Source organism: Magallana gigas, chromosome 9 (genome assembly GCF_963853765.1).
Source record: "Magallana gigas chromosome 9, xbMagGiga1.1, whole genome shotgun sequence".
In the NCBI taxonomy this organism is placed as follows: Eukaryota; Metazoa; Mollusca; class Bivalvia; order Ostreida; family Ostreidae; genus Magallana; species Magallana gigas.
Window position 1 is genome coordinate 19,452,953 of NC_088861.1, and position 57,631 is coordinate 19,510,583.

Here is a 57,631-nt window from a genome sequence, read left to right on the forward strand (position 1 = left end):
TTAAGTTGGCATATACAAGACATTGTACCATTTTGAAAACCAAAACAATGTAAAATTTTAGGTCGCATATATAAAACATTTAGGTGGGTGTAGTGTGGATGGTGGAGGGAGGGTTAATTTACACACAAATAATCTCTCTGTTTACATAAAAACGTCCAGGGTAATAACAAAATTGACTTTCACGTGATTACAGTCCGGCAATTTCATTGGTTGTTGACAAGATACAGGCACAAGTATTTAAAAAATAAATATAATGGACCCTCAGGTTAAAAACAACTTATATAAACCAGATTCTAAAAATTTATTCTGTGATAAAAATAGATGGTTACGATACAATGAGGCCATAAAACATATTATCTAACAATAATATTTCACTTTCATTTTTCTTGTCTAAAGTTTCGCAATAATTTTTGTAGTTCTATACACTGTCAATTTTTTAAGTTGTTCAATACATTTTCACAGTTTTGTAAGTTATTGTTTATCACCACTTTTGATAAGAATTACAAATCTTTTAATCAAAATAAAACTATTTATATCAAATATATCGATGATGAAATTACATAAGTATTCACAATGGAATGCAATATCAAGTTTCGCTATTTTCTTCGCAAAAAGGTATTCTTATTTTTCATAACATAATTGATGATCTTAAAGTTCCATAATGTAAATTGCAATAAATTCTTTATTTTTTTTTTAAGCAAAATTAAACAACTTTTATTTTTTAAACAAAGAGTTTATCTGTCACTTTTCGAATATGTTTAACAGTATCCTTTCCTAGAATCATGTCTGCTGCCTTCTCAGCGATCATGATCGTTGGAGCGTTTGTTGTTCCGGAAGGAGCAGAGCGCATGACGGAAGCGTCAACCACTCTTAAATTCTCTATCCCCTTTACTCTAAAAAACGAAAAAGACAAACAAAACATTTGCATTCGTTTTGATCTAATAGTTATACTTTTAATGATAAAAATGATTTTGTCTTTATATCATATTATGAAATAAGATTATAATATTTAGATTTACAGACCTAAGCTGTGGATCAGCAACTGCCTTGGGGTCGTCTGACGCCCCCATTTTGCAAGTGGATGTTGGATGAAACATTGTTTGCGTGTAATACTTGATTCTACAGACCCAGTACTCCTCTGAGGGATAAGGCAGTTCTTGACAGGCAGGAAGATGCTCCTGATAAGGGTCTAATGGCGAGGCACCAACAGTTTGGAATGCTTTTGTCTCTGCCAGTTTAAGAACGTGGTTTATTCCTATAAAACCCAAAATAAAGCCTTAGTCTTTGTAAACTTTGTTAATTATTATTCCTGATATTGATCTGGAAAATTATATACTAGTATATTACTATGACAAATATTTTTCATCATATATATTCGATATCGCCATAATGACTTGATTTCAGAATAATCAACTTGGATTTTCACTGTCTCCATTGTTCTCACACTGTTTTATTACCTTTCAATAGCGCCTTAAGGTCATCAGGGTGATCCAAGTAGTTAGGGTCTATGAGAGGCGGATCTAAGGGATCACTACTCTGCAGTTGAATTGTTCCCCGACTCTTTGGATGTAGAAGCACAACGAATGACATAAAGGAATTCCCAGCGTTGTTCATCGCTTTACTGCAAGATTGCTTCATTGTGTCCTTTGTCTGAAATAACATGCATTTGATAATTACTTGTAAATTGACCAACTTGCAGAAAATTCTTGTTTATTATGGTTCAATGATGAATTTTGTTGACGAGTAAATTCGGATGTTGGATGCATGAATTGCCTTCCACTATGACACAAATGTAATTGTTAAAAGGTCGACCTATTTGATAATATTTTTGATGATAAGTAAATATTTAAAAAAAAACCCTCTAAATATATAGACAATATGTATCAAATGTAGGTGATGTTTAGAGTAAAATGTTAATATACAAGCACCTTTCCTTTTCCCCATGACTCGAACTGATATTCAGAACACACCAAAAATTAGGGTAATGATTTGTCTTTTTGGATTTGCGTACTCGTATGATGTAAAACGTATGAATTAAAATACATATATTTTACAATTTTAAACGTACCTCTTGATTCTTTTCAAAAATGTTTGGAAAGGCTATCAGAAAGAAAGGAAAAGAATTGAGACTATGAAATGTTATTTGAGTGAACGGGGGTAGGTTATCCTCTTCTGCTAGAAATGCACCTGCCTCCAAATGAGTTTTACTGAAAGGCCCTGTAGAGTAATTAAAATTCATTTCAGGTAACTGAAAATCAATGACATGTTATTTTTTGTTTTTATTTAGGTACTATAGACATTGCGATAAAAGTATGCTAGTCTTGATAGCTCAAATATATTTAGTCATCAAGAAAATGTTTGTAATCTAATTAAAAAGGTCTTCCGTTTCCAACGGAAGACCTAATTGTTTTCGTACGGTTTCTTTTTCCCTATTATTATTAAGGTCTTCTGTTTTCCAACGGAAGACCTTATTGTTTTCGTTCGGTTTCTTTTCCCCAATTATTATTTTTTTTCTTACAAAATGTGTGCAGGCGATTTCTCAAAAATGGCCGATTTTCATGAAACTTTCAGATCTAATAGATATTTATACAAACTTAATATACATTTTTTTCATTTTGATGACGTCATTTCTGTTCTTGAGATAATGACGTTTTAGAAATTTTCAGAGGGTCGGCTTGTCCAGGGATCTCCTCCTTAACGGTAAAAGATATTGAGTTCAAAATTTCAGGGATTGTTAACAAGAGATTGTAGATGTGCTATTTGGCATTTATATTTGTCATGCTCAAAAGGCAATAAAGCTCGCCTAGTCCCGAAAATTGAGACTGAAAAAACATCGTAATTTTTCATGGTTTTCTTTGTTTATCTCTTTTTGAAAAATATTTTGTTAACACATGTAATGTAAAAAAAGTTTATATTTACAAGACCTTTCATTTGATATCAAGAAAAAGGGGTTTGTTTCTCAAATAAGGGGACCAAATGGCCCTAAACTCTGTAGCCGTTTACTGAGGGATATTTGGTGAAATGTTATAGACCAGAGGTAAACAAGTTTAATCTTTTCTATCTTAATTGGAAGAAATGCAAGTATTTAAAAAAACAATGTAAGAGAACTTATAAAAAGCAATACAAAAAAGCATTAGTACTTCACTCCTTTTTCCATATCATGTTTTGTTGTCGAAAATCAAAGTCATTGATGTCATATGTCCTTCTAATAATCGAACGGAAGATCTCCTCGTTGCTCGCAACGAGATCGTGTCTAGTTGATCAATTTTGTATAAAATATTTTCTACCTGATTTATTAGCAATGTATTGCTTTAGATGATCATCAAATTCAGAGCAGTTATACGCCGACGAGCTGTTATCTTTGAAAGAAATCGGTACCATTACATGGTTTTCCAAGTTTTGTCCTACAGGCAAATCTTTCACAACATTTATCTATAAAGAGTAGAAGTAACATTATTCTTTTTCTATAAAAAAAGGCTTAAAAAGGCTTAAAAAGAATTACCTGTATTATAATTATTCAAATAATACGTTGTTCTCACATTTTAAAATACAGATTGGTATCGAATGATGTTTGCCTTTATTTTTATATTTTCATGTTATAAAATGTTTTCTCCTTACTCCTTTTGATTGCAGATGCGCTTGTGGTCCAATGCCAGACATCATTAGAATTTGAGGACTTTTGATACCTCCGGCAGACAGAATAACTTCCTTTCGTGCCATCATCCGGTATGTTGTTTGATCTCGTATAACTTCAACTCCAACAGCCTTGTTTTTATCTACCAAAATCTAAAGTTTCTGCTGTTTGGGTAAATAGAGGTTTGATATATGCATCGAATTCCAATTGACTAAAGCTCATTTCTTCTCTATTCATTAAAAATTACCTTGGTGACGTATGTATTTGTTGACACGTGAAGGTTTGGGCGGTCCGCTGCAGGATCTAAGAACGCTTTGGCGGTGCTCCATCTCTCTCCATTTCTGGTCGTTTCTTGTCCATGGTAGAATCCTGTAGGTTACAGTATCAATAAATTACCCCCAATCGTCTCTTTTAGTTAACGTAAAGTATTTCATACTCAAAAAAATTAGTTTCATGCAAGATACTCATTGTCAACGAACACTTTTTGAAATATAATGTAAATGTTAATGTATTTTTACATAAATGTTTATACCTTTTATCCCCACGCGCAACTTGTTGTGAAGGGGATATAGCATCGCTGCTGTGCGTGTGTGTGCCCATTTCAGCCCTTTTAGCAAGATTATAAAAAACCTTCGCATGCATGTTTATCAAACTTCGTACACTTCATAAACATTTTGAAGGACAAACCGTATTTATTTTCAATGAATTATGTAATATATTGCTTAAAATATCATTTAAATTTAAACGCTAAGAAATTTAATGTACGACTTCCGGTTTGTGAAAATAAACATTTGAGATCAACAACTTGATATTTTGTAAAACAAGCAGCCGTCTGAGCAGAATTTCGGGCTACTAGTATATTAAACAAATTACTTAGAGAAGAAAACGATTAACCTGGAATTTATTTTATGTGAATTGCTGAAGATACGTCCCCTTTTTAAAATATTGGGGTTTAAACTATCCCATGTTTACTCGAATTTTCTCATAGAGCAGACTATAAATCGCCAGATCTTAGCTACGTTTCATTTTCAAAATGAAACTTAAATTTTGCTTACACTGATTGTCTAGATGCGTAATGTATGTCACTAGATAAAGAGAATTTATAAAACTATATTACTAAAGTTTAACACGTTTGTGGTGTGTTTTCGCTAGAATAATATTTGGTCCTTTCAATTGCATGTTTATTCTAAATCATGCATTTCCCCGCACATTATTTTCTTTTTGCGAGGGGATGCTACGCTTTGCAGTGCCCTTGTTAAACCTGTTTGTGAATTCAATTTTGAATATTATTAGAAGTTGCAAGTATTTATTATTGTATGCTTTTTTTTTACATTTGCACCACCCAGTTGAGATCCTGAGGTATATTGTGAACAAGTGATTCTTCATTCATTTGGTTTACCTATTTGTGTTTCTCCATTACAGTCCACCTTGGAATATCCCAACTCCTCATATCCTCGTTGGTAAACGTCAGTCATTGTTGTTGCAGTCCCCGAACTGACAGTCAAGAGCCCGCCTACACTGCGGTAGGCTGTAAAAGTTATTTATATTTTTTCACTTTTTATTCAATACTAAATATAAATGTAGCAAAAATTGAACCAGTTTTATTTAAGGTATCTAAGTGCATATCAGCCAGACACTATTTCATGTATTTTCTATCAAATTTTGGTTTTTTGAATGCTAGATAGTAAGGGTATTAGTTTAGTTATTTTTAAAATAGTTTTTCTTTTGTTTGCTTGTCTGGCAAACTGTTCATGATCTACATATCAGATACAAATTAATGTCAAATTATTCAGGTGCTTAAACACAAACAAAAATCAACCATCCTTCTTTCTCATTTCAAGGTCTGTCAATATTTAAAACAAACCCAACAATACAACTGCACCAATTGATTCATAAAAGCTGATAATTTAGATAACATTATAAATAAGCACAGGAAAGCAAGTTTTTCGTTTCATGAAACAATTTTCTTCTTACGTGAGTCTTTCAATTCTGGTATTTGAACATCCTCAGATTTAATGAAATACGGCAATACATCCTTATAACTCCATCCTGTTGCACCTTCCTTTTCCCAGGCGTCGAAGTCATGGCGGCTACCCCGTATGTGATGCATGTAGTTTATAGAACCTGAGCCCCCTAGCACTCGACCACTGGACAAAGTACCCCTCTGTGAAAATACATGTATCAACAGGTCATTGATCCACATTTGGAAAATTTCTATTATATTATCAAAACACTGTAATTGTTTTGAAGATATTATTTTAACATGAATATGTCCAACATTTAGTTTGTGGGTAAATTTCCGTTACATTTGTCCAGTGATATAAAATTACTGAGCCTGAAAAGTAAGGGGGATAATCACGTTGTGTTAGTTTATCCAAACCACACAAATTGCATAATACACCAATAAAGAATGGCATCTTTGCTAAGGACCTAAAATAGGGTTCGTGGAATTCGATTAGTAGGGAATTTGCTGCTCATTTAATGAAAGCATGCCAAATTCCGCTGTAATCAATGACGTTGCCATTGCTGTATGGAATAATGGATATATATAATCCCAAATTATCCCAAATATCTAGTATTACTTGAATATGAAACAACTTGCATTTATTTGGGGTTTTCTGTCAAAAGATATATATAATATTTGAATTGTTTTTTCAAAAAATCAATACTAACAATATTTTGTGCTTAAGATACAATGAGTTAAGTTGAGGCTTGACTGCCATTTTCATTACATTTTTATGGCACGATTCTATGCAGTAATTAATGCGTTTTGAATTCAAGTTTTATTATTGAATGCGGAGAATATATGATTAAAACTTCAAACATGTTCTCAAGGTAGAGTGATTACAAATGGATCGTGTAATGTCTTATGATGACATTAGCACTCAACACATCAATGTAGTGTTGACTTCAAGAAAAAAAGCTAATAAACGGTCGTTGGGAGTTAATTAGATTTAGAAGCGAAATTGCAGAAACCTGTTTACCGAGATATATAATTGATTCATCTACATATACCTTTTAATTTAATTCCATACTTCTTCAATTCAATGCAGAAATGCGCTAGTGACTTATTTTATTGAAAAGCTGCGTTATTATAAAATTCCAAAGTAAATCATATAATTACTAATTACTACCCTTGTTAAGCGTAACAAATATCCTGTTAAAAAGGACGATTGCTCAGTATATTTGATCGAATTAGTTCTAGGATTAGAATGACTTAAACATTATTGAATTGAATAAAATTATGTATCAAGTCAAAATTTATATTAAAAACCCCAGATGTAGCATTATTTGCACCAGTTGAAATCTCCACTAACAAGATGTAGATCTTGTTCAGAATATTTCAAAATGGCGGACTATCGCGGTTGATACTTTTAATATGCAAGAGATCTTGATATTAATTAAAACTCATACTTTGTCTCTTGATCCTAAGAAAGAATTCTTCTGGGGAACAGTGATGAATTTCCAGTCGTATTTGCTTGAATTCGCAAATACAACTGCTAGTGGTATTTGCATTAGTTTATCATCATGAACGGAATCTCCTGCTTCGATGAGAAGTATGGATGACAGGGGGTCTTTTGAAAGTCTGTTGGCGAGGACGCACCCAGCTGTTCCTGCTCCGACTACGAAATTAAAAACACATCCAAATAATTAAAAAAATTAGTATAATTATTTTCTTCTTAGCAACAAAAATATTTGGAAATATGTATGATTATTAAGATTTATTACAAACAAATTCATTTTTCCTGCCACTTATTGCTTCAGTTAAGAAATATGTTGCTAATGTGATTCTAGTATTCAGTCTTTATTTCAGCAGAAATGTTATCCTATCAAGAAACTTTTAAAATAACGGAAAACTAAATAAGTTTAATGTACAAGCTTAAAGAATTACCTATCACGTAGTCGTATGAACCTTTTATCGGGGCAAATGTTTCTTTATTTGGGAAAATGATGTAAATGCACAAGTAAACAACGAATGCCAATATCACCACCAAAGTGCTGCAAATCAAGCCTCCACATCGCCCTCTAGCAAACCGATCACTAAAAGTGAAAAAATTCTAATCATAAATGTTTAATATTTATTTTGTATTATTAAAACTCCTCAATAACCTTTGATTAAACGTATTACAAAATAAAATATAGGTCAACATTTATAACGCTTACCTTTTTAATGATGAATAACTTCCAATCATGGCACGCCAAATTGATTTCACAAAATTGTGCTTATCATAATCAATGTTTCATACGTTCGAATACTGCAGGGGTTTTTATTTTCATGAACAGCGGTAAAATTTAAAAAGTTGATATTTTCCCCAAAAAGTGAGATTTTTTGGGTCATTTTCAAGTCGAACGCATGCTATAATTCCCTATCCATAAGTTATTTAGAAGACAGAACTTAGGCAGAACTTTTCCCAGGTGTGTGGAGGACCCTTAACAAATCATTATATTTGACAAATGAAAGATATATAATGGGTATCCTGTTGACCACCTATCTTCCTTATCACTAACAAAATAATTTGTAAATAAGCTAGATATAGCTTCACGGTCTAAAATGTAGGTTTATTGACTGTTAACTATAATTAACAACGCTTTTGTACATGTATATTTCTTATCTGTAAACCGTTGATAACGTAATAATCTAAGATTTACAAATGTGCACTGTGATAAACACTTAAAACGATTATTATACCCGCACTTTCTAAAGAAAGTTCGGGTATATTGTTGTTACCCTGTTCCGTCCCTCAGTCCGTCCGTCTGTCACGTTTTACTTTCTCAAACTGCTCTTACATCTTATAAACCAGCAAACTGAACTCTTGGAGTTTGATTTTGGGTATCATGTTGTTTTGCAAAAAGGTTTCAAAAACTCTCCTGTTAGTCCTGGGGGTCAAATAATTGGTAAAAAATGACGTTTTTTCACAAAAAAACCTTCTTCCTCGAACTCCTACATTTTCAACAGTAGACAAATCATCTCTTGGAATATGTTTTAGGGTACCCTATAGATGCGCAATAGGTTTCGGAATTTTCAATTTTGTCCTGGGGGTCATTTAATGGCTGAAAAATGACGATTTTTTTAAAACAAAAAACTGGTTTCAAAAACGTCATTTTTTGGCACTAGCCAAATGATCTTCTAGAATATGATTGGGGTGTCATATTGAAGTGTGATCAGGTTCCAGAATTTTTTTTTTATTAAGGAGATCAGTGGGCAACAAAAATTGACGTTTTTTGCAAAAAAGTGTGGTTCCAAGAACTCCTCTTACAACTTTTGGAGTAGCTACGTCATCTCTTGGGGTATAATTGGGGCTGTCCTATAGATGAGCAATAAGGTTTTATAAATTTAAATTACATCGAGGGAGTAAAAAAGTAGCAGAAAATAGACTTTTATCAATAAAAAAAACCCCCATAGATCCAAGAGCTCCTCTTATGATTTAATGGATAGACACATCATATCTTGCGATATGATAGGGACTGTTCTATAGATGTGCAGTAAGGTTTTAAAAATTTAAATTTCATCCAGGGAGTCAAAAAGTAGCAGAAAATAGACGTTTATCACTTCAAAAAAACATAGATCCTAGAACTCCTTTTATGATTTAATGGATAGACGCATCATATCTTGGGATATGATAGGAACTGTTCTATAGATGTGCATTACGGTTTTGAAAAATTAAATTTAACCCCGAGGCCCATTACCTGCAGTAAGGTTTTAAAAATTTAAATTTCATCCAGGGAGTCAAAAAGTAGCAGAAAATAGACGTTTATCACTTCAAAAAAACATAGATCCTAGAACTCCTTTTATGATTTAATGGATAGACGCATCATATGTTGGGATATGATAGGAACTGTTCTATAGATGTGCATTACGGTTTTGAAAAATTAAATTTAACCCCGAGGCCCATTACCTGCGTATCTTTTGATGCCCTTTAAGGATCAAGAATATATATGGTTAAGGGGTGGGGATCTCAACCGTTTTCGAGATATTCATGCACTTCCTGTTCGAGGGGGGTCATGACCACCCCCGGAGCCCATGACCTACATACCGTTTGATGCCCCTGGACACAAAGAACAAGAATATATATGGTTTAAGGGTGGGGATCTCAACTGTTTTGAAGATATTAAGGGAATTGCTGTTTGAGGGGGTCAGGACTACCCACAGGGCCCATGACCTACATAACATTTGATGCCCCTTGACATCAGAAACATGAATATATATGGTTTAGGGGTCATGTTTATAACAGTTTCTGAGATGTATGGTAATTTCAAATTCCGGGGGAGGGGGGGGGGGTGGGGATGACCCCAGGGGTCAGATCTAATAAGCCCTATATATTGCCAGTAACAGTCAATATATGATTATGAAAACCCTATATTATTATCTTTGTCCTTTTTCAAGTTACCATTTACAATAGAGTCTACGATTCTTCCTACAAGGTTCAATGTTAGACCCCACACCATTTTGACCCCCCCCCCCGAAAAGTGATTGTCTAACCCAAAATGAGAAAAATCAAACCAGGGTGCACAACTAGATATGCAGGCCTCTCATATCCTAGAGTTTTGTACAATTCTGTTCAGCCATCTCTGAGAAACAAGTTCAGAGCGGGAAAGAAGAAGACGAAGAATAATAATACATGTATTAAGAACCGTACAAATACAATAAGTCTCCAAATTTCATTCGGGAGACTTAATAATAAAGATTAAATAGAGATAGGATCATCAAACATCAATGATTTAAAGATAATTGACAATTTCTGATTCTAAGGGGGTCATGATGACCCCTTAGGGTCATGACTAACATGCCATAATGATCTGATGCGCCATGACCTAAGGAGGAATAATATCTTTGGATTAAGGTGGGGATCTCAATGGTTTTTATGATATTTGATAATTTCAGGAAGAGCACTTGGGATCATGACCTACATACCATCTGTAATACCTTGAACAAAGAAACAACAATATAATATGTACATGATATATGATTCAATTTAAGAACCCAGATACATGTATAGATCAATCATTTATGTTTTGTAATACTTCCTATGTATATATATACATGTATAAGTTTGTGTTTAGTTCTATACTATTCATGTTCATGACTGTAGTATGGCTTAGTCTCATTTTAAATTACATTAAAAAAATTGTCAAATATATGACTTGGAACTGCCACCCCCAAACAAACTCAAATATAAACTGTTCCCCCCCCCCTTAATTGTCGAATGATCTATTAAAATCAAAATATAATTTGGGTGTCTAAAATTTTTATAAACTGGTAAAAAATGTTATTCTTAAAAAAAAATTAAATTACACCTTGTATAATTGACAGATGGTCTATTGAGATATGATCAGAGGTCATATATCTACCTTGGGATCAATAACTAGTATTAATTGACAAGTCGAAATTAATAACAATAAATGATTCAAATTATAAGTGTTTATACTCCACATTCACCCCACCCCCCCCCCCCCCAATCTAACCGGGTTCTAATGATTCAGTCTTCTTAATACATTCTTACATGTGTACAGTAGCAAATTTTAAATCATTTCTTGATTGCTTTTTCTCTCCTGATGCACATTAACATTTTGGAAATTGCTTAATTCATTTTTTAAGATATATAAACAAAATGTTATATGCATGTGTATTTGCCTATTTGGGGCAATTGTAAAGCAGTGTCATCATTAGGCTAGGAATTACCCACATGGATCAAACACTACATATGAATAAGATAAAATACTTTGTTATTTCTAGTTCAAGAATGTCAGAGTGTCTCCAAGGGGGCATAACCTATATACAATTTTACGCACAATGTCACAAAGAGCAAGAATTAATTATATGGTTTAGGGATGAGGATCTCAGATCTCAGATCTCAGATGTTAAAAAAAATATAGTGTATCATTTCCTATTTCATAAAGGCGGGGGGGGGGGGGGGTTAAAGACAACAGCGGGGGGTCATTAATGTACTTTACACCATTTGATGCATCATAATGACATTAGAAGATATTTTGTATTTTCCTGTTTCGTGGGGTCAGAACAGTCCTATAAGGTCATGACCTACATTGTATTTGATGCATTATAATACATTAAGAAAGAAATACTCCTTCCTTCCTATTATAACTGATATAAAATAATAAGTATCTACACTTACTTACATGTAATACACAAATTTGATACAAAATTGTTTATACAGGGTCAATATAGGGTCAACTCAATAGTGCAAGTCTGACAAATGAAAAAAAGTAACTTTTGCAATTGAAATGACAGAAACTTTACAAATGCGATAGGATAGGTAACGATGATAAGCTTATTTAAATATTAAAAGATGATGATACAGTATGCTGTCAAAGGGAGATCACATTTAGAAAGAGAAAGTAGAACTTATGTATGCTGGCATGTCATTATATTGTGCTACTGCTACTACATGTAATATGCTTACCTATATCAACATCATAATGCTAATCCAATTAAAACACAATAATGAATTCCTTTAGCTGATCTTATCTAATCATTTTCTGCATATGGAAAACACATAACGTGAACCCAACTAATCGAAGAGCTGGGTAAAACTAGTACCCGCTAATGAGACCTGCAGACCTGTGTTGTGTACGTAACTTCAGACAAAGATCAGTTATTTGTAACATGCATGTTTTTTTTATGACCTATTCTTTAAATCCACTTGCACTATTTTATTAGGTAAATAAAAGCTTTAAGGTGGTGCAGGACACCGTATACTTCCTATTGAGATAAACAATAAAGTATATAAAATATCAATTAAATATTTACCCCCGAAATAATTTTACCTAACATTGAAGCGCAATGGGTTAGAGCGTTTACATGTCTGTAAGAGCATTGGGGTCCAAGGTGTATTTTTGGATTGATATAAATGAATTTTCATGGGGGGGTCTGGTCCCCTCACTCCCACCCCTTCTCTAAATCTGTGCACACGATGATGTACATATAGGCACACAGAATCAAATCTAAAACCGGCAACCGCCACGGGGAGGGGGCAAAATTTAATTTTTAATTTTGTTTGTAATAATTATATAGACCATTATACTTTCTATGACATGATATGTTAAGATTATTGATTAATTGAAAATTCACTGCAAACAGTTCAACCCAAAATTGCACATAAAGTGCTGCTCATGTGTATTATAAAATGGGAAGGGATCTCATCCTTCTGTAAAAAAAAAGCATAATTTTTAAATGTATTACCGGAGCTTGCATGTGGACTTCATTTTTAATTAAACTGGTACAAAACAGTGTTATTTAGGGGCAAACGCTTGGTGCGGGTATTACTGTCTAATGACAGCATCTAGTTTGGAATTGCAAACCATGGATTATCGGAAAAATATAGCTTCACGACTTCTGAAACTATGATTAATAACTTTTAGCTATAGTTAATGCATGTAAATTGTTCCTTTTCAAAAAAAATACCAGCTTTAGAATAATAGTATTTGTGAAGACATTTTTAAAATTAGATTACATTATTTATTACATGTAATTTGAATGATATACTCGACAGCATTTCACCAGTATTTAATATCTATCAAATGTTTAACAACATATACACAGACTGCAATGAACATTTTTTTTAAAACTTCGAAAGAGATCCATATTAACTGGGAGTGATGGGATTAATTTAAATAATCATTGAACAAGAATGTATCATGAATACTAGTAGCTGATTTTGATGAAGTCTGCTTATATTTGACCCTCTGTCTGCCAAACAGTTATAAGCTCAACGACATATAGGCTGCATTTTAACCATAATGGATTCTAGGATTGCCTGTGTACTACTATTTCACCAAATTTTAAGTAAAATGGGGTACGACCAATTCTCTCCTGCCTAAATCTGCCAATGCAACTTTCTTTTTCAATAGAAACGCCCGATAAACTGACGTTGTAATTTTTGACCATTTTGATCAATGTCCCACAAGTGATTGTAGTTTTCATAACTTATGGATTAGTATACTACATGTGTATATAAATTTATGATAAACCTTACCGCAACGAATCTAGAAACTCCATGTGAATGTTTTTGTCGTTTCTACCACAGTTGAGTAAACACCGCTTCTCGGTATATAGCTAGTAATGAAGTCAAGTTAAATAAGACAGCTGAACTCGTTTCTAATATAGGCCATTTAACAATGACGGACGATATGAACCAGCTAAAGTTTCGTCCTTATTATGTAACGCCCCGCATGTAACATCTTGCTAGAAAATAGCACGAATTTGCAATAATTATAATCCTCCCTTTCAATTATAAATCATTGTCAACTGCACTGTACATGTAACATAATTCTGTTTAAAAATCTAGTTTAACTATATTGATGACAAGTGTCTGAAAAACAATGAGGTAGCATGCAGTTTTTATAAAGGCACAACATGATCCGTATGATAAAAACGCATTTATGGGATTTCAGAGATCTTAAGGTAGCAAGGGACAGTTTCGAATAAAGTAACCGTCAATATTTTTGTAAAATTGAGAGTTGAGTTAATAATCTCTCTGTTTACATACACACGTCCAGGGTAATAACAAAAGTGACTTTCACGTAATTACAGTCCTGCAATTTCATTGGTTGATAACTAGATACAAGCACAAATACTCTAAAAATAAATATAATGGACCTTCAGGTTAAAAACCAGATTCTAAAAATTGATTCTGTGATAAAAATAGATGGTTACGATACAATGAGGCCATAAACCATTATTTAAAACAATATTTCACTTTCGTTTTTCTTGTCTAAAGTTTCACAGCAATTTTTGCAGTTTTATTCACTGTCAATTTTTAACTTGTTCAATACATTTTCACAGTTTGGTAAGTTATTGTTTATCACCACTTTTGATAAGAATTACAAATCTTAAAATCAAAATAAAGCCATTTACATCAAAGATCTCAATAATGATATTGTATAAGTAATCACAATAAAATGCAATATCAAGTTTCATAGCGTTCGCTATTTTCTTTTTTTTCATAACATAATTGACATCTTGCAATTGATCTTAAATAAAAGTTTCATTATGAAAATTGCAATAAATTTAATTTTTTTTAGTAAACAATTAAACTTTTATTTTTTAAACAAAGAGTTTATCTGTCACTTTTCGAATATGTTTAACAGTATCCTTTCCTCGAATCATGTCTGCTGCTTTCTCAGCGATCATGACCGTTGGAGCGTTTGTTGTTCCGGAAGGAGCAGAACGCATGACGGAAGCGTCAACCACTCTTAAATTCTCTATCCCCTTTACTCTAAAAATACGTAAAAGACAGAAGAAAATATTTGAATTCGTATTTATCTAAGAGTTATACTTTTAAAGATAAAAATGATTTTGTCTTTATATCAAATCATATAATAAAATTTTAATTTTCTTTCACTATCAAATCAATTAACAATCTGAATTAATAATAATAATTTTTAGATTTACATATATTACAGACCTAAGCTGTGGATCAACAACTGCCTTGGGATCGTCTGGCGCCCCCATTTTGCAAGTGGATGTTGGATGAAACATTGTTTGCGTATAATTCTTAATTCTACAGACCCAGTACTCCTCTGAGGGATAAGGCAGTTCTTGACAGGCAGGAAGATGCTCCTGATTAGGGTCTAATGGCGAGGCACCAATAGTTTGGAATGCTTTTGTCTCTGCCAGTTTAAGAACGTGGTTTATTCCTATAAAACCCACAATAAAGCCTTAGTCTTTGTAAACTTTGTTAATTATTATTACTGATATTGATCTGGAAAATTATATACTAGTAATATATAACTATTACAAATATTTTTCATCATATATATTCGATATCGCCATCATGACCGTTTCAGTATAATGAATTTGGATTTTCACTGTCTCCATTGTTCTCACACTGTTTTATTACCTTTCAATAGCGCCTTAAGGTCATCAGGGTGATTCAAGTAGTTAGGGTCTATGAGAGGCGGATCTAAGGGATCACTACTCTGCAGTTGAATTGTTCCCCGACTCTTTGGATGTAGAAGCACAACGAATGACATAAAAGAATTCCCAGTGTTGTTCATCGCTTCACTGCAAGATTGCTTCATTGTGTCCTTTGTCTTAAACGACATGCGTCTGATAATTACTTTTAAATTGACCAACTTGCAGAAAATGATGAATTTTGTTGACGAGTAAATTCGGATATTGGATGCATGAATTGCCCTCCACAATGACACAAATGTAATTCTTAAACGGTCGACCAGTTTGACAATGTTTTTAATGATAAGTAAATATTTAAAAAAGAAACATCTAAATATATACACAATATGTATCAAATGTAGGTGATGTTTAGAGTAAAATGTTAATATACAAGCATCTTTCCTTTTCCCCATGATTCGAACTGATGTTTAGAACACACCAAAAAGTAGAGTAATGATTTGTCTTCTTGGATTTGCGTACTCGTATGATGAAAAACGTATGAATTAAAATACATATATTTTAATATTTCAAACATACCTCTTGATTCTCTTCAAAAATTGTTGGAAAGGCTTTCAGAAAGAAAGGAAAAGAATTGAGACTATGAAATATTATTTGAGTGAACGGGGGTAGGTTATCCTTGTCTGCTAGAAATGCACCTGCCTCCAAATGAGTTTTGCTGAAAGGCCCTGTAAAGTAATTAGAATTCATTTTAAGTAACTGACAATCAATAGCATGTTAATTTTTGTTTAGTTAGGTACTATAGACATTGCAATAAAAGTATGTTTGTCTTGATAGCTCAAATACATTTTATCATCAAGAAAATGTCTGTAATCTAATTATTGATTCAATTTTTGTATAAAATATTTTCTACCTGATTTATTAGCAATGTATTGCTTTAGATGATCATCAAATTCAGAGCAGTTATACGCCGACGAGCTGTTATCTTTGAAAGAAATCGGTACCATAACATGGTTTTCCAAGTTTTGTCCTACAGGCAAATCTTTCACAACATTTATCTATAAAGAATAGAAGTTACATGGTTCTTTTTCTATTTAAAAAAGGGCTTAAAAAGAATTACCAGTATTATGCACTTATTAAAATAATAATTTGTTCTCACATTTTAAAATACAGATTGGTATCGAATGATGTTTGCCTTTATTTTTATATTTTCGTTTAATAAAATGTTTTCTCCTCACTCCTTTTGATTGCAGATGCGCTTGTGGTCCGATGCCAGACATCATTAGAATTTGAGGACTTTTGATACCTCCGGCAGACAGAATAACTTCCTTTCGTGCCATCATCCGGTATGTTGTTTGATCTCGTATAACTTCAACTCCAACAGCCTTGTTTTTATCTACCAAAATCTAAAGTTTCTGCTGTTTGGGTAAATAGAGGTTTGATTTATGCATCGAACTCACATTGACTTAAGCTCATTTCTTCTCTTTTCACAAAAGGTTACCTTGGTGATATATGTATTATTTGACACGTGAAGGTTTGGGCGGTCCGCTACAGGCTCTAAGAACGCTTTGGCAGTGCTCCATCTCTCCCCATTTCTGGTCGTTTCTTGTCCATGGCAGAATCCTGTAGGTTAAAATATCAATAAATTACCCACAATCGTCTCTATTAGTTAAAATATTTCATATTCAAAATTTAGTTTCGTGCAAGATACTCATTGTCAACGAACACTTTCTGAAATATGATGTAAATGTTCATGTATTTTTACATAATTGTATATACCTTTTTATCCCCTCGCGCAACTTGTTGCGAAGGGGATATAGCATCGCTGCTGCTGCTGCTGCTGCTGTGTGTGTGTTTTTCACATCTTAAAGCAAGATTCAAAGAAAACCCTCGCATGTATGTTTATCAAAGTTTGTACACTTCATAACCATTTTAAAGGACAAACCGTATTTATTTTCAACGAATTCTGTTATATATTGCTTAAAATATCGTTAAAATGAAAATACTTAGAAATTCTATTAACGACTTCCGGTTTGTGAAAGTAAACATTTCAGATCAACAACTTGATATTTTGTTGGATGTTTTTGTAATCCCTGTACAGTTAAGAAGCACACGTCTTATAAATCAAAACAAGCAGCCGTCTGAGCCGAATTTCGGGCTACTAGTATATTTAACAAATTACTTAGAGAAGAACATGATTAACCGGGAATTCATTTCATGTAAATCGCTGAAGTTACGTTACTCTTTTTAAAACATTGGGGTTTAAACTACGACATGTTTACTCGAATTTTCTCATAGAGCAGACTATAAATCGCCAGATCTTAGCTACCTTTCATTTTCAATATGAAACTTAAATTTGCTTACACTAATTGTCTAGATGCGTAATGTATGTCACTTGATAAAGAGAATTTATAAAACTATATTACTCAAGTTTAACACGTTTGTGGTGTGCTTTCGCTAGTAATTGGAAACTCCCAAAGATACACCCCAGAGCGTGCATAGGGCTATGAATAAACGAAATATTTTAATTCATAGTGGTTTTTAACAAGTTAAATATTTGGTCTCTTCAATTACATGTTTATTCTAAATCATGCATTTCCCCGCACAATATTTTCTTTTTGCGAAGAGATGCTCCGCTTTGCGGTGCCCTTGTTAAACCTGTTTCTAAATTCAATTTTAAATATAATAAGAAGTTGAAAGTATGTATTATTGTGTGCCTTTTTTTACATTTGCAACACCCAGTTGAGATCCTGAGGTATATTGTGAACAAATGATTCTACATTCATTTGGTTTACCTATTTGTGATTCTCCATTACAGTCCACCTTGGAATATCCCAACTCCTCATATCCTCGTCGATAAACGTCAGCCATTACTGTTGCAGTCCCCGAACTGACAGTCAAGAGCCCGCCTACACCGCGGTAGGCTGTAAGAGTTTTTATATATATATATATATATATATATATATATATATATATATATATATATATATATATATATATATATATATATATATATATATATATATATATATATATATATATATTTTCATTTCTTATTCAATACAAAATACCAATGCATCAAAAATTGAACCGGTTTTATTTTAGGTATCTAAGTGCATGTCAGCCTGACAGTATTCCATGAATTAGCTATCAAATTTAGGTTTTTTGAATACTAGATAGTAAGGGTATTAGTTTGGTTATTATTTAAAAAGTTTTTCTTTTGTTTGCTTGTCTAGCAAACTGTTCATGATCTACGCTATCAGATACAAATTGATGTCAAATTTTTCAGGTGCTTGAACACAAACAAAAATTAACCATCTTTCTTTTTCATTTCAAAGTCTGTTAATATTTAAAACAAACCCAACAATACAACTGCACCAATTGATTCATAAAAGCTGATAATATAGATAGCATTATTAATAAGTGCAGGAAAGCAAGTTTTTGGTTTCATGAAAAAAAAAATATTTCTTACGTGAGTCTTTCAATTCTGGTATTTGAACATCCTCAGATTTGATGAAATACGGCAATACATCCTTATAACTCCATCCTGTTGCACCTTCCTTTTCCCAGGCATCGAAGTCATGGCGGCTACCCCGTATGTGATGCATGTAGTTTATAGAACCTGAGCCCCCTAACACTCGACCACTGGACAAAGTACCCCTCTGTGATAATACCAACAAGTAATTGATCATTATTTCATTGTGTCTTTAACACATTTGGAAGATTTTTATGATATTATTTAAGGAAGAAGTCTTTTCTGGTTTTCGACTTGTCAAACGTAAATATGATTAATTGTTCATTAAATCTAGATGAAAGGAAATCAAAATAGTATATTTTTTTCTTTCTTTTTTACTATCATACAACTTTGCATAGAAAAAGTATTCAGTGCTAATAGAATCTAACAAGGACTATATTTTTTGCGGAATATTTGCGTAGGAAAATATCACATGTTTCGCAATTCAAAATTGCTGTAGATATAGAGTCTGTTTTAGCATTTTAAAAACAAAAACATCAATGTTGGATTTTGTTAACCAATGTGAATTAATGATATGATACTTGGGTTTTAGAATATGTTTTAAAAATATAATTTGCCTATCAAATTACATTTTTATAAACTTTTTAAAGCGCCCATTCTACATGTATACATTGATTTGTGTGAAAAAATCATTAAATTCAGATTTTTGTCTCTTATAAAATGGTCAATATATTAGTTTTTCTGTCAAATTATATCTTTATATAATGTCTTTAATATACGCAAAATCAGAAATATTTTAATATTGAAAGCAAAAAAAAATAATCAAAATTTCTTCAAAATTTAAAAAAATATAGGAAAGTCGGGCTAAGCAACATCAAATTTAATTTGAATATTTATTCCAATTTAGTAGTATAAGCTGATAGACATTCTGATATTCTATGATTTCATTGAAGAATAGAATCTTCATATCTTAAACAGATAATACTACATAACTGCAAAGAACTACATTTAATTTGATCGTCGGTTAAGTTTTTTTTTTTTTTTTTTTTTTTTTTTTTTTTTTTATTATTATTTATTTACAAAAGTACATGTTACAATATTCAAATGTATTTGTAGTAACAAATATATAATAATTAATATATTAGTGACAATAATAATAATAATAATAATAATAATAATAATAATACATATAATAAGAGCAATAGTAGTAGTAATAACAGCTATTATATCTGACTAAGTACCATATGTATATATATATATATATAAAGTTACAATAATATTTTATACAAATCACTGTTATTTTTTTTACAAAGATAATGTTATTATTGATTGATCTGAATAAAGAGAAGTGTACAGAAATATTGAAGTTGATGGGTTGTAATAAGAAAAGCGTTTTGTAGGGAGGTAGATCCATCGTCACCACAGTCTCTTTTTACCTCCCTATTTATGTGAAAAACCATGGGCCAGGTCACCCATGGAAACATAAAATTATCTACAATTTATCCAAGAGCGTTTTGAAGAATGAATAATATCTAGTATTTCCGATACAATGTAGAATTTCTAAGTATTTCTGAATGCATAATTTCAAATTACATACGATTCCTTCTGATGTTTCTACAATATTTTCTAGTCTACAAAACATCTTATATTTGTAAATTTTTAATGCAACAAAAGATAGAAGTAAATTATACATGGCAGTGGTTTCATTTCTTACAGAGTAAAAACCAATAACTATGTGTTTCCATTTAACATCAAAACCAAAAATATTGCTTACTAACTTCCATGTATGTTGTACATTCACACACTCAAAAATAAGGTGGTGTGAATTTTCAATTTTTTCTGTACATATTTTACACATATAATCACAATTTTTATTTATCTTACTCACAAAATAATTATTTGAAAGTAAATTATTTAACAATTTATAATTAAATTCCGAAATCTTTTTGTCTTGTAACAAAACGATTTTATTCAAATTCTTTATTGTATTTTGATTGCATGGTTGGTTTTTGAAATTTCTTCTTTATAAAATGATTATAGAAATCTTTAGTTGAGTATTGATTGTACGAAGGGGTATATAATTGTACTTGATTCATATACTGGCAAACTCTAAGATCCAATTTGTTTTCATAATTCTTGAATATTGTTTTAATTATCTTATATTCGCACAACCAGTTATTTTTGTTTATCAATATGTCTGCTATTTCCTCGGGCGATTTTAAAGTTCCCGCCTCAGAGTATAAGTCTTTAACAAACAAAATATTACTTTTAAGCCAAGTTTTGAAAAATATTGTTTTCCCTTTGTATAAAAACATCAGGTTTGACCATATCGGTTGCTTCAAAAATGTTTCAGGGCTTGGTTTGTTTTGTAAGTCTTTGCATGTGTTAAAACATGCAAAAGCTTGTTTATAGAATAGCGGCATAGTTTTTAATATTTCATAATTTTCAATTTTATTTTCAGTTGTATTAATTAAATAGTTTATGTCTATGTTGATTGGAGTGCAATAACTATTTACATAACTTTTAATACAATGTTTTGTTTCTTTTAATCTGGGGACCCATGCGGCTTTTAATGCATTAATCTTTGATTCGACGTCAGTAATACCTAGTCCGCCTTCTTTTACGTGACCAATTAACGTATTTCTTTTGATCCTATCAGTTTTATTCCAAATGAAATTATATATCAACTTATTAATACTTTTGATATAGTCTTCATCGGGAATTTCCAAAATACTTGCAACATATATGAGTTTTGATAATGCTAAAGAGTTTATTACGGTGCATTTCCCAAATAATGTTAATTTTCTTCTTTTCCAAGATTCGAATAAAGTGTCTATATCATGATAAATTTTCATCCAATTTTTATTATAACATTCAATTTTATCATGACCTACATGAATACCTAAACATTTTACTGCTTTGTTCGTGACTGATATACCATCGATTTCGGTAAACATGTTTTTAAAAGGACCAAGCACAATACATTCAGTTTTACTAATGTTAACCTTAGATCCCGCATGAATACAGAACTTGTTTATTGTTTCTAAAGCATGCTTAAGTGATTCAATATTCTGTAGAGTTAATGTCATGTCGTCGGCATGTTGTATATTTTTTACTTCTTTTTCCATAAAGTTAGCTTTAAAGCCTTGTATATTTTCATTATTCCTTATTTTTTCAGATAAAATTTCGGCAACAAAAAGATATAGAATGGCTGATATTGGACAGCCTTGTCTTATTCCCCTTTTCATCTCGCATGTTTTTGAAATCCATCCGTTATTCTTTAATCTGAATATTGGGCTTTGATGTAAAATTTTTATCCAATTTAGAAAGTTTTCCCCGAAGTCGAATTTTTCTAGTATTTTAAATAAAAAATTCCATTCTACTGAATCAAAAGCTTTTTCAAAGTCTAAAAATAGCAAGATCCCCTCTTTGTTAAAATTTTCACAATATTCAAAAATATCTAAAATGAAACGGGCATTAATACCTATATATCGGCCTTTTATATAAGCTGTTTGCTCATTACCAATTTGCTTTGAAATAAAGGTTTGTAATCTACGTGCAAAAATAAATGCTATGATTTTGTAATCTGTATTAGTAAGACTAATCGGCCGGTAATTTTTTAAATCATTTTTTCTTCCTTTTTTATGTATAAGGGAGATAACTGCAAGTCTTTGAGAGAATGTCATTTTTCCGTTCAAAAAGATTTCTTTTAACATGTTATAAAATAAGGAGGATAGTTGGTGCCAGAAACATTGATAAAATTCATTGGGTATACCATCGAGGCCCGGAGATTTATTTGATTTTAAATTCATAACGGTTTCTTTACACTCATTCATTGACGGAAATGTATCACACATGTTTTTATCAGTTTCAGATAGTGTATTTACTTTACAATTTTTTAAATATAAGTCGATGTCTTCGTTTGATATTAGTTTTGAACTATACAGGTTTTCATAGTAGTCACACATTGCACCTAGAATATCGTCATCTTCGGTGAGAAGACTATTTTCACTTAAAACTTCGTGGATAACATTTTGTGTTTGGTGCTTCTTTTCTAAACTAAGAAAATATTTTGTATTTTTTTCACCATCACTAACCCATTTTGCTCTCGAACGAATTTGTGCCCCTTGTGCTTTTTTATCATATAGATTGTTTAGCTGATTTTCTAATTCACGTTTTCTGTTCATATCCATTGCTTTATGGTTAGAATTTTCAATTTCGGAAATTTCTTGTTCAATTTGGAATACTAATTGTTTATATGTTTTTTGGCGTTTGATGGAAAAAGCTATAGAAAAATCTTTAATTGATATTTTTAGAGACTCCCATTTCTCAATAGAAGAACCTTCTTTATTACTTATATCTGTGATTATTTTGTTGACTTGATATTTATATTCATTACTTCCTAAAAGTGACGTATTTAGTTTCCAATACCCCTTTCCCCGTTCATTATCATATACAGATAGATGAAATTTTATTGCTCTATGGTCAGACATTCTGGTCCCGTTGTTATGAGTACCGGGAATTCTACGAATACTTATTTGTTTTGTTTTTATCAACAAAGATGTACTTATAAAGATATAATCTATACGGCTTTTTGGTATATTGTTTGCATCGCACCAGGTGTAACCACTGCTATTCACATACTTATCTTTCCATAAGTCATTTAAATGTAAACTGTCAATAATGTCGCTCAATATTTTTGAACTTTTATCAGTATTTTCCCCATCAAGATGACAGTTAAAATCTCCACATAAGATAACATTTTCTGTGTTTATAGAATTCTTAATGATAAATCTTTTCATTCCTTTCAAAAAATCAATTCTGCAGGTTTCTTTGTTCGGTGCATAAATATTAACTAAACTATAGGAAATATCTCCAATATTAAAATTGACCAGTATTTTTCTACCATCACTGGTCTTATGTATATTTTTTATATCAATATCTAACCCCTTTTTAAACAAAATAGATACGCCTCTACTAAAAGGTGAGTCAGAAAAGCAGTGTATAGATTTTCCATTCCAAGCAGAGTCGTATTGAAAAGTGTTTTTTTCTACAAAATGCGTTTCTTGAATCAAAATAACATCGATATTTGTATCAATTATCCAACTGTAAAATTTATCTCTTTTCTCTTTAGAGTTTAAACCTCGTGTATTTATTGAAATAAACTTAAGCATACTAGCCATATTTGTTGTTTAAGATAACAAAAAGTAGTAAATATGTATACCTATGCAACAGTCAACACAGGTATCCTCTTGTAAGGTCATTTTTCTCAAGTGATCAGATAGTCGGATTGACACTATTTGTAAAAGTTCACATGAAATGTTAGCCATCACTGTTAGCTTGTTTGTGTGACTTTGGTGAAATTTTCCGTGTACCGGAGCAATCGCGTTTTCTCGGGGCTCTGAGCTCGCTGAGCATACTGGAGATAGCCCGCTGGGAGCTCTCTTTGGACATTCGCGGTGCTGAATTCGAGCGCTGAGTGGTTCGATTGTCGTTAGAATGAGATGTAGCGACGTTGGCCAGGATTTCCCCTAACTTATTATTAAATTATTACCCCGTATGTGATGCATGTAGTTTATAGAACCTGAGCCCCCTAACACTCGACCACTGGACAAAGTACCCCTCTGTGATAATACCAACAAGTAATTGATCATTATTTCATTGTGTCTTTAACACATTTGGAAGATTTTTATGATATTATTTAAGGAAGAAGTCTTTTCTGGTTTTCGACTTGTCAAACGTAAATATGATTAATTGTTCATTAAATCTAGATGAAAGGAAATCAAAATAGTATATTTTTTTCTTTCTTTTTTACTATCATACAACTTTGCATAGAAAAAGTATTCAGTGCTAATAGAATCTAACAAGGACTATATTTTTTGCGGAATATTTGCGTAGGAAAATATCACATGTTTCGCAATTCAAAATTGCTGTAGATATAGAGTCTGTTTTAGCATTTTAAAAACAAAAACATCAATGTTGGATTTTGTTAACCAATGTGAATTAATGATATGATACTTGGGTTTTAGAATATGTTTTTAAAATATAATTTGCCTATCAAATTACATTTTTATAAACTTTTTAAAGCGCCCATTCTACATGTATACATTGATTTGTGTGAAAAAATCATTAAATTCAGATTTTTGTCTCTTATAAAATGGTCAATATATTAGTTTTTCTGTCAAATTATATCTTTATATAATGTCTTTAATATACGCAAAATCAGAAATATTTTAATATTGAAAGCAAAAAAAAATAATCAAAATTTCTTCAAAATTTAAAAAAATATAGGAAAGTCGGGCTAAGCAACATCAAATTTAATTTGAATATTTATTCCAATTTAGTAGTATAAGCTGATAGACATTCTGATATTCTATGATTTCATTGAAGAATAGAATCTTCATATCTTAAACAGATAATACTACATAACTGCAAAGAACTACATTTAATTTGATCGTCGGTTAAGTTAAGGAAAAAGGTAATGACCTTGACCTTACCCTATTGCAAAAACCAGGAGGTCAAATTTGATTTAACTGATAGAATCATTTGGTTATATGATATGTTTCACTGTTTCAAAATATCATTAGTTTCTTATTATAGGAAGTATGTTTGATAACGAGAAGACTCCTTCCTTAGTGGAAATCGGTCACCCCGACGGCAAGACAAATACATGTGCTTATTTCATATTTGAAATACATTATACTGGGTGAACACTATAAAGTTTTGTTCAATGTATATGATTAAAATATCAAATACGTTCTCAAGGTAGGGTGATTAGAATAGGATTGTGTAATGCCTTATGATAAAATTAGCGCTCAACACATCAATGTAGTATTGATATCTAAAAAAAGGTTAATAAACGGTGTTTAGGAGTTTTAATTTGGATTTAGAAGCGCAATTACATAAACTCGTTGACCGATCTACAATGTATATCGTTGTTTCATCTACATACATCTTTGTATTAAAATCTTATACTTACTTTTTTACTCAACGCAGAAATGTGCAAGCAACGTATTTTCATATAATCATATAATTACTGATTTCTACCCTATAAAGCGTTACAGATATACTGTTTTAAAAAAGATCAATATCATGTTTCTTTTGAATGAATTATAGGATTAGCTATAGAATGAATTGAATAAAAATTAATGTCATGTCAAGAGTTGTTTTAATGAAATAGATGTATATGTAGCATGTATCATTATTTGCATCAGTTAAAATCTCCATTAACCAAATGTATCCACAGTAGATCTTTGTTCATTCCAAGTGACGGATTATCTAGGTTGATACATTTCAATGTAAGAGATCTTGATATTAATTAAAACTCGTACTTTGTCTCTTGATCCTAAGAAAGAATTCTTCTGGGGAACAGTGATGAATTTCCAGTCATATTTGCTTGTATTCGCGAACATAACTGCTAGTGGTATTTGCATCAGTTTATCATCATTAGCAGAATTTCCTGCTTCGACGATAAGTATGGATGACTGAGGGTCTTCTGAAAGTCTGTTGGCGAGGACGCATCCAGCTGTCCCTGCCCCAACTACGAAATTTAAAGAAAAATCCAAATAACTAATAAAATGTAGTATAACTATTTTCTTGTTAGCACCAAAAAACTATATGCTATATAAAATATGTATGAATATTAAAATATATAACGAACTAATTCATTTTTCCTGCCACTTATTGCTTCAGTTAAGAACTGTTTTGCTACATGAGATACTGTAAACCAACTTTTATTCACGGAGACTTAATTTCGCGATTAGCTGCCGATAAATCAGTTCGTGTCGATTTTTTTTCGCGACCAAGCCTTCTTCATATCAGTGTTGTTATAACAATCATACAACAATATCCGCGACGACGAGGCTCTCACAAACCTCGCAAAAATTTCTCGCGCGCGAATAATATGTGGTCTACAGTATGCGATCTGTCTTTATTTCAGCAGAAATTTTATCCTAACAAAAAACTTTTAAAATAACGGAACACTAAATAGGTTTAATGTACAATATTAAAGAATTACCTATCACGTAGTCGTATGATCCTTTTATCGGGGCAAATGTTTCTTTATTTGGGAAAATGATGTAAATAAACAAGAAAATAACAATTGCCAATATCACCACCAAAGCGCTGCGAATCAAGCCTGCACATCGTCCTCTAGCAAACCGATCACTAAAAAGTGAAAAAAATTCTAATTATAAATGTTTAATATTTATATCGTATTTTTAAGACTTATCAATCACCTTTGAGTAACCCTAATACAAAATGAAATCTAGGCCAACATTTATATCGCTTAGCTTTTTAATGATGAATAACTCCCAAACATGGCGCGTCAAATTGTTTTCACAAAATTGTGCTTAACATAGTTTCATGGCCAAGAAACTAGGTTTATCGGTTGTAAACAGTGGAATAAGGACTGTAAACTACAGCTTCAGTATTATATTTGACATCATGTTAACGCGATAATCTATGTTCACAAGTGTAAACCTTTATTTCGAGGAATTGATGCTTGTGACCATTTTTAGACTGTATTGATCTTCTTTAGAAGAAGAGCTTTGTAAAAGGTATTGGGAATACTCAATTTTAAAAGAAAAATGTAATGAATTTGTCTGCTCTAAAAAACAGTTTGAAGCTTAACAAATTATATTAAAAAAAATAAGATATATATAATGTGTAATCTGTTGACCTTCTATCTTCCTTATCACTCAAACAATCGTTTGCGAATGAGTTAAATATAGCTTCACGGTCTAAAATGTAGGTTTATCGACTGTACCAAATACATGAACGTACTTGTACTGTACTATTACATATGAAATAGTCTTAGAAAGGACAATATTATCAGTGCTAGCGTAATTTAATCAAAACATTTAGTGTAATTTCACGGTAAAAAATATATAATTAAAGGAACTAGATGTTCGTTGACAATTCACACTTGATATAAAACACTGCTGAAATTCTAAAGCAAGCACATTATACATGGAGTTTCGCTGTACTTTATAATAGTTTATAGCTACAATAATCACGTGTAAATAATCTAGTATGTTGTTGTACATGGCGCATGGCACGCCAAATTCTCAAAAAAAGCTAAAAAAAAAAAATTTTTTACAGTTGATAAACTAGGTTTATCCAGTATTTACTATAGATAACCTACCGTAAACAATAGATTTTGTCAATGAATTATATATAAAGATTCACATCGTAAATTACAATTTACATTCGTTAACTATAGCTTAAAATTGTTTATAATAGTTTCAGAAATCGTCAAGCGATATTTATTCGTTAAACCATGGTTCGCAATTGCAGATAATCGTTTTAAGTGTTTATCATAGTGTACGTTTATAAAGCACGGTTCTGTGTTTGAAACACATCTGTTACGCCATTCTTTTTTATTGGTCTAAAAATTTACCAAAAAATGGCCGTCTGCTTTTGGTAAAATCTACTAGTATGTCAGACTAATATTACACTTAATATAGTTTTATTAACGATTTTTTTTTCAAATCAATCCGTCTCAGGCTTATAAGCTTAAAAATTGATTTTTAATTGATTGTTTGGTTTTTTTTATAAATAACTATTGTTGACTATTTATGAGTCATGAAAATAAATAAAAATCATTCGAAATGATAACATATTCTCAAACCCGGCATCCAAAAAGTAATACTTTGAACATGGATTTGTGAAAAGAAATATCAATAATAAAGTCAACAACGGTTGGGAGCATACTGTGGTTTCATTAATATTCAAGGGTATCAATTTTCGTGTATAAAGTGAAAATCACAGTTTCAAGGATACGTAAATTCGTGGCCAATGAACCTATTAATACAAAATATTAGTAGAAATTGCAGTTCAATGAATATTTAATTTCAAGGATAAACTTAACAACGAAATCAACGAAAATTGGTATTCAACGAATAATGATGAAACCACAGTACTTTGATCGCATTTTGGCTAAAGTGATATAAAATTGAGAAAAATTACAATAATCTACTAGAAGATAATGTAAGTTTAAAATTAGATATAGACCATTTTAAACACATAGCAATTTACTAAATCTGTATTGTTAAATAACTGATTAAACTTGGCAATGCAATTTATTTTCACGACTGCTTCACAGAACAACTAACGTAAACATTATTATCTATCATAAGTATTTCTTTTTTAGTGAAACTTTTAATGCTTTACTGTACTGAATATATGTACCTAAAAAGGAATTTTACGATTGTCCTTGATTTATGTTCCTTTGCTATTAAAACTTTGCCAAGAAAACTGAGCTTGTTTTTTGCCCAAGCAAGCGAAAAACAGAACACATGTATAAGAATGAAAAATGTCATTTTTCTTGTAAATGACGAAAAGATATCTAAGAGGGGGCATATATAGACATGTTACATAGTAATATATGTGGTGCTAAATGTAATCAAGGCCCCTATTGTACACACATGTGGAAAATAAATATCTACACAAAACACTAAATACGATGGTTTATTCCCATTTCGCCTTAACTGTAAAAGTTGGTATTCTCATTTCGCCTTAGTAGGATATAAGGCAAATTAAGGCGAAGTGGGAAGTTGTATAAACATCTAATTGTGTAAATTTTAATTGTTATCTAAAATTGTTTTTTCTTAATAAAGTTTAAATAAGTTTGTAAAATTGTACTGCAGAAAGCACTGATTTAATATGTGAAAAGTTTTATTATTCAAAATACCGGTATTTATCATTCACATGATTTGCTAAAATTAATCAACAATGGTATAAACATTTTGATATTTTAGTATAAGCAAGCTGACAAATATAGGCAATTATAGGATAATTTGAATTCTGCTCACATCCTTTTAAACATCCTTTTATGTGCGTATACTCTCTATATCCTCTTCATTGTTTACTTTGACTTGTACATTACACCATTTCTGTGAACTTTTGACCATGTATATTACTTCATAACCTCTTGGGAGGGAAATAAAGATTGAATGAATAAATGAATAAGTGATTTAGCTCCACAATAAGAATGATTTATACAAATTGACTAAGAATTTCGGATAAAATTGAGGAAGATAAAAGACATACAGTTATCATAAAAATTAAGAGATACTTTTCAAAAATAGTTTTTAGCATTTAAAACGTTGTATTCATGAAGTAAATTCAATTTTACTGCATGCGAGTCCTGTTTTTGGCTTATTATTTTAAAATGAATCTTTTACATGACTTGTACTTTCTTGTGTTTTTTATTTTTATTTTTCGTTATTTATGTTATTAATGTTCATATTACATTGATTTTTCTTCATTTTTCCAATCTCATTATTTTTCTCTGTGTTATTAACTAATAATTATCAAAATATCTCACCAATTTACAAGATCTGTTTTTACAGTCAAGAAATTCCCATTTCGCCTTACACATCACACTATTTATTTGAATTTTTTTAACTTTAATTTTGCTGCACATGATTGAATGATAGAAAAATCTTTCATTTAGGAGAAAAGGTTCGGCCAATATGATAGAGATAATTTATGAATGAATGAAAAGGTATTCATATTTCTATGCTTAATCTTTCAAGTAATGCAATGAGCAATACGAAATTAAAAAAAAACCCATCAAATTAAATTTTGCAATTTTCAAAATCAAATACTATTTTATAAACTGTTTAACTGTAATTCAATCATTTAGTTCACCAGTCAATATCTAGATAATATCAGTAATGCGAGAAGAAAAATAAACAACACAAAAACAAAAAACAAGAAAAAAAAACCAGCAACAAAAAAAACCAAACAAACAAAAACGGGCTCTGCCGTCACCAGTATCAGTCAACTTGGTTCTCAACTCGAATCTTTTCGGGGGAATACAATTAGATTTGAGGTACATGTTCAAAATTGACGTTGACTATTTACCCGCAAGAATTTATTGACGACGAGGAATTTTTTGGCTAGAATTATTTATTAATAAATATTTAGCTTTGCATAGCTCATATTTTAAGGTTTTTGTCAATAATAGGTATTAAAAGCTAAATTTACATTTTTGGAATTGGTGGAGGAGGGGGTTTAAAATTTTAAAACAAAAAACATGATTAACTCTGTTGTAACTAAGATACAAGATTAAAATTAATCAACAAAACTACAAGCTTAAGAATAATATTTTTAAAGACATTTTTAAAATTTGCAATTATATATTACATGTAATTTGGATGATGTACTCGACAGCATTTCACCAGTATTTAATATCTCTCAAATGTTTTGCTACACAGACTGCAATGAACATTTTTTCTAAAAACCTCGAAAGAGATCCATTTTAATTGGCAGTGATGGGATGAATTTAAACCGACTAAGCTAGATAAAACAATGCATCATTGAACAAGAATATATCATGAATACAAGTAGAAGATTTTGATAAAGGTTACTTATATTTGACCCTCCGTTTGCCAAACAGTTATGAGCTCAACAACATATTGGCTGCATTTTAACCATCATTGATTTTAGGATTGCCTGTCTCCTACTATTTTACCAAATTTAAAGCTAAATGGGGTACGACCAGTTCATTCTTGCCTAAATCTGCTAATGCAACTTTCTTTTTCAAAAATAACGCCCCATAAACTGACGTAATTTTTGACCATTTTGATCAATGTCACACAAGTGATCGTAGTTTTCATAACTTATGGTTTAGTATACTACATGTGTATACAAGTTTATGATAAACCTTACCGCTTCAAATCTAGAGACTCCATGTGAATGTTTTGTCGTTACAACAACAGTTGAGTAAACATCGCTTCTCGGTATATAGCTAACAATGAAGTCAAGTAAGATGAGACAGCTGAACTCTTCCTTAATATAGGCCATATGTCAATGACGGACAATGTGAACCAACTATGAATTCATCCGCAAGGTTTTGTTCCTTTTATGTAACGCCCCGAATGTAAAAAATCTTGCTTGAAAATAGCACGAATTTGCAAAAATAGCCCCCCTTTCAATTATAAATCAATGTCAATTGCAATGTATATGTAACATACACCTGTTTAAAAATCTAGTTAAACTATATTTATGACAAGTGTCCGAAAAACAATGAGGTATCATGCAGTTTTTATAAAGGCACAACATGATCCGTATGATAAAAACGCATTTATGGGATTTCAGAGATCTTAAGGTAGCAAGGGACAGTTTCGTATAGAGTAACCGTCAATATTTTTGTAAAATTGAGAGTTGCTGTATTTGAAGGATGGAGTATTGCTAAATTTCATTAAATGATTTTTTAATGTTAATCATTTGTTAGAGGGATGTCTTTTGTTGAAATCGATATGCAAATTTACGCAGGCCCTTATGTTAAATACATAAGATTAGAAGTAAAATGCAAAACGAGGCTATGACGTTTGTGTTGACTTTACACTGTGATATTGCAAGTTACAGAAGGTGGATTGGATATAGTAAACTATACACCTGCACACAAGCACACGGCATGGAAGGTCGCCCTTTTCAGGGAATTGTGGAAGTTCTAAAAAGCCGAAAAATCATGACAGATGGGCGAAATATTTTACAAATGGTCGAAATATCAAAAAAAAAAAAAATGTTAAAAAATTTGCACATTCTGACTAGAATTTTCTTCAAAAATTAGTGACTGGCTTTATAATAATAATAATTAATGGAAACTGAGGAATTCTAGTTACAGAGTTCCGAAAAAACCCTCCCCTGCCTACAGTGAATTGTGTAAATAAAAAGATGTCTCCTGCCACCTAAAAAACCCGTCTTATTACTTTTTACAAAATTGGAGAACGCAGCGCACTCACTTTAAATTGTTTAATGAAAGAGGTTTAGCGCACTTAATATACGATTTGGCCTCAAATATAGCCTTTTGCAAACATCTAACATTTTCAATATTATACAATATTTAGTTTAAATATATTCAAAGAAACGCAAATTACACAATCACCATGCTCTAGTAGTCTTCATTAACTTTCACGACATCATTAGAATATTCAGGTTTTGTTAGGGATATATAAGAAAGTAGTTAGTATATGATAAAAAATTGGATATTTGACTTTCTGAACCACTCTAAACCAAAGACATCCGATTAAATTTATGGTCTACAGGTATTGTAGTACACGTTTACATTGAATTAGTTTTGGTTTAACGTGGTCTTCGTACTGAAAATTAGAAAAATATTTCAATTAGTGTCTTTTCTACAATAAACATATATATTGAAAATGCATCTGTTGAAAATGTTAGATGCGTGGCCTAGTGGTAACGCGGAGATCTTTTTGATTTTGTGGTCGCTGGATCGTTTCCACTTAGAAGTAATTTTTTTACTTAAATTGAAACCTAAACAGAATAGAGAGATTAAGTTACACGTATGTAATCTTCTTCTTTTTTTTTTTTTTAAAAATTATCTTGTTTAATTCAGTCTGAGTATGAGCACACCCAATATATACAGATCTCTTCATTAACACTGTACATGTACTCTAGTTACGCTTAGATCCATTGCACTTTGCTTGAACTCAGTTATGATCACAGTTCAGAATATCAACTACTGTTAAACACAGAGTTTCCCGAATTTATGACAAATCAGTTGTTACAGACACCATTATAAAATCAGTACATTGTATCTAGGTTTCGAAAATTATATTGCGACAGCTAGGTACATGAAGCTATATTTAGTAACAGGTACTTTCCATCCAAACACAGGTGTAGGCGAAATAATGGGAAAAGGTGCTATACCTCTTTCTTCAGTTTTGGAAGATTATTGCAAAGAAATTCAATTCTGATTTATTTGCAGCAGTTTTTATGCAGCTATAAATGTAATTAAAATAATACTGTACCTTCACTGCTTGTATAATTCGATATATTTTGAAGTAATTTCAAGGAATACTGATTTAAACCAACCTATGTTGTAAAACACTTTCGGCACGTCTTCGTAGTGAGAATAATCAAAAAATATTATTATCATACAACAACAATGCTCTTTTTTAAAGAAGAAACGAAGAATTTAGTGTAATCTCAAACGCAGATCCTGGGAAAAGGGAACGTGCTTCAAATGATATAAAACATTTAATGTTCATCTCAAGGGAACAATTGCATATCGTTATTTTAACAAACGTAAGGGATTGAAATGTCACTATCTTTCCTAGTAAAGTACAAGCACAGAAACGTAAGCTCGTTAGATCTAGCTTATTGTAGTTCTTAGTCAATCCTTTGTGACATCCTACGTGCACCAGTTTCCGGACACTTTCATAATTCGTTCACACTCAACTCTTTTGAATAATTAATTTTTTTTTGGAACATTTGATTGTACTTTGTCTTACCTGAAAATGTTTTGTGTATTTGGGGACAGGTGGAGTTAGGGAGTTCTTTTTGACATCTAATAGCAATGTATAATTATTGTATTTTAAATTAATTGACGAACACAAAATTAGCATGAAAAAAATACTAACTTACCATTAGAATTAACCGATGTTCCAAACGTATTTTATGATTATTCCACAATTTATGAGAAGATAGATCCTTAATCGTTATTTTTTTTTTTGCATTTAATTGTACTAGTTGCAATTGTCGCTTTCATTGTGTACTCTTATAAAGTTTGACCTTGTGTTTATATATTAGTCCGAATATAAAAGGTTCAGATTTTACAGAGAACTAAGCAGTTTGAGTACAATACAAGTTGAACCATAGGTTTGAGGTGGGTTTTTTTTTTTATAATATTGAAATATTAAATCGTCTGCCTGTAAGTATTATTGACAAAGAGTTCGTTTATGTCGTTTTTACATGCAAAAACCGGCATATAAGTCAGTTGGTCATTTGAATATTTTGTTATTGCTTGACTTTTCTCATCAGTATTTCAACACTCAATTTAAAAAAGTATCTAGCATCAAATTGTGTTTTGACCAAATGAATTTAATTGCTCTGTTAAATAGAACTCAATATACTCATATAATGTTAAAACGCATGGATTTTTATTTGTTTTGATGAATTTTAAAATTTATGTTTTAGCATTATATGTCTAAACATTTTTGTTCAGCGTGAAAATGTATACCGTTTTAAGAGCAATTACTATACTCTATATAGCATGCAAAATGAAAATATTTGATTCGTCAACCATTCAACGTTTTGTAACTGTCTGCGTGTAAGAAAGTGATGATTATCAAGTTTTTCGCCCGGACAAGAGCAATGAAGAACACAGTTGGCAAAATCTCAAGAAAATATTTCAGTGAATGATTTTTCTAAATCGCTCCCAATGGAAACTGTATTCTTGCTCAATGATGGTAATGCATATCTTCAGACACGAAGAATAAGCGCAGGAATCAATTCGTCGACTACACGACGAAGCGTTTTTGCAAAAGTACAAGAGCATGAATGCTTAAATATTTGCAAAATTTCACTAAGTAGGAAATCAATTTTTTGGTGAATTAAAAGTAATAAGTGTTAATTACTTTAATTTGAATAATTAAAATGAATGTGATGAAAATATTACATTATCCAGATTTTTTTAATCCTTATTTTGTTAAGAAAAACATTATTTAGATAATGGTTACAATCAAAACAACTATTGAATTTTTATCAGAAAGATATGTCATCTGAATTCCAGAGACGTATGTCAACAACATTGTCTTTAGTTCACCCGATAATTTTAGTTGCGAAGCGCTACCGAGCAAAACGTTTTACATGAAGAAAGTTAACTAAACAGTATTCTTAACAAAATTATTGAGAATCAAAATTAATTTCTACATTTTAATTTATAAATAGGACAGTAAGATCCCTAAATACATAATTCATTTGTCAAACCAAAAATTCTCAAAACTAAATTGTTCTCCGTCGTATGAAAGTTCAAATAAAAATTGTATTTCCATGAATTTTAAAATAGAGTTTCAGAGTTGACAGCCATAACCCTTGCACATGAGTTTGAAATAGAAACAATTATGAACATCGGTCAAGGTCTGTGTTGGATAGATATTCTGATGTGAAAAAATGCGATCATTTTAACTATATGTGATGCAATAGTGTTATGTTTCAATGAAGTCCGTATTTTATAAGAGATGATGGTAGTTTAAATCGTTGCAAAAAACAAATGATCCTTTAATTTCCTTACATTTGTATTTAAAGAACATTTAAAGGAATAGCCGTTCGCATTGATATTTGGAAAAGTCAATAATCAAACAAAAATTTCTTCCTTAGCTATATATACATCAAACATATACTTAGCAATTTAAAATTGAATACCTTTTACATGATTTTCCACCTAGCTTCTTTGGGAATGACGAATTAATGGAAATTTTCTATTTTGTTGATTTTCTATTCCGTTCAACAGAATGGCTAATTGACATCATGATGTTAACCATATTAAACAATAATAATAATACAAAATGAAATAGCTGCAAATGGTTTACAAAGCAGCTGTCAGCTTCCAGATAAAGAAATAAATGGAAAACAACAAAGGATTAATAAGATTAATTGGTCTATGTGATGAAACCAGGCATACATGGTAAGAACATGCAATCATTGAAATGTACAATATTTTAAGAATTTTTTTTGTTAAAAATGCTGCCGTGCATCAGTTTAATTATAATTTGCATTATCGACAAAAAAAAATAAAAAAACAGAACAAAATACACTACTGATAATGATTGCCAAATCAATCATTGTTACTCATCGTCAGCAGCGAAAAATTATATTCGAAACACGTCATTTCGTGCATAAAAGAATCAAAAGTTACCGACACTCTGTTAGACTGATCTTGTCAGCCAATAAGAAAAACAAAAGGTATTTCCCAAATGTTTATTTGGTACAGGTACAGATCGTAAGGAGGATTGTATAGTGGCTCTCCTTAAAGAGTGCCGTCGAGTATCTTTTATATGATAACATACATGTATATAACACTAATTTAGGTACAAAACAAACACATTAATATTCAAGTAAACAAATTCCATAATAAATTGTACTAATAAGTTCTGTAATAAATCATGATAAAATCCTGGAAACTCACAAAATAATTTTTAATATAATATAAATTTGTGTAGTCCTTAATCTAACGTCATAGTCTTATTTAAAAGTTAATATAATGTTACCATAAATTTTAGCAATGTTCAATTATTGTCCCCTAAATACTGAGTAGATAAACATCCTGGTTTTGTTTACACTGTCCTTAATCCAATCAACAGGTTGTTAACTACTTCGGAAAAAGTCTCGGAAAAGTTACACTTTCACATCCCGATCAGATTATAGGTCAATGTACTTTATAGAAAGTACATTGTAAAAGGTCAATATATTCTATCGTAACACACATTGTAAAAATGATCAATATGTTGATAATTATTAAAATCATTGTCTCAAAACAAGTACAACAAAATGTCACTCATCTGTGCACGGGTATGGCGTGTTTATAAACATGATCTCACTTTCTCTCTCAATCTCACTACAATAAAGCTTTTCTCCTTTTAGACGATATTGTTCGCTTATGTCTATAGTTCCTTTTTTTCAAAAATGCAATTATAAAACAAACATTGTTAAAATTGATTTATTTACTTCTTTTTGCGAAGACCTGGTGAATTATTACCTTAACAACATTCTTGAATAATGGCATTTGAGGTTCTACATTCATTATCACCAGACAGAAGTGTTTCAGTCGTGTTAGTCAAGATGTTCAATGTTTATGTCACAGTTTTCTAAAAAGTTTCCAACATATGAAAACAAGAAAACCTATTGAAGATGTACTGTTTCTTCACTTTTTAAACCATATACAGATATCATGTTTCAATAAAAATTAATGCTGAATAGATGAGAGAACTTGCAATGTCTTCCTCGTAAATCAAACATAGGTTTAACAGATAATGTATTCCTTCTTTAAGGTACCTAAGGCTTACTTTAAAAAAAAAAGATTGTCTTAAGGTAGTCAATCTTGCACAATTTAATCGTATCAATTTGTATTTAAACCCATGATTTACGTTAGAGTTTAAATAGGAATATTTAAATAGGAATAAATAAGGAAGATCAAGCAATAGCATGCTATATATAACATTGCGTATATTAATTTAAAATTAAATCAACATGGAAAAAGTGAGTTTCCGATATTTTACTGCTGATCTGAATATACCGAATTTTCAATAAGATTTCAGACAAATCCACTATCCTTGATGAAACTCATCAATTACAATATGATCAAAATCAATGTGAAGTAAAGAGGTGGGGAGGGTAAAGAGAGTCATTAATAAATTTCTTTTCCTTGAGTATTTTTTTCATATCTGTTATCGACTTTTCCGTTTTCCCTGTCTAAAACAAAATCTCCATTTTTTGTCAATATAGAACAGTCCTTATTTTTAAATTTTACGAACAGTTCTGGGAATGAAGGCTGCAAACTTGATTTTCATATTTGTATTGATAAAATTTTTATGCACCCCCCCCCCCCGAAAAAAAATCCAATGCGTAATTTCTATTTGTAATGTTGAAGGTTTAAGAAATGAAAGCTTCTCGGCGTTGTTTAAAACAGCTAGACATAAAACAAGAAAGTTTGACATTCTAGTTATTTTTGCACCATCAGCTTCAATCCTAATTGAACAGTTTGATGACAGACGTTTAGAAGAGGGGAGTTTTTCTAATATTTGCTCTGAGGTTTTCCTAAAATTCAGTTATGATCCGGATCGGATGATTTGCCTGTTGTTTACATATTCTTTACATGCTATTTATGGTTTGTTTATTCTGTTTTACTAGGTATGATCTTACAAGACCCATTTTGAGTTGCAATTTAATGGTAAGTCTCGTCCTATATGCCAAATGAATCTTAAATATGTAGCAGATTTTTCACCTTTTTCAGTTTCATGCAAACAACACTAGTACTCATAAGACTTTGACACAGATATGGGCTTATCCATTTGATCATGAGATTTTCCATGATTATTAAATACTTTTTAATTACAATTGCTTTTGATACTTGTTGTTCAATTTATTCTTACGCTCGGTTCAATTTTGCTTCAGCCTTTAAGAGCTGATTGGAAAGCTCAGCTAGAGTGATTGTGTAGGTTTTTTTCTTCCTTGCGTCTTAGCTCATTTCCTGAACACATTTTATCTAAATCTAAAAAAATTGGTCAATTATTTTCTTAAAAGTTGGTCAATTATTTTCTTTGCCCCTTCGCTCGTTTGGTCTTGTATTTTATGTTTTGAAAACTTAATTTTTTATATCTTTTCTCAAAATCTGGAATATTTTCTCAAACATGAAATATATTAAGTTTCAATTTTGTATTTATTACACATGCGTATGAACTATTTTGCCTTTCTATTGTTTCTTCTATTTGCTTGACAAACGTTCTCTTCAGAAGGAATAAATATCCATTTATTTGTATTGAAGTTGCATTCCCTTCTGGACAACACATTCTGTAGTTACATCGATTTTTGGGGAGTGAAGCTCCGTCTACATTAAAAAAAGAGGACAATTTTGGTTTTCAATCAATTTTTATTACAAGTCTTTCTTGCAGTCTTCTTCAAGCATTTAATAGTTCATTGTTGATTTCGTTAATATATGGTTTGCTCTATTTTAATTTAGGTTTAATAAATATCGAAAAATATTTAAATTCAGGTTGAAACGCGCTTTCAGATTGGCTAAAAAATTATTTTATATCGTATAAAGAATGTTGCCTACGTCATAGTAAGACTAACGTCAAAACATATCAATGCGCATGACGTAAACTGCCCCAAACCATTTTATATCGAATAAAACAAATAAATATTGAATTCATTTCTTAAGTGAATGCGCCTCCCCTCATTATGTTTTGTATTTGACGAACTTATCCCAAAAGTTGGATGAAAAAAGAAATCTATGGCAATCTCTTTTTGCAAAGATAATTTGTCAGCTACATAACAAAGAGTTGGTGGTTTGCGGGAAGGGATGTTTAAAAATAGAAATGCCCTACTGTTCTTTCCGATACCCGTTGTTGTGAAGCCAACAGAAACTGGTCACTGATGTTTCCGATGGCATCAGAAGACAGGGAGACAACACCAAGTTCATATTCTTCTACAATAAGACGAGGGATATGTGCCTTTGGCTCCCAAGTAAATTGATAAGCTGAAAAGTCCTCTAACTCAATTAGGGAGTCCCCGGTTTGAAATAGACTCTGCGTATGTGTATACAAACAACAATTAAGGAAGGAGTCTTCTCGTTATCAAACATACTTCTTATGATAAGAAATTCAAGAAATTTTGACACAGTCAAACGGATCATATTTCCAAATGATTTTATCAGTTTAATAAAATTTGACCTTTTTGTTTTCGCATAAATGTCAGGTCAAGGTCCCTACCTTTTTCCTCAACGTAAAGGATGATAAAAATAAGTGTAGCTATTTGTAGTTCTGTAGACATTTGTTTAGGATTTGAAGATTGTATTCTTCAATGAAATGATAGAATATCAGAATGTCTATCAGCTTATACTACTAAATTGGAATAAATATTTATACTAAAATTGATAGTGCCTAGCCAGCATTTCCTCTAATTTTCTTAAATTTGGAAGAAATTTTGATTATTTTTTTATGCTTCCAATTATAAAATATTTCTGATTTTTATGTATAATGAAGACTTTATATAAAGATAAAAATTGACAGAAAACCTAATATATTGACCATTTAATAAGAGAAAAACTGATTTTAGTGATTTTTTCACAATATTAATGTATAGAATAGGCGCTTTAAAAAGTTTCAAAAAATGTAATTTGACAGGCAAATCATATTTTAAAAACATATTCTGAAACCCAAGTATCGTATCATTAGTTCACATTAGCAAAAAAATCCAACATTAGCGTTATTGTTTTTAAAATGCAAGAACAGACTAATTCTGAATCGCGAAACATGTGATATTTTCCTACGCCAAAATTACGCCAAAAATATATAGTCCTTGTCAGATTCTAAACATTGATCACTTTTTATTTTTATTTTAATTTCCTTTCATCTTGATTTAATAAACAATTAAATTTACATTTGACAAGTCGAAAACCAGAAAAGACTCCATCCTTAAGACAACATTAAGACAACATTCATATTAATTTCTGTTATACAGTAAACTGAACAATTCATTTAAGTGCTAAATGGATATAAACTTAATACAGTAGCAGTGTAAGGACTAAATTCTCTTGAAAAGCACAAATGATATATATATATATATATATATATATATATATATATATATATATATATATATATATATATATATATATATATCTATGTATCTATCTATCTATCTATCTATCTATCTATCTATCTATCTATCTATCTATCTATCTATCTATCTATATATATATCTGTGTGTGTGTGTGTGTGTTTGTGTATAAGCACAAACATAAAATTCACCTTTCTCTGTGCTTTATGAATATCTTTATCATTCACTATGGGCAGGTATATGTCAATTTGAGAGTTATTGCAATGTTTGTGCTTATTATATGTACATGAATATATCTATGCAATGTGTATCGTCCCGATCCTCTCAAATTGTCGTTTAACTGCATTCCAATTGTATCTCAAACGACCGTGTAGTGAGTGACCAGCGCACTAGTTTCCCCTCGTCATCGAAAGCAAGATTTTTGTCTTGCCTAGATGACCCAGTGGTTAGCGCGGTGGCCGCTTACTGCAAGGAGAATGGGTTCCAGAGGTCGTGAGTTCAAGCCCCGGCCGGGGCGGAGGTGGAGCTCCAAAAAGGTGAATTTCTCTCAGCTTTATATATATATATATATGTTATGTGATTCAGCAAAGATGTGTCTTTGCAATGTTGAGGGCTCATTTTTCATGATTTTTAACGAATTTTAACAAAAATTCATTATTGTTTTAATTTTGGGGACAAGAATTGCATAAGACCACAATTATGTAGTCCTTTTAAATCTAATATTACTTTAAGGTTTTTCTAAGGTAAAAAAAAATAAAAAATTATCATCTGGCCAGGTTTTTTTGTTTGTGTGTGGTTTTTTTTTGTGTGTGTGTGTGTATGTGTTGGGGGGGGGGGGTAAATCAAAGTACGACAAAAAAATCGTCATTACAATTATGAAAATTAAAAATCAAGTTCTAGAATTGCCATTGCTTACGTGCATGTTTCAAAACATAATCGAAAATCACGTCCGTTTTAATGTACAAATGGTAGTCTGACTAACAGTTTATGTTTCTAAAGGAGCGTCAATTGGAATTAATAAATATGTTTTATCTAATCATTCTTTATCCAGAGTGGAAAAAAACCCACAATGGCGATTTTATTGGACGTTCAACTTCAAGACACGTAGTTCTAATCTATTGCGTGGGAAATTAAAACAAGTCTGCTGCATTTAAGCGAAAACTGTTAGTCAAGTCTTAATGAAACCGAGACATCTTTATAATTAAACCCACCGTATTGAACCTTCGTTGAAGCACTCGTCCTAAACAAAACAGCTTTCTCGTATATATATATATATATATATATATACATCTAGCGGCTGTAGTACTTAAATCACTTAAATCTATTATGAATGTCAAACCGCTACAAAATATTAATTAATAGATAGACGACAACAATAGTCTTTTATCAAAATACTCAAACAATCGTTCTCAAATCATTCAAACTTTGTCTGATTTTAAGAGACATGTTTATGCAAAGGATTCCATTTAAAAATCATAATTCAATTTTGTGTTTTTATTTAAATTCTGTCATGTGTCTTCTTTAGAGCACTTGAGTACTAGTGTACTTGTTCCTTTTAAATAAAAAAATCAAAAGTGAATTTAAAAAGATATGTTAGCAAAGTAAAAAAAAAGATTGAATCTGTTTTTCGTATATAGAGTAATAAAGCTTTAATCTTGATCATGTTTTACATTTAGATATGAAATTCTTCTGAAATCGGATTTATTTATAACACCCTAAAATCACCCTTTAATACGATATCTCGATTACCCAAAAGGAAATAGTCCATATCCCATTTATATCTTTTGGTCTGTGAAAGCTTACAGGTATTCTGTATATGATACTGAGGCTTCAGATGGTACATGTATGCTCAAATTAGGGAAATTTATTATGATTATCGACTCGATACCGGTATATCATAATGAACTTGAAATAAAAAATACCACGGAGTCTGCATCATCTGATTCACATTTGAATATTTTACGAGGAAAGGACATTGACCTAACTACAAAACTTTATGATAAATGTGATGACTTCAATTTTTCTATAGTCAACCATCCTTATTTACAAATATGAAGCAATATTATACAGATGTACCTTCATCACCGGTATATGGAGTTTTTGTCTCTCAGTTAATTCGATACGCAAGGGCATGCTCCATGTATGAACAGTTTCTAAGGCGACCAAGCTTGTGACAAACAAGATTATCAACAGTCTATTAGTCTGTTAGACTATAATCAATCACCCAATTGTTTATGGACGGATTTTCCCGTTTTTCCGATTACGTCAAAGAGCACACGGCGGGTGTGACTGATCAGCAGATAGAAGTTGCTCACTCCTCCATGACACCTTATCCTAACTCTTGTTTTCTTTAGAGGTCCATGTTTGCTCCTTCTCTGTTTTGTATTTTTCATTTCGATTTTCATTTTTGTTCAATTTTATCACCACATGCCATTTTCTACCTACCTTCCTACTTTGATGACTGTCAAACATTGTTAAAATATATATGCACATTAGCAATCGTTTAATTATACAAGTTTATTAAATTATTTCATAGAGTTAAGGCAAATAAATCAATCAAGTATATATTGAGTTTCAAAAACGAAAAATGAGAAAACTTAAGACATTGAAAATATTCATTCAGAACTTATTATTTCTGGAGTAAAGCATTCCGCACACACTTTGTGTCATATTTTGCAGATATCTTGCCTATATATTTATAATGACGGACTGTCAACAATATTTTTACATTTATCTATAGTTTTGCAGAATGGCAATCGTACAAAACAATTTAAGTTTATAGAAATGAAACTTTTCGGACTGAGTATATTAAAAGCTCTAATATTTTCGATAAAGTTTAATTAAATTTTCTCGTTTATGTTATTGTCCAAGAATACATGAGTTAATGTATAGCAACTTAACACAACTATAGGGTTTTATCAATTGGAAGAATGAAAATTTTTTTTTTCTAAGATACTAAGAGATAGAAAATTAGATCGGTTAATAAGCTCTGCAAGTGTTATTTCTACTGAAACCGAATACTACTTCAAATGCCTTCTAAAGACTTGTTGCTTACAACACTCTGGAATCTATTGAAACCGAACGATAGAATTATTCTGATCTCAATGAAATACTAAAACAGTGTAATCTGTTAGGATACACTTAATACTTGCTACGTGAAAGCCATTTTGCGCTAACTAAATGGCTTGGCTCTTATGAAACTCTGAATATTTGGTCAATTGGGAGACGGTAATGAATGGTGCAGACAGTATCTTGACGGAAGGATGCTTGACTGCCCACATTTTGTCCAAGTTTAAAAAGTTCATATGATGTATAAAAAGGTAAAAACCAATAAAATGCAAGCTTCGTGTTCTCCTCTTGTGACCATGCTTACAAGTAATGGAATTCTAATACATTCAAAGCTGCAAAATTGAGAAACAAAGAGTCGGCATTAAAAATTATTATAATTAATGTCAGGTTTTATATTTCATCGGAAATGCGCTTGATTTCCCGATACAGAACATTATTAAAAACAGTTTGAAGTATCCTGTAACTATAAACAATGTTTAAATCCTCTAGTTCGTCTTACATTTTTAGTTATAATATAATCATATAATACGAACAAAGCATTATGTAAAGTGATATAAAGATCACGATTCAGTAAATCGGTTGACTATCGATCCTTGTCCGCATTTAAGAAGAAATTATCTTTAATGTTTTATATCTTATACACTACATGTAGTTTGACTATATTTCTATATTTTCATATTTTTATGTTTTATTGATAAACCGGTTTATATCTTTTGCCCTTTATCTTTTAGAATATGCTGTGTAGTCTGTTCAAATTCGACGTTACGCAGCTGTCTATTTGAAAAAAAAAAGACTTCATGTTCATTAAGACAATCATTAGGGATTACCAGAACAGTTTACCAGAGCCGTTTGCGGAATTTAGTTAAGCCAAGTATTTTGCCATAATACAGGAAATCACATCACAAAGGAAAAACAGAATCAAAATTGGGGCTGTTTATCTGTATTTTACGGATGTCATGCAAACGCTCAGACAGGGTTGCATAATATGGTCGGTCTCGTGGGTGTTGTTTAACACAATATAGAGGATCGTGTTCGCTTGAATGCATGTTGTTGTCTTACACCCTAATAGACTGATATGAAGTCCCTGATATAGTGATATTGCCTTAAGTTTCTTGCTTGACTCTTCTTCGGTAATTGGGCTCGAAGATCTGCAATCTGTTGGTCAATTAAGGTGTGCTGAACAATAATGATTTTTTCATTTGCTTGGCGTGTCTTTTTTTATTTTATTTTTTAAGTAATGAGGACAAGGTCAATCAGTTGTAACTATGTGAATTAATTGAAGAAACGGTTTTCTCTCGAGCTCTAATGTTCAGTTCTGCTGCAGATTGTAACACCATTTCAATGTTTATCAGCAAAATGAGAGCCATAGAAGCATGAACTATCTGCCTTTAATCTCACCAGTCGTCAACTTCTACGTACAATTCAACAAAATTCATGGCTGTAATAGCAAGTGCTAACACTTAAGAAAATCAGATATGATGTTAATTTTTTTTTATCTGTAATCTTTGCTTCAAAATAGAACAAAAATCGATTTGATATAAAACCTCTGCTTCTTTTACTTCCTCTTCTGCCTGAAGTTTGTCAATGAGTTATTAAACATTTTTTCCTCTTTTTTTTCATTTTATAGTCTTAATGTACTGATTTAATATAAATGTACTATGTTTAAAATCATATTTCTACATAAATAAAATCAACTGAATAACGCCAAAATAGTTATTCCTTTCTGATATTACGAATGGTTTAATAATTCGAATTGATGTTTTCTTACACTAATATTAAAATAAAATTTTAATAAAATTAATGTTTTTCAGATTCAGTTTTCATGTATATATATATAGATTATTAATTTTCACTTTCAATATTGAATGAACTACTTATATATGTACAGATATAATCTAAAAGGGGCGAAACTTTTATAACTACACTAGCGATAAATAAAACAGCGATATCATGTTTTGGAACTTGCAATCCCATGCATTAATACAGTAGTTTGTCCATCATGTCATAGTGTGATTTAACAATATCAGGTTATCGCCACTTTCGAGAAAGTAGTGACATTTTCAAATAAAAAGATACAGACACTAATAAAATGCTCCAACTTATAGAGAAATTTGGCCATTTTTTAAACGCATCACCATAGGCGCTCTCTATCTTAATTTATGAATAAAATAAGTTTTTACTTTATGACGCAGTATATTTCATTTTGGCCAGAATGGTTAAAAAAATTATGTTATTCATCTTAACATATTTCTAGACATCATTACTGCTAGTTTAAGAATGTAAACTAGTTATTGATCGTGAAATAACTACTATAGTATATTGTTTGAAACAAGAGTAGTCTGAAACTTTAGCCTCCTCCGGTCGAAATCAAGAGCATAAAATGGCGGCGAGTTGTTGCAGATCTTGTTGCTCATATAAATTGAGATTGGGGTTGAAATCCTTTTTATACACTGGTTCAGATGATGACACGTGTGCCCCCAGTCTACTATATCGTATTTGTACGGGACCCACGAGTTGAAATAGTGTTTATAAAATCATAAGTCATCAGAGAGTACGAATCACAAGTTCTAAGATCAAACGGCATACATTAGAGTTACAAAACTACATAACAGAGCAACAGAGATATCACCTTTAATGTCATTTAATATATATATACATACATAGATGAAAATTAAATAAGAAAACACGAAAAACGTTCAATATAGCTTAAGCGCTTTCATTTTAAAATCTTCAGAAGCTATATAATGGTAACATAGTAACGTGACGTCAAAAAACTTGAACGTTGAACGGCAATGTCTATTATGACGTCAAACCTGGATTTAGCGGAAAAAAATATAATTTGCAACATAGTAGATAACATACAATTCAATACATTATTATTACAAACAGTTCAGTTTGGGTTTAAAAATACGGATGAAATGTTTTTCTTTTTCTCTTCTTTGTACATTACTGTCACTAATATATACATATATATAAATAAAATTTCAGTAATTCATTCCAAAGACGTTAATAATTGCTTGTACATAATAACATTACTCTTTTCCGGTATTAGTCGAGACCAATCGCTTATCAGACAATCTTATTGGTAAAAATTAAATTAGTCTGTTCAGCCAGAATTTTTTTAGAAATACATTCAAGAACACACGGCATGTTTATATGTAACTTGATTTGAAAGAAAATATTTTTATCGTATCAGAAAATACTTAAAAACATCCACCTATCGTTTGATATTGCACGTACTTACAATAAAAATGCAGCAACAACAACGTTATTCTGTATAACCAATACATTCATAGGATCAGGGTTATCTGTTTAATACACAAGGAATCAATAGTACAATTTGTTACACATTGCACCAAACAATACTGTTCATCCCGAATAAGGAGTAAATTGAAAATAGTTCGATGAAATAAATGTTTTCATGTCAGTAATCGCTCATTAATCTTCATGATAAAACCAGACAAATACGTTTTGAGCAATCAATCAACAAAACGTAATGCGTAGTCTAAATTCGGGAGGAACCTGTGCACTTGTTAAGCTGTTTTCGTCATAAACAAAAAAAATGAATAAAACAAACAAAAACAAAACCCGAAAAAAACAACAACACAGAAATCATGTTGAAATAATAGTAGGAAAATCAATAATGATGCTGATCTTTCCAGAACACAACTGAATTGCATCTGCTAGATTTTCAGCATTCTACTTCCGCAATTTTCTCTTTTAGTTACAAGTAATTATCATCGAAAGAAAGAAAATAACTTGTTCGAAAACATATAATTATATCTTGATCATTGATCTTCAAACTGGGATTTCTAGCAAAATGTCAGCAGATAAATGTGAATAAAAAAGAACAGTAAGAGAAAAATATTGACATAACATACAATCCACATTTTGAAGAACAAGACCAACCAATGGTAGACTTTAGGTGTGTCAAGCGTTAGGCCATTGCAAGTTTTTTCTTTGTTTAGCGTCCACCCAAAACTTAAAAACCTATCTTTCTATCAGGAAAAAACCCACAAACCTTAGAAAAATTTTTTTAAAGGGGCATGGTCACGATTTTGGTCAAATTTCATTTTTCTGTTTTTATTATTTGCAATGCTTTAGGGATGCATTTCTAATGACCAATTGAAATTTGGGTGCCAGTCGTTGAGTTTTAAGCAAGATACAGGGCTCACAATTCTTCGTCATGTAAACAAGGCCCGTGCCCTGTTTTTGTTTACATGGGATCAATATACCAGTAAAAAAAAATTTCAAGCAGGTTTGTTGATCTTATTATTCATTTTAAGCATAAATAAACAGTTCCTAACGATTAACACATTCATTTTAGGTCTAAAACTGGAATTTTCACATCAACATTCAAAATGTAAACAAAGTCTTTGTTTACATAGCGAAGAATTGTAAGCTCTGTGGCTCGCTTATAACTCTTCAAATGACACTCAAATTTTGGTTGCCAATTAAAAATGCATCACTGAAGCATTTTAAACATTAAAATCGAAAAAATAATTTTTGACCAAAATCGTGACCATGCCCCTTTAAAGGTTCAACAAAATAAAATTTGTTATATGTTTTGAAGTATTTTCTTCATTTTGTAACAAAAATAACAAATACCTACTATATGATTTCCATTTTGAATGTTGTTATATTTGATTTCTGATCCGGATTTAAAAATGCGATCCTTAGCCCGACATATGGAAAAGCAATCTAAATTTTTGAACAACCATTGTGGTTTTTTTTTTGTTTTTTGTTTTTTTATTTTTACATCTCAAAACCAATCCGTCCGCGGACGCTAAACATAGAAAAAACTTGGAATGGCCTTAAATTTTTACAGGTATATAAATGTCTACAGGACTGGCGGTCTAAGAGCGCCTGGGCAATACTAATGCACAAGAAGCAATTGAATACATAGAAACAAAAATAAGATATAACTGTCCTTTTGTTGAATATGTCAAGGCGAAAGGAAATTAATGCCGAAATGTAAATATTTAAAAAAAAAAAACCAACAAACATCATTCTCTATTTTCTCGAAAGCAGTCAAAAACGTAAAAAGTTTTGTACTTTGTACAAATAATTTAATTGTTTTTAAGCCTTTCCAATAAAATTCAAAATGCAATTAAGGATAGCTTTACATGTTTTGTTATATTCTATATATACATTTTGAGCATTGATCAAATTAAAAGTATTTAATAAATGAATGAAATTTTGACTTAAGCTGAAGACCCTTCATAATTTTGGGCAATAATGCTGTACTAGTATATAAAGTTTGTGCAAAACACGGAACCATCACTCTGAAGTTTCTTTTAAAGGGGCATGGTCACGATTTTGGTCAAAAATTATTTTTCCGATTTTAATGTTTACAGTTATTTAGAAAGGCATTTTTAATAGGCAACCAAAATTTGAGTGTCATTCGTTGAGTTATAAGCAAGTAACAGAGCTTGCAATTTGTTTTTGTTTTTGTAAGCTTTTGTTTACATTTTGAATGTTTAAGTGAAAATTCCAATTTTAGACATAATATGAATGTGTCAAACGTTAGGAACTGTTTATTTATGCTTTAAATGAATAAGAAGATAGACAAATCAGCTTAAAAAAGATTGTTTACTGGTATAGTGAACCTATATAAACAAAAACAAAAACAGGACACGAGCCTTGTTTACAAGACAAAGAATTTTAAGCCCTGTGTCTTGCTTATAACTTAGCTTGCAATTTGTTTTTGTTTTTGTAAGCTTTTGTTTACATTTTGAATGTTTAAGTGAAAATTCCAATTTTAGACATAATATGAATGTGTCAAACGTTAGGAACTGTTTATTTATGCTTTAAATGAATAAGAAGATAGACAAATCAGCTTAAAAAAGATTGTTTACTGGTATAGTGAACCTATATAAACAAAAACAAAAACAGGACACGAGCCTTGTTTACAAGACAAAGAATTTTAAGCCCTGTGTCTTGCTTATAACTTTACGACTGACTCTCAAATTTCATTTGATCATTAGAAAATTAATGCTTTCCTAAAGCATTGTGAATAATGAAAACAGAATAATAGAATAAAATCGTGACCATGTCCCTTTAATGTCTCGGAAACTCCAATGATAAAACCATAATACTTCTGATCTGATGATGATTGTATGACATTCTTGTTGAATGTATCCTATTCCTGAAGCAAGAAAATATACCGTGTACTATTACTTAATTAGGTTTGTTACTGACTGACTGCTGAAATATATCGGGTTGATCAATCTCATAGACGGTGAAACAAAGCTAGCCGAGCCGTCTATGAGATTGATCAACCCGATATATTTTCCAAGGCAGTAGGAATCAAACCAAACGAAGTGTTTCGTTTTCTCGAGGACTATTAGATAAGGAATTAATTTACAAAAAGCGATGATCTACGCAAGTTCATGTTAAAATGGCCTTACATCTCGTCCAATTTTACACAGCAGGGGCCCGTTTCACTAAAAGGCGTAAGATACGACCAAACTTAAGTTAGGCCTCGAGGCGTACGCCAAAATTTAGTCCGGCGTAAGTTGCGTTTCACTAAGAGGCGTACGCCTGGCCGTAAATACTAGTATCGGACTAAGTTAAGGCCAGACTTACGTCCTTGACAACGAGCTTATGCTCATGCGCATACATATCATAAACGGAGAGAGAGAGAGAGAGAGAGAGAGAGAGAGAGAGAGAGAGAGAGAGAGAGAGAGAGAGAGAGAGAGAGAGAGAGAGAAATTTGTTTGATGTTCATTGAAAAGATATATGGAAAAGATCACATACTCTTCTTTATTATTTATTGCAATATTTGTTTTGAAGTCTATAATAAAAACTTAAAAGCGTTAAAACATATTTAGATTGAAAATAAATCGTAGATTGAATTATGTTGAAAGGAATACATTCGCAACTGTGTTTTGTAGTGAAATAAAGGTTTAAGAAACCCCCCCCCTCTCTCTCTCTCTCTCTCTCTCTCTCTCTCTCTCTCTCTCTCTCTCTCTCTGATCTGTCATGTTGATTTCCATAGCGTTTTCTTTAATAATGTGAATTTCGTAACAAACAAACATGTAAATATCGATATTGTCGTCTGCAATATTCGCTATTGATTCTGCACAATCAAAATGTCTTCGGAGAGTAAAAAACGTAAGCCAAACTGGACTGATGATGAAATGAAAATTCTAACATCTTGTGTAATTGAAAACAAAGAGGTATTATTTGCAAAACTGTCGGCATCCGTGACAAACGAGAAAAAGAAAGCTCTATGGGAAGACATCACAAAGCAGTAAGCATTTAGGTTTTTAAAATAACGATCAACAAATATAATAACATCTTTGATTTGATTACAATTTGTTCATGTCTTCGTGTTACATATAATGTATATTTATGGTCAAAAACCTAACTAAATTGGTAAAAATAGGAATGTTATTTAGGTTTTGTGTATTTTTATATATTTTTTTAATTTCTAACAAAAAATATACAAATGAAGGTAGACTGGGGATTCAAAAATATATTTAGTGTTAAAATTTTACTGCAGAATAAATTCTTCCTCTGCCTTGTGCAAGAGGGAAACAGAAGAAATAAAAAAGAAATGGAAAGATGCAAGATCCATTGTAAAGAAGAAAGAAGCCAGTAGAAAATACCAGACGAAGAGAACGGGCGGAGGGCCTCCCCCGGAATCTGTATTCAAGGCATGGGAACTTGACGTATGTGTTTTCTAATATTTACCAAAATTTATATAATTATATGTATTACGTATCCGAAAAAAAACCATTTCGATCGTTGCTAAGATGAGTTTCCGATACTGACATAATTATTTTTTCATTAATGTTTCGCACCGTTTAGATTAATAAATTGAAAAAGGCAACCACTATTTTCTTGTTTTTATTGCTAGATTTTGTCAATTATACCGGATGAACTTATCTCTGGGATTGACGGAGGGGTTGATACTGCCTTTGCCAGTAATTCTGAAACAAGTATGTATAAATACATGGTACATGCATGTACATTGTAAACATACGTTCACTACATGTATTTTTATAACCTCATAATGTTGCCTTCCCGACTTTTGCTTCATATATACTATTTGATTTTCCATGCTTTGTATATTTAGTATTATTGTAGTATATAGTAGTTGTAGTATAAAAAAATTAAAATATATAATATCTAAATACTAGCATTGCTTTGTAACAGATAACTTAGCCTTATCATGCACTGCAGTCCCATCGGAAATTTCCGCTGGAATGCCATCCTTCATTGGTTTGTATAATTATATATACATATTATATAATATACTTAAAAATTTAAAATCATTAAAAATAAAAACATTTTTATTATAGATTGTCAAATTTTGATATGCATGTTCTTCACACGCGGAACAAATAAGTGGTAGATTTGAAATATTGATTTTTTTTTTCAAATTAAAAAATGTATGTTTGTATATAGTAGAAGAAGTTGATGTTCCGGAAGAAGCTCCAAGTGTACATGTGTCCGGGCCTTCCACCGACACATTCTTAGCTTCAACTCTGTATGGATCTAAACGTAAAGGTAAAAAATAAACAATGTCAACGCTATGAAAATGAATTAAAAATGTATTTAACATTCCTTCATTTTTAATTTTCGCGTTTTTTGTTAAGAAAAAACCCCTAGTGAACTGTTTAAACTTCATTCATGCGCTTTTAACTATTCATATTACACATATGATTTTATTTTATTTTCTTCTGTTTCAATTGACATTGTTCTGATTATAAAACTTTCATTAAAAATCAAGACACGGCCAGCGACCCCGACGCCGCATTTATGCTGAATCTGATTGAAGTGAAGGAGAGAAGAGCCATCGCGGAGGAGAGAAAGGCAGATGCCCTAGAGAGGATAGCGGCGGCATTTGAAAAAAAATTTGGCATTTAATAAATTTGAACACAAAATGATAAAGTAATCATGTTCTTTATTACAATGTAAGTGTGTGATTTAATGAATAGATGAATTGTTAAAATAAATTTGCAACTTGAATGCGCACATCCTGTGCTCTCCTTGGTGCGTTTGCGTTAAACACGGCATTGTCATTGATATTCTGTACAACCACACCCTCAAGTAAGGGAACTTTCTCTGAAACAGCTAAATTATGAAGCCGGATACAGCATTGAATAATTTGAGAACATCTACTTGGTGAAAAGGGGAGCACTCCTCCAGTTCGATGTAAACACCTGCAAAGATTTACTTGAATGTAAATACTGTGGAATCATTAGAATTCGTGGTGGCTCAATTTTCGAGATATTCGGTGGTATCCCCCCCCCACCACCACCACCACCACCACGAATTTACATCTTCATAGAAAGGAAATTTAGAAATAGATATCTTTGTTACTGAAACTGAAAACCGACCCATACACGAAATTACATCTCCACGAATAACCAAAAAACCCACAATCTAAGAAAATTGGCCCACAGAATTTTAAATGAATTCACAATAAAATCGTAACAAGGTTTATTTATGATTGCAATAGATATACATTTTTTTCTCAAATAAAAAAAACTTTAAGGTCGCGTTTTATCGTAATGAACGTTTGAAATAAAACACTTGCTTGCAAATATGACATATAAAGATATATAACGAAAAATTGCGTTTAAATTACCTAAATCTGGATTTTAATACCCCAAACGATTTTTCTATGACAACACGAGTCTTTCCATGGGCCTCGTTGTAATTCACTTCGTGTTGATTGGCTGGGGATAAGAATGGCGTTAAGAGCCATTCCTTGAGAGGGTATCCAGAATCCCCAAGTAACCACCCACCCCCTTCGAGATGTTCCATAACACCTGACAATCCCGAGTTGCTCAAAACGAAAGAGTCGTGAGTTGCCCCGGGAAAACAGGTATTGATTTGAAGAAATCTGAAATAATATCAACCAATTTTTCATCCTTTATACATATGTAAGCAAACAATTAGCATTCTTATATTTGTTATATTTGTTTGGTTATATTTGGTGCAATAAAGTTATTTCAAAATTGACAACATTTACATTTTCAAAGGTTGTTATTTCATTTATTAATAACCCTTTTGACGATATATCAAATATTATAATTTTCTCCTGTTGAAGTTTTGGCGTATAAAAGGGTATTTCTATTACATAAAAATGATGTGCTAGTATTTATGTTTCGATCAATACCGTTTATACCTCATATTGGAATCTGTTACTGCCTGAATATTTAAGGCATGAAAGTTTTTTCTGCATACAAAAGCAGGCTCCTGTGGTCCACTCATGCCCTTAATTGGTATTAGAGTACCATCGATTGCACCAACGCAATTTGGAAATTTGGCAATGTCATAGAACTCAGATTTTACATGGCGTAATTCATTGGCAGTAACTGGAAACTTTATGTTGTCTACTGTTGTATTTATTGCACTGCACACTGTATAACAATATGACGAATCTGCGTTAAAACCCTTAATGATATATAAAGAATATTTGAAAAGGCAATGTACAACTGATTAAATGTATTACAGGCATGTAGAAACATGAAGGATAGTGTATACAAACATGTACATATTATTATTATAATTAGTATTATCAGTATACCCCATAGTACTTGCAATTGTCACTTTTCTGAAACTGCTAAACCTAATTTCGTAAAACTTTGCAGTTATTGAGAACACATTGTGTAGGCGCATATTACAAAGAAATTCCGATTCCTTTTTTTCTGGGAATTTCGGTACGTTTTATTATATTAATTTTATCTGTACAAAATAAAGACTCAATAATTGCACGGAGTTTTAATACATGTAACGATTACTTTGGAATTATGCCTCATTTTGAATTACTTGTGTGTATTTAATGTGTAACATGCCATTTATTTTGCATGACATTGTCAAATATTAAGAGGGGAGGGGCGTGGGATGTGTTGACTTGCTCACTTTTTCTTTTATTATCATTTGTGAATGCAGGGGACAAAATGTTAAAACATTCAAGGGGTCAAATCTCCACATCAACGATGCTATGTGCCTGCAATAATTTTTAATAAAAATAGAGTTAACATCATTTTAAAGTTAAAATAATGAAGTATACAACCTGTATGTACTACTCGGGATACGGATGATCTGGAAACGCCATGAAGGTCGCCTACTTCCGAAAAGAAGTCCGCCTTTGACAGATATCTTAAGGTGATAAGTACCTGCAAGATGTTTATGTGTATCTTTATATATACATGTATAAATAAGTATGCAAATGTAGTTTAATTATATTAATAGGTGCATTGTAAAACCCATGATATTTGTCATATCATGTGAATCCATGCGTCAGTATTTGTTTATATATGTGTGGACATTTAAGAAGCATACAATGCTACAGTAAGCATTCACATATACATGTACCTGAATGTGGGTGGGAATGGCATGACTTTTGTATGTAGGTCGCCTCACAATAGGGTCAACATGATTTATCAGTTTTCGAATGACTCTTCCCGGGAACCTATACCTACTTACGAGATCTATATCATCAAGATACTCGAGAGGGTTGGTTCTGTCCCGAAAAACGCGTTCTCTCCGAGGTGTTTCCCTTCTTCTTCTGCGAAGCAGCCAGAAAGTCGCCATTATCCAATGTTTACGTCTATAGTTAAGCCTGCCTTAGACCAGCCGTAGATTTTTGTCTTAATTTAAGGCTGGCGCAAAGTTACGCCCTTTAGTGAAACGGACCTTAGTCCAAATGTTAGACGTAAGTCCGGACTTACGCCGGGCGTAGAGTTAAGTCAGGCGTACGCCTTTTAGTGAAACGGGCCCCAGATCTCTTCAAATTTACCGTTCTCACTTTTCAATTCCTTGTTGAGAATCCTCAAGCTGCACTCTTATTTTGTTGCTATCTAATTTTAGAAGCCTTCTCTCTTTCCTTCGCAGAGTTTTGAGCTAATTTTGACGCTCCCATTATTTATTTTTTTTTGGGGGGGGGGGGGGTTTCCTTAGCCACAAGTGACGTTTCAAAGGGCCGCTACTGTAATTTAAAACTAATTTTAAAGGCAACTACTTCAAATACTAGGCGGTCATAATATATATTTAAATCCAACAGCCGGAAATGGGAATATTTCTGATATGACAATGTCTTGTTTTAACCAATGAAGGTTTGACATTTCGGCCTGGGAGAAAACAATGGGAAATATTCGTCCCCGTTTTATTTTGCTCCTTTCGCTCTTTTTGGTAGTCGGCGATTTAAAGACATTGCGAATTCTTTTCAATTTTCAAATAAAAGAATAGTTAGTTTTAACTAGAATAAGTATTTATTTCAAACACTATGCCTTGGGCGAGTTGTCTATTATTCTGATACACGTGTGCTATGTGAAAAATTTATTTGTGAATTAATTCAGTTGTTTTGATTCGTTAGTTCTGAAATCCGAGCACGTTACCCCATGCAGTGCTGTACACACATAAATATCCTATTAAAAACCGGAGACTGTGGTATATATACGTATAAATAGTTATCTTTAGATTAATTTGCTTAGTGAAATTGTCTACAACTGGCTCTCCTGCAAAGCAGCGTATACAGCTAAAACATTAAGGATATATATATCATAACAGGCATGCATCTGAAAGTATTGCATTAACATACATATTCAACCGATCTTATTTATTATTCATATTTATTTTTGTTTTTAAATATCTTACTAAATGATTTATGTTCAGTACATTTTTTGTTCTTCTGTAGAATTCACCAACGAAGAAAACGGACCCGTCATTCTCTCAGTCCTATCTCTCTCTCTCTCTCTCTCTCTCTCTCTTTCTTTCTATCTATGAGAGAGAGAGAGATTTTGTTTGTGAAGAATTTTTTAAAGAGTTAATTTCAAAGAGAAACTAGTTTGAAGAGCAAATATTGTAAGTTTACCTCTATATAAATTAATGAATATTTTCTTTAGGTAATCTTGTTATTTTGAAGTAACATTCTCTATAAAAATTTTACGAATTCATTTTGATGTAAACACTTTACATGCAAACAATACTCCAACATTGTTAAAAGTTATTTATTTACCTCGTCAAGCAATGAGCTATATAAGTGTTTAAACATGTGTAGGTGCATTCTTAAAGTGATACATTTGAAGTGCAACATGTTTGTATAATCACCAAACAAAAATGTTTCTGTTGTAGTACTCAAGAGGTCTCTTGTATAGTTCACTGTTCAAGTCACAGTTTTTTTTTTCATGCTTCCAACAGCGTAAGCGAAACGTTGTTCGAAGGAGTATGTTTTACTTTCTTAAACCGATCACATATCACGTGTTTCAAGGAATATCGAACATGGTAGTCAGTTAGCCACAGGAACGAGATGATGGAGCTGGCGGTAGTCCCCATGTACGTGAACCCCACGATGAGCGAGTAAGGCGGCATGCAATGCAAACACATAGCCAGAAGGAGGCTCATCATGTGATAGGGCGACCACATGATCAGAAACGTCACATTTATAAGATACAGAGTCACAGCTGAAAAGTTGTTTTCGTACGCATAATACCCATATTGGTCTCTGGGCGTCCCGGCTGAGCGACTGCTT

General features: G+C 31.6%; 4 protein-coding genes and 1 long non-coding RNA gene across 8 annotated transcripts in view; 1 reads left to right on the plus strand and 4 right to left on the minus strand.

The window, feature by feature from the left end:
- Window positions 1-287: 287 nt before the first annotated feature.
- LOC117691951 (alcohol dehydrogenase [acceptor]-like) lies at window positions 288-13,771 on the minus strand. Of its 2 annotated transcripts, none has more exons than XM_066071284.1 (12): window positions 13,627-13,771; window positions 7,527-7,675; window positions 7,049-7,257; window positions 5,609-5,798; window positions 5,034-5,162; window positions 3,882-4,003; window positions 3,619-3,786; window positions 3,288-3,432; window positions 2,069-2,217; window positions 1,458-1,650; window positions 1,024-1,255; window positions 288-893 (listed from the first exon to the last, which is right to left on the minus strand). In XM_066071284.1, exons 1-12 carry the CDS (start codon window positions 13,647-13,649, stop codon window positions 722-724), a joined length of 1,881 nt encoding a protein of 626 aa, XP_065927356.1. In that variant the 5' UTR covers window positions 13,650-13,771; the 3' UTR covers window positions 288-721. The 2 variants fall into 2 exon arrangements, with proteins under 2 accessions (XP_065927356.1, XP_065927355.1); XM_066071283.1 differs by lacking the exon at window positions 13,627-13,771 and adding an exon at window positions 7,799-8,693.
- Window positions 13,772-14,089: 318 nt separating this feature from the next.
- Window positions 14,090-31,783, minus strand: LOC105336904 (alcohol dehydrogenase [acceptor]). Of its 2 annotated transcripts, XM_011441389.3 has the most exons (12): window positions 31,657-31,783; window positions 26,996-27,144; window positions 26,310-26,518; window positions 18,976-19,165; window positions 18,299-18,427; window positions 17,005-17,126; window positions 16,742-16,909; window positions 16,417-16,561; window positions 16,083-16,231; window positions 15,493-15,685; window positions 15,058-15,289; window positions 14,090-14,868 (listed from the first exon to the last, which is right to left on the minus strand). In XM_011441389.3, the coding sequence occupies exons 1-12, from the start codon at window positions 31,677-31,679 to the stop codon at window positions 14,697-14,699; spliced, it is 1,881 nt and encodes a 626-aa protein (XP_011439691.3). In that variant the 5' UTR covers window positions 31,680-31,783; the 3' UTR covers window positions 14,090-14,696. The 2 variants fall into 2 exon arrangements, with proteins under 2 accessions (XP_011439691.3, XP_065927357.1); XM_066071285.1 differs by lacking the exon at window positions 26,996-27,144 and having other exon boundaries at window positions 31,657-31,729.
- A 19,038-nt stretch (window positions 31,784-50,821) lies between these two features.
- Window positions 50,822-53,017, plus strand: LOC117692624 (uncharacterized). Its single transcript, XR_010709746.1, has 5 exons — window positions 50,822-51,815; window positions 52,004-52,085; window positions 52,303-52,368; window positions 52,555-52,656; window positions 52,880-53,017. It is a non-coding gene; the product is annotated as an uncharacterized lncRNA (long non-coding RNA).
- A 78-nt stretch (window positions 53,018-53,095) lies between these two features.
- LOC109617500 (putative nuclease HARBI1) lies at window positions 53,096-55,892 on the minus strand. The gene is made up of 5 exons (XM_034463540.2): window positions 55,477-55,892; window positions 55,175-55,277; window positions 54,284-54,518; window positions 53,741-53,998; window positions 53,096-53,312 (listed from the first exon to the last, which is right to left on the minus strand). The coding sequence occupies exons 1-5, from the start codon at window positions 55,693-55,695 to the stop codon at window positions 53,096-53,098; spliced, it is 1,032 nt and encodes a 343-aa protein (XP_034319431.2). The 5' UTR covers window positions 55,696-55,892.
- A 1,200-nt stretch (window positions 55,893-57,092) lies between these two features.
- Window positions 57,093-57,631, minus strand: part of LOC105336903 (beta-2 adrenergic receptor) — an 8,684-nt gene continuing 8,145 nt past the window's right edge. For both annotated transcript variants that reach the window (XM_011441387.4, XM_011441388.4), the window contains exon 2: window positions 57,093-57,631. This exon is cut by the window's right edge and continues 710 nt beyond it. In XM_011441387.4, coding sequence (XP_011439689.3) covers window positions 57,286-57,631 — 346 coding nt within the window. In that variant the 3' untranslated portion in view covers window positions 57,093-57,285.

Excerpts from the sequence above, each read along its gene's own strand:
- LOC109617500 (XM_034463540.2), bottom strand. The coding sequence starts at position 55,695 with ATGGCGACTTTCTGGCTGCTTCGCAGAAGAAGAAGGGAAACACCTCGG. Across the intron at positions 54,519-55,174 it reads ATCCCGAGTAGTACATACAG|TGTGCAGTGCAATAAATACA; the intron begins GTTGTATACTTC and ends ATTGTTATACAG. Across the intron at positions 53,313-53,740 it reads GTATTAAAATCCAGATTTAG|GTGTTTACATCGAACTGGAG; the intron begins GTAATTTAAACG and ends AAATCTTTGCAG.
- LOC105336904 (XM_011441389.3), bottom strand. The coding sequence starts at position 31,679 with ATGGAGTCTCTAGATTTGAAGCG. Across the intron at positions 18,428-18,975 it reads ACCAGAATTGAAAGACTCAC|CCTACCGCGGTGTAGGCGGG; the intron begins GTAAGAAATATT and ends AAACTCTTACAG. Across the intron at positions 15,686-16,082 it reads TTTTTGAAGAGAATCAAGAG|ACAAAGGACACAATGAAGCA; the intron begins GTATGTTTGAAA and ends ATGTCGTTTAAG.
- LOC117691951 (XM_066071283.1), bottom strand. The coding sequence starts at position 7,827 with ATGATTGGAAGTTATTCATCATTAAAAAG. Across the intron at positions 7,258-7,526 it reads TTCATACGACTACGTGATAG|TCGGAGCAGGAACAGCTGGG; the intron begins GTAATTCTTTAA and ends TTAATTTCGTAG. Across the intron at positions 3,787-3,881 it reads CAAATACATACGTCACCAAG|ATTTTGGTAGATAAAAACAA; the intron begins GTAATTTTTAAT and ends CAGAAACTTTAG.